At 38.1% G+C, this 65,761-nt stretch overlaps 1 protein-coding gene across 3 annotated transcripts; it reads right to left on the bottom strand.

The window, feature by feature from the left end:
• Positions 1-5,472: 5,472 nt before the first annotated feature.
• LOC127652143 (dachshund homolog 2-like) lies at positions 5,473-61,494 on the bottom strand. Of its 3 annotated transcripts, none has more exons than XM_052138203.1 (12): positions 60,937-61,494; positions 32,151-32,266; positions 23,726-23,848; positions 19,935-20,054; positions 19,532-19,701; positions 17,575-17,716; positions 16,773-16,844; positions 14,587-14,717; positions 14,359-14,506; positions 13,995-14,132; positions 13,841-13,906; positions 5,473-9,427 (listed from the first exon to the last, which is right to left on the bottom strand). In XM_052138203.1, the coding sequence occupies exons 1-12, from the start codon at positions 61,377-61,379 to the stop codon at positions 9,390-9,392; spliced, it is 1,707 nt and encodes a 568-aa protein (XP_051994163.1). In that variant the 5' UTR covers positions 61,380-61,494; the 3' UTR covers positions 5,473-9,389. The 3 variants fall into 3 exon arrangements, with proteins under 3 accessions (XP_051994163.1, XP_051994165.1, XP_051994164.1); XM_052138205.1 differs by having other exon boundaries at positions 17,575-17,713; XM_052138204.1 differs by having other exon boundaries at positions 23,726-23,845.
• Positions 61,495-65,761: the final 4,267 nt, after the last annotated feature.

Here is a 65,761-nt window from a genome sequence, read left to right as displayed (position 1 = left end):
TTGCATTGAATGGACCAACAGAGCTGAGATATTCTTCTAAACATCTTCATTCATGTTCTGCAGAAGAAAGTCATACACATCTGGGATGGCTTATTTTGACAACACATACATACATACAGGGGCAGTGGTGGCTCAGTGGTTGAGGCTCAGGTTTACTGACCAGAAGGACGGGGGTTCAAGCCCCAGCACCACCAAGATGACACTGTTGGGCCCTTGAGCAAGGCCCTTAACCCTATCTGCTCCAGGGGCGCCGTATCATGGCTGACCCTGCACTCTGACCCCAGCTTAGTTGGGATATGTGAAAACTAATACATTTCACTGTATATATGCAAAAAAACTGTGTGTATAATATGTGACTAAAATAAAGGATTCTTCTATAAAGTCTTATGTCGAAGTGAAAATCTTAGTGAATGCCGTATGTGGTATAATGACATGGAGACCTTAAATAATTTTCAAGTAATTGCATATCTTGCATATTTTTGCTGTGATCTTGTTTTATTGTTACTTCCAACCCCCCTTTTGGGTGTGGGCTGACTTGGACATGACATCTCGGGCTGAATATGAATCCCACTCCGGCCCTGCTTTCAGATGGAAACCATTTAAATGATACGATCCAAAGTGCATTTCAACAGCATTGAAACACTTTCTTATGATGTGTTACTACATTCGTACCAGCAGACAAAAAAGTAAGTTTGGAGCAGAAAACAAATAGAAATAAATCTTGTATAAATTGTCAGCTTTATGCTAAGCTAAAATGCTATTTCTAGCCATTTTACATGCACGTGAGGTACAATAATATTTTTTTATCAAGAAAATTCACATTGGATCATAATTTCTTTTTCTAATAAGACCTTTGATATTAGTGCAAAAATCATATTCTTGATAACAATTTTTGTATTTTTTCCTGTAAAAATAACGAAAAATCCTTAAAACAAGATCAATTTGATTGATTTTGTTTTAGAAACAACACTGCATAAAATATTTAGGTTTTTCAGAGAATGTATTTTTAATGTGTGTTACTGTACTGGCAGAGTTTTTATAGTCAAAACAAGTGAAAAAAATCTACCAGTGCTGAAGAAGTAATCGAAAGTATTTAGAATACGTTACTGACCTTGAGAAATCTAACGGAATACGTTTCAAATTACATTTGACATTATGTATTCCGTAATCTGTAGTGGAATACATTTCAAAAGTAACCCACCCAACCCTATTTATACTGCATGAACTAGATTCTATCCCCTAGCCTAAAAACTTTCTGCATTTTCAAGAAAACATTTAGTATGTTTTTTTTAAGCAATTTGAATTATGGGGGCACTAGAAATGTCCTCATAAACCACATTTATAGCATAATACCCTTGTAATGACCAGTTTGGAACCTAAAAAAAGTCCTAGTAACCCACTTACACACACACATACAATTGTCCTGGTTTGAGGCTTTAAAAATCTTTTTTTTTAGCAAAGCCAGAACACATCTGGTAACTACAGTTTAAAGATGTATAGGGTTAAACTAATTTTAATTTTTATATAAGTTTTGGATCATTGATGAAAAGGTGAAATTACTGGTTGGGACTCAAGCTCATCGACCATCTTTGACCAACTAGAAACCATCTAAAAGGTGGATTAAACAATTATATAACAACATTTTAGAACCATGCACTGATTGGTGCAAATTGATTGGTATTTCAATTAAATGAAAGGATTGTTTTCCATATGGTTAGCATTTTTATTGCAAAGCTGCTATACCAACACATCGTTAACTGAAATTTGGGGGAAATGTTTTGTTCCCAGGGTCCTATGTTCACAGAGTTCAATGTTCCCAGGGTCCTAAATTAACCCTAACCCCTAACACTAATCAAACCCTATAAATCTGGGAAACATAGGACCCTGGGAGAATAGGACACTTTGTCATGTCTTCATTATGTAAAATCTGGGGAACATAGGACCCTGAGAACATAGGAATGACCACAAATTTGGTGCGCACCAAACAAGCGGACTGAGACCGCCTGAATATTGTGTCTCGGTCCGCTTTCAAACAAAATCTGGTGCGGTTCGATTGATATATGAACGCATCATTGACCAAAGTTGTCTAAATGTACCAAAAACAGGAAGTAATTTGCCTAATACTGACCTCAAGCATACCTGGTTCCACTCATCATAGGAGCTATGTTGCCCATTACAGTTCGTACAGGAGTCGGAACCGCCGTCAGCTGTCCTTGCAGCATTACTTCGTTTGTGTGTACAACGGAGGAATTCCTGGCACTGTTTGACTCCTTTACACATTTTATTAGCTCTTCAGTTGTTCTCAGCTGGTAAAAATACCACTTTAATATTTATATATTCAAAATATATAAATATAACGCGCGCATTTCGCCCAGCAGCCAGAATTGTTTTTGATGATCTGCAATTTCCTATGTCATAAAAGCTGTGCAATCAGGTTGTGACCTAAAATAACCGCAGCATCCGAAGAGCTGTACTTCCCTTCTATATAGTATGCTAAAAAATGTTTGAATCCTCAGTATTCATAAGCAAGAAATACCTGGATGACCTACTATTCCGGCAAGATTCTGAACTGAGGATCGACTGGACCTTTTCTGATAATCCCTTTGATAGCTTAGGCGACATCACATTCAAAATTTAAACGCCGGTTAACCAGGAGTCAGATGGCTCAACTGTAAGTGATATACAGTATACAGTTTTTTTTTTTTTTACTGTTACAGAGAATGCTTTAGACTTTGTTCATAATGTAAGTCTGTCACAGGTCTATTTATCAAGTGACCCTGCTGTGGTGCAGAAAGCTTTGTCTGCATTTCCACTTCTCAATGTCAAATTCCTCTGTTGTGTTTGAGCAATCTGTATTATTTGCCATTTGATATTGCAGCAAGTGGCAATTCACTTGCACAAACAGATCTCAATGAATAATTCACAAAAACAAACATCTTGCACGTAGACTAAAACATTTTCATTTTGCTGTCGGTAAAGCTGAGAGATTCTTCCTTCGTCATCTGGAGAAAATTGAGAATTTGATTGTTCTCTAATCTCTGGGAATAAAAATGCTGTCTGAAATTGAAATATTGATCTTTTACATTGCAATCACCTGGTATTACACTGGAGAGAGTGTGAGGAGGAATGTGAATATATATTGTGCCTTCATTTGTTTTTTATTTTATTTTTTTATGTTCCCTGTTCCATCCATCCATGTTAAAACTTTCCCATTCTTCAACAGGGGAAGAAAGAGTGAAATGTTGGTCACTTTAGATGAGGAAAAACATCCTCTCTTATCTTCAGATGTCAAGAGAAAAGTTCATGGGTTCATTGACTTAATCACAATTTTAAAATTTCCTTTTCAAACTAACTCCTTCCCTTCCATTCCACTGTGCCCTAATATGGGTAATCTTGTTAAACAAACAGTTTTTCCATGTCATGTTGGAGTGTTTGCTCCATAATATATATCTTTATTTCAAGGCTGTGGTGCATGAAATGGCGGCTCTTTTTTAAGCTCACTTGAGACAACAACCTTATTTAAATTATATAAAAAATGTATGTGTATGTAAAAAATTGCATCCCCCCCTTTAAGCGGAGGTACTACAGGTGAATAGGCCAAAAAAAATCCTGTTCTTCTTTCAGAATGAAAAATTACAAGATGAATATCCCCAAAAATATAAGATTTTTTTTGTATTGTAACTTTTAGCCCCCCCATTAATATATGCAAATTAAGTGTTATCTCATTAAATATGCACCAATTTGCATATTAAGTAAAACACAAAATTGACCTTAGATGAAGTCAGAAATGTTTGGTTTGTTTTAATGTGATCAATAACTAAGTGGTTGGTAATCTATAGAGGCTTTTGTCAAAATATTGTTCTATCAGTTAATTATGTTAAAATACACTTGGCACATGTTAAAAAAAAACATGATTTTTGGCCATTTTTGTGTGTGCATATAATACCACATAAAAGGAAAATGACATAAGATATAAAAAAATCCCTCTGAACATGTCTAACTATTCCAAGTATTGAGCAGTATGTAGAATTATGTGGCTTTACCTATTATGAGACATGAGGTGTCAAGCTCGGCATGTGTGCAAAAGGTCATTTTGAAAAAATCAGCTTTAAAACGTTTAGAAGTGTTAGAACGTGTTTTCCACAAACAAGTTATATTGTACAATTTAATTTACAATTAAAAGGTTACATATGACATACAAATAAAACATAGCATATAGTTCTGTACATGGGAAGGTCCAAGGTTTCCAAGGTCAGAAATTAATTATTGTATCATTCTGTATTTATCTCCGACTCCTATTTCTTATTTATTTTACATGGCAAAGGTTGTATAAAAGCATAAAAATGAACAATTTATAGTTGTTTTTGGTAATAATTGTGTGCATGTTATGAGTTTACAAGCAAAAAGTAAAAAAATCTAAAAATTGACAAACGGAACAAAAATCATAATTATTGCCTGTAGTACCTGGCCTTAATACATTTACATGTAAAACACAGGAAGACTGCAAATCAGTGTCCCTGACAATCAAGTCTGTGTAGACCTTAAATTGAAGAGAGGTGAGAATAATTTTATAATCAATCAGACTTATAATTGTTTACCTGGCAGATGCTAAAATGGATGGAAAAACTTGCACACACATACATTGGAGTGAACAGAGCCATATCAAAACAATATGTTTATCTCCCACTCCATCTATCTTATAATCTGTATTTTTAAACCACACTTTTCCCACGTTTCTAAATGGCCATCTCCCATTTTTAAAGAGCTAGTCTAATTTAGAGCAATTTAAATCACAGATTGTTTTCAAATCAATTTATGGTCCCCAAAGATTTATGGTCTCAAGTGATATTCCAAAAATATGTAAAAGAAAAATATGAAGATTAGAATTCCACAATAAATTATTGCTACAGGTTTCATTATATCCTTGTTCGGGAAAGGATTTTACATGTCTGGAGCTGCACTGTATCACTGTAGACCTTCAGTCTGCTTTAACTACAACATCCAAGTCACTAGTCACACCACAATCTGAAATATGAGTCACCTACATATGGGTCATTATGAGGAAATTATTTGTGTGCTTAAAAAAAAAAAAAAAAAAAAAGCATTTTGCTGCTTGTTAAACTAAAGCATCACTCTAGAACATTCTAGCACATTTTGTCAGATCACGTTCTATCCATTTAAATTTGGAAAATGGAAGTTTATTTAATCCATTTGTGTTGGAAATACATTAATATTTTGTGGCATTAATCTAGCATTGATGAAACTGGGCAAGGGATTTCCATTACCAGCATGCTTTGCATTGGACAGGATAGGAAGAAAAAGTGTTGAAATTAAGTGATATTTTATGCATTTTGAGCAAGACGACAATAGGAAACTATTTGTAAATGTTTATGTTCTGTTATATTGTTTTTAGTAATAGTGTAAAGTGTGTTATGCTACAATTGTAAGGGTTACCATAGACCTTATTCATAGGAGCTCTATCGTTATAATTGAATGAAAATGAGGCTGTGTGGGATAGGTATGCAGTCCCCATAATGACGCGCACAGTATAAAGCTGTCTTAAGCTCCTAGATCCCATCTGATTTTCCACAAGTTTTTTTGTCAACTGAATGTTGTTGTAACTAAAATGTTCTGTGTTTTGTCCATGGAATGATCCAAAAACACTTTAAACTGCAGTAGAGCCCATTGAAGAGACCTCACAGCCATGTTGTCATTCCCTTTCAAATTTAAAGATGGCGCTGCTGTGAATAAGATATTGTGGTGAAGAATGGCCCTTGTGCTTAGTTTGAAGATGGATTTTACTTTCAAGTGAAACTTTATTTAAAAGTTACAGCTGCTACTAAACAGTGACAGTGCAACAGTTTTGCTGCCCTTGCACTTGCTCGTATGGCACATAATAATGATAAATAAAAAAGTTTGTCCAACATAAATAAACTTTAGTAAACGGAGTTAAAACTGCTATAGAATATTTATTTGACCTAATCCAACTAAATTATGTTGGCTCTATAAAACTGACTTAAATCTAAATAAAATAAATTATATTAATGTGGAAGGGCGGACGGCGTGGCCGGGTCATGATCCTATTAGGCTAATCAAGCCTCCCGAGAGGGATAAAGGTCGACTACAGAGGATCGTGCGGGAGAGAGAGATCGTTTACGGACATGTCCGTCGTGTGTGTTTGTGTCTTTTAAGTTTCTCATTCAAATATTATTTATATCGTCAAGCCAGTTCTCGCCTCCTCCTTTATCCCTCTCGGGAGGCTTGATTAGCCTAATACGGGACCGGGTGTGTAGGATCACGACCCGGCCCTGCCCTGCACCCTGCCACAATTACTTTTAAAAACTTTTGAAATTATATTTGTTAATTGGTTGGTATGTATGGGAATAAAAGTTGTATTCTTTTCATTCAATCGTACGATTTTGCCATTTTGTATGAATTATTATGAGTTGTCATGAGACTATATTGACATACTGTATTTAGGATTTGGGGTAATAGTTTTAGAACCAGCCATTGAAAACCTATGTTTGATGATCACTGATCCTATCTTATGTCTATTGTTGTTATGGCCCTGGTATCATTGGCCTAAGATTAGAATGAACCATATACAGTCAAATACCAAAAACCAGAGTCTTTCCAGGAACAGTATGGTAGCATCATCAACCGACACTTACTCTGAAATGCCAGTCATTATACCCTGAGATAACTACTGACAATGAATGTTAATGAGGACTTTGATATCTGTCAATGAAAGCCAATACTTTGCAGCTCAGAGACATTTAATCTCTAATGGGGACATTATTGACGACAAGGTGACACCACTGACATGAGCATTCCTTTGTTTATTTGTGTTGTTGCTTCTTTTTGGAGGATAAAATTGTGACAGACATTGATCTAGACCTTTTGAGACATCATTAGCATTTGAATGTCTATAGGATCGATGGCTCATCCTGATGACATCAGCAGGGAATTATGTTCCGTGGGAAGTCTGTTTTCCTCTTTAAGTAACTCTCAGACTAAATAAAGACTCATATGTAGGGGAAATGCCAAACACATAAGAAAATATCCTCTGGGGTCTAGTGTCTAGTTTTAGCCGATGCTAAAATGGTTAGTGAATCAAATCTCTGTAAATGCTTGGGAAAAGGAAAACACATCTACAAAATCCACAGATTAAACAAAACCAGAGGTTTCCTTATCAGATAAAGGGAGTAAATTTAAGGGAGACTTTCGAAACAAGCTTTAATGAATGTTGTGATCGGTTTAAAATTTAAGTCAACATATATTGCTTAAAGTGTGATTTATATTGTGAAACTGCATTCACAACCAATTTTATTTCCGTAATGAGACTTATGTTCCAATATTGAATTTCAGAGTGAACGGAAATTAAATTAGAAAAATATAGGGTGGTACTTTAATCAGCGATTAAATAGATTGTGAAAAGTGGCCTTTATTACAATAGTTTGGAGGAGAGGGGCTAAAATATAAGAAAGCTCGATGACATCAGCTGAAAGGGATAGTCGTTTTAGAGGCGGATCAAATTTGATGAAATATTGCAGACAAAAACATTTTCTCTATGGAATAATGTGCACCAACGATTTGTTCACATTAAGGAAGGTGTATTAAAGTAAATAGGGTCAATTTTGATTTCATGTTGACTAAGAAATATTTAAACAGAACTTTTCAAAATACAGAATACTGTGAATACATTAAATGATTGGAGTGGGATTCAGTAGCTTTTCCTTCCGATTGAAAGCCAATTAAATAATGCAAGTTCATGAAAACTGGAAACTATCACATACAGTCAAAAAAAAATTAAATTCTCAAACTGAAGAAACAGTTATGACTCTTCAACTCTTCAACTTTTTTGTACATCAACAAAGAATCGGGAAGCTAATCAGACCTACAAAGATATGGATAGAAAAACCATAACATGGACATAAAACAGAAAAGCATGCTTTTTTTTCGAAACTTTCAAACAAGAAGAATTAAAAACACTAAAGTGGTCTTCTCTGAAAGCCAGATGCAAGCTCCCTCTCTTGTCCCATTTCTTTTTTTTTTTTTACATTTTTATCATTCCATCTTGAGCAAATGGAACTGTAGGTCACTGTCCTTAAAGTGACAGCAGAATCCATTTCAGTAGATGCTTCCAATTAAATAACAGGAAGGCATTACTGCTCTCCATACGTCAAGTGTGCTTAACCCTTGTGCGACCTCCGGGACATTTTTGTCTTTTTCATTTTGTTTTTTCAATCATTTTAGTGTTAATGCCAATGGTGTGTATTTTGGGGGGAATTTTCATATTTCAACCTCAGTTCCTATAATACATCTATAATACACTGTGTACAAAAAATTGTTACACTCAGGAACTTAAGGACAAAAGTGTTGAAACCCATTAAAATTGCAATATTTTATGCCAGTGCCATTAAAGCATATATATTATGCTTTCATTCCAAAGCCCTAGCTCCAAATGTAAATATTTTATATTTTCCATCAGATGGCGCCATTTTTCTCATGTTTAGCCTATGGAGCAAATACATGCTTTTTTCGTATTTTCTGTTTGCTGTATTATAGAGCACTGCAGGCCAATTTAATTAATGATGCAGCTAAATGGGTGTGTTGGTATGGATGTCAGAGTGTGTTGTGTGTGTGTGTGTAACAACAGTGGCATTATGTAAACAAACTGGCAGTTAAAGTGTTAAAATCCTGAAAATGAATGAATATTTGGTAGTTATGATCAGGATTGACGTTGGTTAAAAAAATAACTCTTTAAAAGTGGAAAATAATATTAATATATCATACGTTTACTTGACACAGATGTTTTTGTCCTCTAAGATCCTGAGTTTTTTTTTTTAAATCTGACACTACAAAATAATAATGCATCAAAATCAATGTTGTTGCTAATCATTGACATATCCCAGACTGTGATAATAATAAAAAAAAAAATCCCCTTAGCGTTTATTATATGGAAAATAATTCTTTTTTGTTTTTTTTTTTTCATAAAAAACAACAGTGGCATTATATAAACAAACTGGCATTTAAAGGGTTAAAATCCTGAAAATGAATGAATATTTGGTAGTTATGATCAGGACTGGTGTTGGTTAAAAAAATAACTCTTTAAAAGTGGAAAATAATATTAATATATATTATTATTATGGCAGTTTTTTATGCAGATATTTTTGTCCACTAAGGACCTCTGAGTAACTTTTTTATTGACGCACAAGGGTTAAACAGGGAATTATGTAAAGTCTATGTAGATACTGTATAACAATAACATCTCCATTATTTAAAAAGTCCATGCTGGTATCTGCATTAGGAAAGTTTATTGTTTTGTTGTTTTTGTGTAGGTTTTATCCACAATGTGTGGAACAGGCTTGCCTTTAGGTGGCCTCTTCTTAGTACATTATTGGGTTCTTTGTGTATGTTCTGCTTTCTGTGTGGGAAAATAACAAGAGAGAGGTTAAAGAACACTAAACCACATGTATAATTTGTAAATGAGATAAGTCTGGAAAAAACAGAATTTAAATGATGATGAAAAGGGGTTCTTTGACCAAGGTCCTTTTAAATCACGAATGGATCTACACAATACCCAGATAGTACCCAGAACTGGCTGTCAAACACATACTGAGCAACATATAACACAAAAGCTACACATTCTCTACATATTCTGTATGTATTTTTTCAGGCACATGTCAGAAGTCCACCCAAATGGCAATAGCCATATCATGCTATTCATTTGTTGTGCTTGCTATAATTTACTTCAACGGGGTGTCTTCGTCAAATAGCAATGTCAAATGTAAATCAAGTCAATCCATGAAACAGCAGTGCCAATGTTGAGTAATAAATAGTATGTATAATAGTAGTCATTTTTATGAATATAGTACATTTTCATATTATAATAAACAAAGAAATAGATATACTGTCATAGTAAACTGAAATACTGTAGATATGAAATAATCATAAAAATATTATTTATGGCAGCACAAATATATATTTTGACACAATTCCATATCTCAGGTCACTAATGACACAATACACTTTTGGTAATTAAGCAATTAGTAATTTTTTATTTATTTATTTGGGCTCTTTTTTATTTTGTTAAACACTATTCTTAAGATAAAGGAATCCTAAAGAGGTGTGGGCATAATTGCAATTACAGGTACAGGAAGTGGAGTGAGGTCCCTGGTCACTAAAGACATTGGGTCTTTAGTGACCCGACGTTGGGTTTGCATTTAAGGGTTAAGGGAGTTAAATAATAAAAAAAAAAATGTAAACCCCAAAACATTTTGTATGTTTATTTTAATTAGTAAATATATCATTTCCAAATGGTGATGTCATTGAAATAGTGTGCTAATTATAATAGCACTTATTGTTAGTAACAATAAATAACTATTTGTTTGCTGGATGGCAGAGGCAGTCTAAATACATAAAACATTTTTGCCACTGTGATTTAACGTGCTGAGTAACTTAATTTTTCCCACCGTGTCCGATATTAAAATCAGTGTGACACACTTTGCAAAATGCGTGGGTATTGTTGATATGGCTTTGAGATATGAAATTAAATTCTTCTGTCCAGCTGTTGTTAAATTTACATGTATATATATATATATATTTTGTAGGTTGCCAGGTTGAGGTCACAAATGGGTTGAAATTTGTATGATGTGTCTGTCGATTGTGTGAGTAGGATGCATTTTATACAACATCTGGCAACTGGACAACCTTGGAATAATATATTGATGTGATTATCATAAAACGAGGTTTGGGCCATACAAATTACAAAACGGGAGGGGGGCAGGTGTAACAAACTCTGATTCTCAAGTTCACCCCGCCCCCTCTAGCTCTCACGCTCGCTCCCAATCACTAAAGTATTAGTTTCACCCGCACTCGTTCCAATCACTAGATTATTAGTTTCACCTGCACTGCTCGTTTTTTCCCCTATATATCCGCTGCCCGTTCGCTTCACGCTTGTTGGTTATTGTTTAGTTTACCCCTTCGCTTTGCCAGCTCTAGTGTTCCCCTAGCTTCCCCTGTCTTTTCAACTCGCTTGTTTCGTCTGTATATATATTCTGATTCCCCGGCTTCGACCTTACGCTCCCCTTGACTACTCTTCTGTGGATTTGCCCCTTTGTCATAATCTGATTCCCCGGCTTCGACCTTTCGCTCCCCTTGACTACTCTTCTCTGGATTTGCCCTTTTGTACTTTTGCCTTGCCTGCAAATAAAGCAGTTTTACTTTACATCGTGACTGTCTCTTCTTGTGCGGGTTACAGCAGGAGATGGGTGTGAAATATGCAAGACCCTCCTCGAAATATGGGAGACTCCTGGGAAAAACGGGTGTCGACAGGTATAGTTGTTGTAACATCTCAAAATTATATTTGGATGTTTAATGCCACCTAAAACTGTCAAAGCTTTCTCTGCAAATAGAAACACATAATGTCAAACAGACATGAGAGAGTAAATAAACAGTGTTGGGTGTTACTCTAAAAAAGTAATTAATTACTAACTACTAATTACATCTACAGTGAAGTTATATTACTCTGACTGAAAAGTAATTGCAAAATTACTTATTACTAATTACATTCTAAAAACCTTATCAACCTCGACCAGATGAAATATATAATGATAGACATGAAATTGTTATTTTAATTCTTCAAATAAATAATCTAAAATCAAATAAATTATTCATGAACTGGCCAAAGAATTTAAGGGGGCTGCATTAAATAGGAAACATACATTTCAACATTAGACATTACATGTTTTATATAGAATTGCTCTATAGTCTATATAATATTTAACACAATTACATCAGAACTGTAATTAAATTACTGAACATTTTTGAGTAATCACTTTCTTTTTCAATGAAAAAGTAATTTAATTACAGTAATTACTTAGTAATGCATTACACTCAGCGCTGTGGTGCCAATGTGTAGCAGATTTTCATGGCATTAAGGAGCCATTTTACTAAAATTAGCACAAGGTGAAATTCAAGTAATTTATCATGTAACATTAGCTGTCTCACAGAAGGGGGAGAGAAAGAAACAGCGGCCAGCTGCAGAAACAGATAAACGAGTGGAAGAGCAGTGCTGGAATATTCATGCGGTGAGCCACTGCTTACACAGGAAACATGCAATTAGTCCCCGGCCTTTTGATTCATCTATGTGTTTATTTGCTAATGGTTTCACTCTGAGACAGAGGGAGCCGATGATCTCATCTGTTTAGAGGATGCGGATGAGTGACAAGGTTTTGCTGAGAGAGAGACGGATGGGGAAGTGAGGTCAAGATGATAAATCTGAATACGCTATTTAGAGCCCTTATAAATGTGTTTATAAGTATGTGTTTTGTATGGGGGCAAATAAAAAGCCAACATATAAAAGGCCTTATCAAATTTAGTTTGGTTTATGTTTTATTTAGTTCAATGGTGTTTACAGTATATTCAACTGTTCGGGCCCTATTAAGATATTTTTGGAGCATTCAATATTTAAGACTTCTAATTTGGATTTCTATATCTGAATTTGAATTGAAATATAAATAGGCAGCTCATATTTAATCCAATTGAATAGTGTTTATATTAGGTGTTAGGGCCATATTAAGACATTTTTGGGAGACTTAAAGGAATAGTTCCAAAAAAACCCTCATGCCATTTCAGATGTGTATGACTTTCTATTTTCAACAGAACACAAAGAAAGATTTTTAGAAGAATATCTCTGCTCTGTATGTCCATACAATGCAAGTGGGTTGTGATCTGCACTTTAAAGCTCCAAAAAAAAGCTTGGTTTATTTACAACAGAATGCTGTTCACAAATTTAATTGGTTTTGCTTTCATTTGAACATGCCATCGTGCTTACGTCACGTGAGATGCAGCATGTACTCATTCCTCTCATGAAAGCGCATTGGAGGACGACCGGAAGGAAATAATTATAGTGAAAAGGACTTAAATTGTGATCTGTTTCTCACCCAAAGCAATCGTATCACTTTAGAAACCATTAATTTAAGTCGTATAGATTACTTTTACCAAAGAGTATAGAAGCACAGGAGACAGCCATAATGGATTTTTGACAACCGCTGCTAGATGTGCAGCGGTAGCGTCAAATGGTGCCACCATTTTGGACTGTGGGACAACAGCACACAACTTAGTACTGACACCATGAGCTCGAAAGCAAAGTCAAAGTGGAAAAACAACAGAAAGTTATCTTAATCAGTTAACTGCAACAACTATCAGTTCGATAGTAAACATAGTCTTGCCTTTCACCGTTTCCCTAAAGACCATGACAGGTCATTATTCACAAAAGCGTAGAAAGTATTTTCATATTCATTTAGATTCATATGGATATGCCTCTAAGTAAGAATGGGGTTATTAAATTAAATACAGTGGCCGAATTCAATTCATTGCTAACCTATTATTGTCTGTAAGACATGCTATGGTGGGATATTGATAATTTTGTTTGTACTTTTATAATGCAGCCCTGGATTCACAGTCCAAAATGGCGGAGGCTTAGCTCTGCTGTTGCACTCAGATGTTGCAATGGAACGGCCTTCAGCTCTTGTGCTTCTATACTCTTTGCTTTTACTACGATTGTATGTGCTTTTTGAAGCTTTAAAGTGTCCACTTGCATTGTATGGACCTACAGACCTGAGATATTCTTCAACAAATCTTTGTTTATGTTCTACTGAAAAAGAAAGTAATACACATCTGGGATGACATGAGGGTAAGTAAATGATGAAAGAATTCTTGTTTTTGGGTGAACTATCCCTTTAAGACTTTTGAATATTTAGAATGAATACATTTTTTTTATTAATTTTAATCTACAAAGCAGCCAGTTCTTCTACCTTTCTTTTAAATTCAATACCTTGTAACATGCAATTGTCCTCCGGGCTTCTGCAGTGCTCCATGTCCATGTCCAGATTGATTGGATCTGTGTTAACAGACAACAACAGCTGACAAAGCCCGCTGAAAGAGTATCACTCTGAATGAAACTAAGAGTGTTAAAAAGTGTCTTTCACCGAGTGTGAGAGAGTCTGAAGAGGTGGCCTGCTGTAAAGCCTGCTCAATTTGCCCTCTCCTCTTGGACTCATATTCCAGAGCCTCCTGCAACCTCCTCTTTGCCTTCTTCTCCTTCTTCAAACGTCTTTGAATGGTGGCTACAGGAGAAAAACAAGATAAAACAGAGGCTCTATTGACACCAAAGACAACATTAGAGCAATAAGATATTAAAAGGGTACATGTTTTACATTTTTTAATATTTTCCCTGAAGTTCACTTATAGTATTAGTGAAGGTTTCTTGCACAAAAAAGAATCAGAATTCAGTTAGGTGTTGCTTTAAGTCCCTAGTACTACATGATGGTAGTACAATGAATGTCACAGTACCTCGACTGTGCAATTCAAAGGTGAGCTGTCTCTCTAGACTCTCTCTCATCTCTCTCTCTCTGTACAGCTCCATCTTCAGCTCTCTCCTCTCCTGCTGAAGCTGCTTCTCCTGCACACGAGCGTTCTCCAAAGCCACCTTCAGCAGACCCTGAAATACACGTGTTCAGTATTATGGACAGTCCTTATGCGTTCGTGTATGCCTTTGCATGCATTCCTCCATGGCTGTACCTGGACATTGGTGAGTAGTGTCTCTACAGAGGAGAGGCCATCTGTGAATAGTAGGGAAGCAGGGAATCCCGGGGGAAACGTCTGAGGGGGGATCTTCTCAAATATTGTTGGCTTCACCGTATGTTGCTCAACTGCAGACATATGCACACAAAGTGTTGAATTATTTGTAGATTTAAATGTGTTCAACCATCATTTCCATCAGAAAGAAATGCAGAAATAAAAATAATACATAAAATTCTATATAAAATATAAAAAATTTGAAAACATAATGCTGTATTTTTTTTATCAAATGATATATAGATAGATACATATATATACATCTATCATATTCTTATATAAAAAAATCTGTAACAAATATTTTGGAATAATTTATTATTATTATTATTATTAAAAGTATTTAATATTTACAGTTATTAATTAACTATTATTTCATATTTTATTTAAAATAATTACAATAAAATACAGCACTAAATTTGTTGACTGCTAAGCCATCATTCTCATCATAAAGAAATGCAGAAATATAAATTACACAAAATATGAAAAAATTTTAATAATGCATTTATCATATATATATATATATATCATATTTTATATAAACATTATATAATTAAGTTAATTATTTATTTAAATATTTACTAAATTATAGATTTACAGTTATTAATTAATTAACTATTATTATATATTTTTTGTAAAATAATTAAAATAAAAAACAGCCCTTTTTTTAAAGCAGGACTTTACAAGAAATCAGTGACATTGGACCTCTCACTCTTTGACTCTTTCTTGGTTTCTTTCTTTCCTAATTTTTGTCTCATCACAAAAACAAAACAGAAAAACTAATCTTATGGCTTAATTATCAAATCGACAACAAACCCCAGTGAGGACATAAAGTTGTGTCATTTGACATTTGGGATGGATTGAAAAGATTAAAACAGTGGGAGACTTACTGGATCCATACATTAAAAGCTCTGTGACATCCTAGACTTAATGAGAACATAGATTTATCTCCTTTCTTATGACTATGAGAACATTAATCTTGCCCATTTCCACTTCAAAAATCATGGATGGAGATAGTGTCATAATAAATCTGATGTCTGTTTTCCTTGATCATGTTCTGTAGAGGTAAATGGTATAGTATGGCAATGTACAATAGTGTTGGTTTATATGAAATATTTTTTCAAAATATTTTGTATATTGCTTCACTTTTGTTTTGCTTGGAAGTTAATGTTGGTGTCATACAACTTTAGGCCTTGAGTGGCCAGTATGCGTAGAGCACAATGGGAAGACTATTAAGTCACTTCCTGTGTTTTTCTTTTGAGACAACCTGATGAAGGCCTGTTTGGGCCGATACGTGTTGGTGCTTTTATAATATGTAGCCTCACAATAAAGGCTTTTTAACTTAAAATCCCACAAATAGTGCCTAAATGTGGAAAATTGGTAAACTGGAAAAAAGTTGTGTTTACAAAAAGCACACAAGCTTTCCATAAAATTTTGTGTATTCAATAAACATTTGGCATCTAGTCCATTTGTCTCATTTGGCATCATTTTTTCCCTTAAGTACATCTCTGGGTAAATCTATCTTTAGTATAATTTCACTCCAAAAGGAAATGAAAACTACCTGAGGGACCATCTGCAAAGTTCACATGCAGTTGAACAAAGTTCAATTTAAGTGATCAAACATACTGCTCAAAGGATTCAGACTCCGTTTAATTAACTTAATAGCCTAAGTAAAATCACCATTTAATTACAAATAACTGAAACTAAACAAAAAAATGCAACATATATACTAATTATGATAATTTAATGTATAAGTGTAAAAAGTTTCCGTAAAGTAATATTTCAAAAGGTTTTTCAGTTGAAAATGACCCAGAATTTTCCTTTAATTTCAGTGCGAACCTATTGCACGTTCCAGAACACTTCCAAACGTAGTGATGTCTCAGCTGCTTGTCTGTCAGTTTATGAGTTTTATATATTTGTTGGAAGAGGATGATATCAATTATGAGCATATTGTTTTAATTGCAATGTTTAAAGATTCTTCATGTGCTGATATGAGCCTAATTGAATATGCCATTACATCACACAACTAAACTCAATAGATGCTGTAACTGTGCAATAATTGAAGTATATATATTAGAGAATGTCAGAGGGTTTTGCTTATGTTATGTAATATTTATATTGAGGAAACGCACCCCTGTCATTGGAAAACCTGTTCATATGCAGAGTTGAATCTGTCTCCCTCTGTTCATCATGAAACTCATGAGCTAAAGAGAGAGAGAGAGAGAGAGAGAGAGAGAGAGAGAGAGAGAGAGAGAGAGAGAGTGATAAAAGATAAATAAAACAAGAGGTTTCTAAATAGCAGAGAATATTCTGAACATATTGCTTTGTACTTGTTGTACATACATCAGAAACATTGCAAATCTTTTAGATTAGTTTAAGACTTTTTTACTCCATATGAATCATATAATGTTGTTTATGATGGACATTATATTCAAGATATTATGAAACAACTGTAATATCACACATCCAGATAAAGAGAATAACCTCAAAAACTGTCTCCTTTCATTCAAAAATTGGATTTTTACTTTCAGAAGAAAATGGAAGTGGTGCTTGCCCATGGAAAAACTGCTGATGCAAGAGCATTTCTATGTGGTTGCTAGGGTGTTTTAAGTGGCCACTTACTGGCTCAAGTAAAAAAAGCAGACCCCAAAGTCTACAATATGGAATTCTTTCGATACAGCCCTTGCTATGGCTCAGGTTCCTCCTTCAATGTAAGTCTATGTAATCTTTTCACCTGCTTTACAATTCACCACACAAAAATCTTATGTGTGAAATCTCACTTAGAAAAGTAATAGCACACCTCTCCTCAACAAGCCACAAAATTTGAGGTATCACCATGTCCATAGGACAAATGGTGTCTAATAGTTGTTGTTAGGCGCTTGTTCCAATCCCAAATGCAAGTCTGAGACATAGTAAGAGCGATGCTTGACTCACCTACTTTTTGTGGAGAGTGTGTGTGAGGGTGCGTGGGACTGCTGGAAACTGAACTGGTATGTTGAGGTGACAGCTCTGTTTTCTGAGGAACTGTTCCCTCTACAGATGATGTCAGAGAGGGACTATCTTCAAAACACTCCTGCTGAAATGGACAAGAGGAATTTCACATAATCACATAATTTCACAGTCACATAATCACTTATACAATCATATACTGTATAAACTCTAGACATGATCTTCATTGGCCCGGTTTGTCTGAGATCCAGCAGAAGATCAGATACTATGTTCTCATATGTGGAAAGTATTTGTAAAAAAAGGAAAATTGTTTTCAGAATGAGATTTATAACTGTCATGTTCACTGACAGTTGTTGAGTTCAGTGGCCATTTAACCAGGCTATATCAACCTATTCGTGGAACCTCTTTAGCCATGGTGGTCTACCAACTCTCACCAGGTTTACCAGGATGGTCTCCTTGGTTGATCTTGGCTATGCTAGTCCACCAGCTAGACCTGTACCAAACCAGCACTAAGATGCATAAACCACCCTGGACCAACATGGAAATTATAATTTAGATTGGCTCTTTTGAAAAATCCAGCTTGGTTTTCCATGTTTGCTAGATTGCCAAAGCCAGTCATTTATGGCCACTGGCTGGTCCAAACTGGTCCAAGCTGGTTTTGGTGGTGGATCAGGTAGTCCACTGGGTAGATCTCAGCCCCACCAGCTTGTAGGCCACCTGAGCAACCGTCCAAACCAGCTTGGACTATTTTGGTCCACCCAGTGACCATAAATGGTGGAAGAGCTCAGCCTGGACCAGAATAGAAATTCAGGTCTGACTTGGTATTTTCTCAGGACAAACAAAAAAATACTCATGAAATGTCAAAAAGTGTACCATAAAAATCTCCAAATGGTCATCCACTAGCTAGACCAGTACCAAACCAGCACTGAGCAGCATAAACTACCCTGAGCCAACATGGAAATCATTTGGGTTGGATCTTTTGAAAATTCCAGCTTGGATTCACATTCTTTATAGCTGGCTGAAGCCAATCACTTATGGACATTGACTGGTCCAAAATGGTCCAAGCTGGTTTAGGTGGTTGATCAGGTGGTCTACTGGATAGATCTCTGGCCCACCTGCTGGTAGACCACCTGAACAACCATCTAAACCACCTTGGACAATTTTAAATTAATGTTGCATTTATATATATATGAATGAAAAATAATGAAAGATTAAATGTGAATTTTGGGGGCCTGTGTAGCTCAGCGAGTATTATTGCGCACTACCACCCCAGGAGTCGCGAGTCAGAATCCAGGGTGTGCTGAGTGACTCCAACCAGGTCTCATAAGCAACCAAATTGGCCCGGTTGCTAGGGAGGGTAGAGTTACATGGGTTGACCTCCTCGTGGTCGTGATTAGTTGTTCTCGCTCTCAATGGGTGCGTGGTAAGTTCTGCGTGGATCGCGGAGAATAGCATGAGCGTCCATATGCTGGGAGTCTCCGCAGTGTCATGCACAACGAGCCACGTGATAAAATGCACAGATTGACGTTCTTAGAAGCGGAAGGCAACTGGGACTTGTCCTCCACCACCCGGATTGAGGTGAGTAACCATGCCAACACGAGGACCTACTATGCAGTGGGAATTGGGCATTCCAAATTGGTGAGAAAAGGGGATAAAAAATAAATAAATATATATATATGAATTTTGGACCAGCCAATGACCATAAATGTTGGAAGAGCTCAGCCTGGACCAGTATTGAAATTCATGCTAGGCTAAGATGGTTTTTCACAGGACAAAGAAGTAAATAAGTAAAAAGTCACATAGTACACCGGCAAAATCTCCAAAAGCATCAATGTCAAGCTAGACCTCAGGGACCTGGGACTAATTTGTCTGACAGCTTGTTTAAGTAATCCTTGATAAAGTGCACACTCGTGTTTTAGTGTGTGTGTTGAGTTTTTCCTACCTTGATGACAGATGTCGGCCTGCAGATAGGGCTGTGCACCTGTGCACTGGCAACCATGTTGGAAATTGTATTAAGGTGGCTCATCTGGTTTATTGCCATAGCAACTGAGGCAGGAGGAAGTCCAACAGGAAGCAGGGGATGCGGCACCATCATGAAGGGCAGGTCCAGTCCTGAGAGGGGAAGAAAGAGAGAAAAGAAGGAGATATTAAGCAGCGTGACAGCCTTAGTCACCATTCACTGTCATTGAATGGGAAAAAAAAATCCAATTCAAGTGAATGATGACTGAGAATGTCAGTCCTAACATACCGCCTAAAATCTCATTTTGTGTTCCACAAAAGAAAGAATGTCATACGGCTTTGGAACGACATGAGATTAGTGGGTGACTTGTTGCATTAATACTCACTGTTGGCCAGTAGATGGGTGTGTTGGAGAGAATTGAGCTGAGAGTTCTTCATGTTGTGCTGTGTTTTCTCTGAAACAAGTGATGGATGTTTCCCTTTCTCCCAGGACAAATCACTATGTCCTATATAAAAATATAAGTTAATAAGATGTTCAAAATAGAAGTCAAATATGAGTAAACGAGGGTGAGCAAAAAAATAATATATTTTTTTGTTATAATTTGAAAAACAATATTTTTTTTATCAACTGCTGTCTAACTTTATCTCTGTTGTCAATTGACAATGGCAACTAACAACTATATTGCACAAACACACTTAGACTACTGCACTAAATAACTTATCCCAAAAAAGTCAAACATTAAATAATATAGATGGACATAATATATAGCTACTTTTCAGAGACATAAAGAGATGCTTCCCAATACCTATCAGCCAAAATGTACTGAACATAATCTCTCATCATCATGAATGTGAGTGTCATTGTGAGCAGATGGTGTTCAGGTGACAGTTTGTGGCAAACTAATCAATGATAAGTTGGTCCCCTTAAAACTTTCATGTGCTCCAGCCAATAGGGTCTTCAGACTAGCCGATTAAAATAGCCTTATTATAAACAATAAACTTAACTCACTACAGCAAACCGCTACAGTAACATTACAACACCAAGGCACATCTTTACAGCATGGACCATTCACTATGACATGAACACGTACAATAGAATGCCATCTGTGCAATGATCTGCACGTCCATGGAAATCAAGACTGTTGAACACACACACACACACACACACACACACACACACACACACACACACACACACACACACACACACACACATCTTCTGGGACTGGAGTTCTAACGAAAGTGAGAGGGTGCTAATTCACAGTAATCAGATAGATAAAGATGGATGAGTCGAGGAAAAGCAGGAGCAATCAGAGACAACAAGAGCTGCAGCTGTTCTGTGAAACACAAACACATGTACACAAACACATGCACATGTTAAAATCTCCTGTGTCGAGTATTCAAATAGAAACAGCTTTCAGCTTTTAATGGATGTCTGTAATAGACTTATTTTGGATTACTGATTCTTTTGATGATAGGTCTACCTCTGATCTGTCAACGTGAAATAAATATTTATCCTATTTACATTCTTAATACACATTCCTGATCTTATTGTCCATGATTGAGAAAAATATTTTGTCTTTGTAATCGATTTACAAAATATACAAAGTCTCACCATACAATTTTATTCGTTTCACTTTGAAAAATGTCATATTGCGATGTGAAATGGGATGTAAATGCCATTTCATGTTTATTTTAAGACTTACGATCCACAATCAGGATGATAAAATGCCAGTTATCACAAGGTTTGAGATCATTTTTTTTTTTAATTACAAGAACCTTAAGGTTTGTATGACTTTTTAGTTCCGAAACATACAGTGCAACCAGTGTAGTCCGATTCCAGAAGAATTGAATTTTAAGAGCTGGTTCTTCTGAATCTACAGCACAAAACATACAGTGTGACTAGTGTAGTCCGATTTTTGAACAAATGTCTCTTATGAGCAAGTTCTTTTGAATCTATAACACAAAAGCTACAGTTTGACCAATGTAATCGGATTCCTGAACAAATGACTCTTAGAAGATTTTCTTTTGAATCTGCATGGTGAAACATACAGTGTGACCAGTGTAGTCCGAATTCCAAACTAATGGCTCTTATGAGCTGGTTCTTTTGAATCTGCAGTGTGACCAGTATAGTCTGATTCTCCAATGATTGATTCTTATAAGCCAGTTCTTTTGTATCTTCAGCATGACCAGTGTAGTCCTATTCCCAAACGAATGACTCTTATGAGCCGGTTCTTTTGAATCGGCAGCATGGCCAGTGTGGTCCGATTCCCAAACAAATGACTCTGATGAGTCAGTTCCACTGAATCTACACGACAGAAACATACTTCCTAGCGAATGCATTACTTTTATTAGGCCATTCTTTTTAAAGAATCAAAAACGTACTGAACCTCAAATTTCGTCAAATCAATCTCAAACAATGGCTAAATTGATCAGCATTTTTTTTTTCAGCCGAACTAGAGAACAAATGAACACAAACACATCCATAAAAAATGGTGTTTACTTAATAATTTGTAACTTAGTGATTAATAAACACCAGATGGTCAGCCTTTCAGACTGATTGATCAAGTGAGCAAGGTTACTGCCGCAATGCTTTATACATTTTGGAAGTCAACCAGAAGAGATTTGTATGTTTGACAAGAACACTTCTACATGTTAGGGTGAATTTACTCACACACACACACATAGACATTAACTTTTGCCTGTCTAATAAAAACAAAAATACAGATTTCAACAATGGCAGTCGTCAAAATTATAAAGGCGACTTCAAACAGAGAAGATGAGAGAGAATAAGAGTGGATGCGTGAAGACAAAAAATGCTGACCATATGCTCGCAGAGCAAGAGAGAGGTAAAGAGATAATATGTGCGTTACATTATACATGCCTTCCCTGCTAAACACATGCGGTCGTGAAAACAAGCACACATGCGCTAACATGCACCCGTACGTGCGCACACAGCACACATCTGTTTCTGTTAACTTGGCCAATCACCTGTGTGACAGCTTTCAGCCATCTTGTTAAATAATGCATGGAATTTTTCTTTCAACTTGTCAACGTAGGGGGAAAAAGTCTCTCTCGCCTCTCTTCTGATGTCATCCTTGATGCTGATTTTTCTTGACTACATTCCATCTTCTGATGAAGATCTTTTTTCTTCTCCCAAAATTCTCTCATCTGCTCATCCACAGATGTTCCCTCTAGGAACACTAGGCTGCTTTCCTCACAAATATGTGTGTGAGTGACCTTTCAAGTCAACATTATCTGTGTTCGTTTTAGCCAGAGTTTGTATGTGGCTGCTGCATTTGAAGACCAAACTTTATAAATTGATGCATGAAAATCAATTTAATCAAGCACGAGATTTGACTATTGGATTTTTTGTGCAATTTATGCTTTTATGCGCACACACACACACACACACACACACACACACACACACATACATACACACACATGTCGGTGAGGCTATCCTTATGAGGACTCTCCATAGACATAATGATTTTTATACAGTAGGAACTATAGATTCTATCCCCTAACCCTATCCCTACCCCTAAACCTCACAAAAAACTTTCTGCATTCTCAAAAAAACTGTTTTGTTTTTTAAGCAATTTGAACTATGGGGACATTAGAAATGTCCTCAGAAATCACATTTAAAGCATGATACCCTTGTAATTACCAGTTTGTAACTTAATGTCCTTATAAACCACCCAAACCCACCCACATACACACACAAACACACACACACACACACTCACACACACATGCATGCATGTACCCCTCGACCAAATGTCTTTTATCTCTGAGGCAGGTGTACAATTAACTATTCTCCTGTCTGTTGTTGGTCCTCTCTAAATGCACAGTCAGGCAGCAGTCATTAATGTCACCATTAGTCTCTGTAAACCAAGCACAGCCCTGTGACACGGGCCCCCTGAGCGAGCTCTATGATGGGGCTCATCTCACCCACAAGGCCCAGGTTATTATTGCAAGGCCATCTGTCTGGCACATCTACAGATTACACTTTAAACAAGCTGCCTTTATAGGAACACAAATAAAAGCACATGCAGACACACATACACAGGAAGTCTCATAACACATACAAATTAACACATGAGTGCACACACATACACACAACTCTTTAAACAAACACATAAAAAAACTGAAGAAATGGAAAGTGTGTGTGTACCTGTAGTAGAATTAAGCTCATCTGAATCGAATTCTGAGCCGTTGTGGTTCTTGTGTACATTCATCATCCTCTTAATCTTTTGGATCTTCAATGCTTCAGCCACCGCTGCTGTTGTCAGGCCTGCTACATACATGAACAATACAGCATAAACACAACAATACACACAAACAGTCATATTGGTTTTAGCCTTTAAATAACAACGGTTTGGAAAGGAAAATCCCCAAAAAGATCTCTTTACTATTTTAATTGTTTCTCCAAGACGCAATGAGATTGAGAGCAAGGGAGAAAAAAAATCTGTGATCTATTTCTTTCATGCATCACAAACTGCCCTCACTGAGAAAAATGATGTGTGGATTTACTTAAAATATATACGTAGCATATTTGCATCACACTTTTAATGTAATTCAACTTGGCAGCACAACTAGAAAACCTTAGATACACACAAATGCATCACTTCATACAACTTTATTTATTTCTAAATATATGGCACACAAATAAGATTTAGCAACTAATTGCAAGTTTATTCAAAATAACATTTATATCACTGTTTCTACTTAAATAACTTGACTAAAGAACATAATAACTAAGGAGTGCACATAAAGCTGCACTGCAGATATACACATTTACATGAGCAAGGAAAGATAACATGGATTTAACAGGATCCAAGTTAACTATTTATGGAAGACTAATCACCCTAATGGTGACACAAAACAGCTATTTTCAGTAACTACATCAATAAAACTAAAAATAGCTCAAATGTATATGAATTCTAAATAAAAACGAATTAAATGCCCACATAAGTTCTTTTTGACCAAACAAATTTGTTTTAATTATTCAAGCACAGGGACTTATGGGTATTACCCAGAACCTAAATTTTGTACTTGATTAAATTAGTAGTACTTCAAATCTTAATTGTATGCATTTGTAAGCTAAATAAATGCAAGGAACTCCTGATTCTTCATTTACTTTATACAACTCTCTAAGTTTACCTTAAAATGTATATTTTGTGTTGTACACATGAATGAAAATTAAGTAAATATACAAATATTATAAATATGTAAATTTCTGAGTAGAGCTATTTATGTTGTATATTATATATGTTGTGGTTGTCGAGCCAACACATTTATTTTTGTTTTTCAGTGTAAATAGTGAAATTGTATATTTTTTACTTTAAGGAGCTATTTCTACCTGATGACTTTCATTGACATTACCTAATGTATTCAGGTTGATTCAGTGACATTAAAAATAGTTGTTATTTAAATAAAGCCAATTCATTCAGATGTTACTGCATGTAGCACATTTTGTTACAATTTTAAATCAAAAGTCAACACTGTTTCAATTATTTTTTCTTAAATCTTAATAGTATGCATTTTTAATCAAAATAAGTTCAAGGAACTCAAAATTAGGCCAATTGTTTTTTTTTTTACAATATGTGTTCAGATTTGCCAAGACACCAAAGTCTGTGATCAAAAGTCATAGATATAGAATAGATAGAATAGATATTTCTACTAGATATACTGTAGATATAGATAGGAATTTCCAGATGAACTCATAATTTCTCATCAAATTCTTCCAAGAGTAAAAATGTTTTTTAACATTACTGAATGAATCTGAATAGGTTACAACAATCAAACTATAATAAGGGTTAGATCAGGTAGAAATTGCTCCTTAAGGTCACAATTGCAGTTTATTGTACCACTTTGTATGCACATTCATTTTAAAGCTCTATATACAGTATATCAACAATTCAGATCTCATTTGTTTCTATTTGAATAGGTCCTAAGGCATTTTAAGAGAAACATCATTGATCCTAAATTAGATCGTAACTGATAACTCTTTGAAAGAGCAACCTCTGAGCCACAACGTTTTACTCTGGTAAATGCAAAACAACAAATGGGCCTTACTTTTTGGTTTCATGCCCATCACACTCAAAATGCACCCCTAACAATCAAACAAAAAAACAACAAATTGCCCAGACATCAGGCTGCTAAGAGATGAAGCACATTAAAGTAAAAGTAACAGCAATAAATACCTTAGTTGATAGTGAATGAATGCTGTCATTAGCGCAATGGTTTGGTCAGGACAACAGGAGGGACAGAGTGAGATACGGGACCTGAATAAGCTCTTTGTTAGGTGGACTGCATTATTTATACAAACATATCATAGAAGCAGTCCAAGAAGTAGAAATCTGTCAGTCAATGCTTTTAATCTCCTTCCACAAACAACTAAATTAACCAGGCTAAGAGCTCTGTCCTTGGTTACCCTGGATATCATCAAAAAAAGGTAATTGATTGTTGACAGGCAGTCGATCAGCATTGAACCACTGACTGATGTTAAAATGGCAGCAAACTCCTTCTTTGTCTCTATGTTTAGCTCATGCATAAAACCAAATGCACTAAGGTGAATAAATACACAGTGGCCCCAAAACTATCTGAACTTCTGAGCCACACTTGGAGACCCCATTTAATCAATAGACAAGGCGAGCTATATTTCCTGTACTGATGTATTTCCTGTTGAAACAGGAAGTTGGGAAGGGACATAATGACATATTGCTTAAAATGTATGAATTACATTGTATATGTAACAAAATCATATAAATGCTGAATGGCTCCGATACAGTCACTAATATGCAGCTGTTACATGAGCATCTCTGTGGGCTTTTGGTAAAAAAAACAATCCTCAGAGACTTGAGTTGAGTTATGTAAGCTGTTTGACAAGAAGGAAACCACTTGTTCATGTGAGGTGAGATTGTCCTGAGGGGGAAATTCTATTCTTCTAGATCTAACGGCAAACCAGTAATGACAGCAAACACAAAGTCATACCTTTACACCAGTAGATTGAAGCCAAACTATCAGTGATTCATTTATCTGTTCCTCAGAATGTGGAACAACAATTTCAAACCAGTTTGACATTGTTTCTTGGTCTAAAGCACTATAAAAGTACCATAAAAGTAATCCACACAACTTGTGCGCTATATTCCAAGAAGAACAGACTGAAATGTAAGTCATTACTCATTTCAACTCTTCCCCTCCTCTATAGATCTCAAATCTCATTTGCACTTGCACACATTCAAACTTGCCTCTTCAAGCCACGTCGAATGCCAATAGTTCTCACTTCAGAATTTCGGTTGCTTTCTCACACAAAGCTATAAATATTTCTCATTCTATTGGCACCACCCCCTGCTGTCTGTCATCACCCCATTGTCATAAACAACTACAAAAATTTCAAAAACATGCCAACAAGGCCAGTTGTGTTACCATGGATTCACAGCAGCTGCAGATTTGGGAACATAAAAATAAGAATTATTTAATTTTTCAAACTGAGAGAAACAATATGATCAAGAATGAATAGTCTGGGAGGCATCAGTAAGAACTGGTAAAAAATAAAAACCTATGTGTGTGTGTATATATACACTCACCTAAAGGATTATTAGGAACACCATACTAATACTGTGTTTGACCCCCTTTCGCCTTCAGAACTGCCTTAAATCTACGTGGCATTGATTCAACAAGGTGCTGAAAGCATTCTTTAGAAATGTTGGCCCATATTGATAGGATAGCATCTTGCAGTTGATGGAGATTTGTGGGATGCACATCCAGGGCATGAAGCTCCCGTTCCACCACATCCCAAAGATGCTCTATTGGGTTGAGATCTGGTGACTGTAGGGGCCATTTTAGTACAGTGAACTCATTGTCATGTTCAAGAAACCAATTTGAAATGATTCGAGCTTTGTGACATGGTGCATTATCCTGCTGGAGTAGCCATCAGAGGATGGGTACATGGTGGCCATAAAGGGATGGACATGGTCAGAAACAATGCTCAGGTAGGCCATGGCATTTAAACGATGCCCAATTGGCACTAAGGGGCCTAAAGTGTGCCAAGAAAACATCCCCCACACCATTACACCACCACCACCAGCCTGCACAGTGGTAGCGAGGCATGATGGATCCATGTTCTCATTCTGTTTACGCCAAATTCTGACTCTACCATCTGAATGTCTCAACAGAAATCGAGACTCATCAGACCAGGCAACATTTTTCCAGTCTTCAACTGTCCAATTTTGGTGAGCTCTTGCAAATTGTAGCCTCTTTTTCCTATTTGTAGTGGAGATGAGTGGTACTCGGTGGGGTCTTCTGCTGTTGTAGCCCATCCGCCTCAAGGTTGTGCGTGTTGTGGCTTCACAAATGCTTTGCTGCATACCTCGGTTGTAACGAGTGGTTATTTCAGGCAAAGTTGCTCTTCTATCAGCTTGAATCAGTCGGCCCATTCTCCTCTGACCATTTTCGCCCACAGGACTGCCGTATACTGGATGTTTTTCCCTTTTCACACCATTCTTTGTAAACCCTAGAAATGGTTGTGCGTGAAAATCCCAGTAACTGAGCAGATTGTGAAATACTCAGACCGGCCCGTCTGGCACCAACAACCATGCTACGCTCAAAATTGCTTAAATCACCTTTCTTTCCCATTCTGACATTCAGTTTGGAGTTCAGGAGATTGTCTTGACCAGGACCACACCCCTAAATGCATTGAAGCAACTGCCATGTGATTGGTTGATTAGATAATTACATTAATGAGAAATTGAACAGGTGTTAATCCTTTAGGTGAGTGTATATCACTGTATATATGTAGTATATATATATATATATATATATATATATATATATATATATATATGGAGGACAAAACATGCAAAAATAATAAATAAATACATAAATAAATAAATTTAATAAGAAGAAAATAAATAAAGGAATACATGTCTTGATAAAACAAATATAATTAGTTTTTAATGAAAGTTATTCCTGAATTTATTTTTGTATTACTTTTTTTCCTTTATTTATTATTTTCTCTTTTTATTTTTATTCTTTAAAACTTTTTTTATTCTTTCATTTGTTTAGTTTTTTTTATTATTTATTTATGCATTCATTTATTTTTATATTTATTTATTCCCACATGTATTTATTTCTATATTTAAATATTCCCACATTTATTTATTTTTGTATTTATTCTTACATTTCTGTCTCTTGTATGATAATTATGTGGGCGGGTCCTGCTTACCATTGGCTTATTGTAGATTGAAGCGTGTGCTCGATTACTCTTGACTTGTTTTGATGTGACGTTACATATTGTGTAAACTATAGCTATTTGTGGGGCTAAAAACATAAGAGCTTAAGTCAATCCAAGATTTATTGGTTACACTACAATCACAAAATAAATGGGAGCTGTTTCTTCAACAAATCCACAAAATGAGCAAGTTTCATAAATTATGATTTATAATGATTTAACCTTATGCTTTTCTTTTTTTTTTCTGTGTATATAACTTCATATTTTGATGTCCGCAAATCCATAATATTGATTTCTGTTGTTATGATTGTTCATTGTAAAAGAGACAACCATGCTTCAATTTCCTGATCGTTTATGTATGTATGTATATATAAGTTCTGCAATAAAAAAAATAAAATAAAAAAAACTATAGCTGATGCTTCACATATATCTAGAGAGTTGTGTTTCATTTAGAGTAGAGGTGCTTATTGATGTTTCAGGAGAGCTGTATGCCGGTATGAATGTCGAAGCACATACTGGATTGTTAAACTCTCTGCAAAACGTTTCCCTGCATATTCAAAATCTGTGCGAGTCAGAGGTGCTAAGGTGGGACGTCCATCTGCTTCCGATTAACCAATGATGCACTGGAGCTACGCAAGGACCGCCTCCCTCATTTCCATGTTGCACACAGAAAAGTAAAAATAAAATGTATAAATAAATAAATATATATAGGAATATATAAATATGGAAATAAATATATGTGGGTATAAGTAAATCTAAAAAATAAATGAACGCATAAATAAAAAAAATATGCAAAATAAATGAATAAATAATTACAAGTTAAAAATAATAAAAATAAAGTTAAAAATAAATATAGAAAATAATAAAGGAATAAAGTCATACAATAATAAATTCAGGAATAAATTTAATTAAAAACGAATTATATTTGTTTTATCAAGACATTTATTCCTTTTTGTATTATTACATTTATTTATTTATCATTTATGCAGGTTTGGGCCTCCATATATATATATATATATATATATATATATATATATATATATATATATATATATATATACATACACACACACACTATTGTATTAATGTATTACAAATTTAAAATAAAAATCTATCAGTGAAAAGAATATATATATATATAATTTTCACTGATAGATTTTTATTTTTAACACATACTTACTGATGCCTCCAAGATTATCTCATTTACATATTTGGCAGATGCTTTTATACAAAGCAACTTACAGTGCACTTATTTCAGGGACATTCCCCCCAGAGCAACCTGGAGTTAAGTGCCTTGCTCAAGGACACGATGGTGGTGGCCATGGGGATGGAACCAGTGACCTTCTGATTAACAGCTATGTGCTTTAGCCCACTACGCCACCACCACACCATCACAGATCATTCTTACAATTTCGACAAAACCTTATCAATGTTAGCTTACTTTGATGAAAAGTTTCAATCAGAGAAGTTACAACAACAATGTTCAATGCATCAAATAAATTTAAATATTTAACTTTGGAAGGCATAAAACCTAATTTACCAGAACAACAAATGTAACATTTAGAGAGAACACAGCACTGGCCCTAAATCCTTACTGTTGAGCCTTGTCCAAAAGGAGAAAAAATGATAGACACAAATAAGAAAATTGTTAATATACAGTAAGAGTAAAGAGCTATAAATATTAATGTGGATAGTATAGTTCAGATTATTATGTCTTGTAAGAATTTGATGTGTTTCAGTTCATTATGAAATCTCTGACTTTTGATTGAACAGTTTGATGAGATCTCTTCTAAAACTCCAGAGGAGACACATTTATTATCTAAGAAGCACAAGTCTGCATTTGCTCTCCATTTAGTCTCATTGGTGTTCAAGTCTCCATTGTGTCTGCTGGTCTGTTGCATTTTACCATTAGGATGTAATCACTGTTTTGCTCAAATGATACCACCACTTTGTTTAACCCAACTGTCATAGCCTTAAACAATGACTGAGCACTTGGCAAATCAAAGCAAACTGCCCCACTCTAGTTCCTAATGAGTCCTGACATCTGGCACTTGGCGATGCCAAGACTCTAAGTGACATCTCCACGGTAACTACTCAAACATTGCAAAATATCACTGCACAGTCTAGCACATCTTCCATGGTGACCCCACAAATTTGTGTGCATGTGTATGTGTGTGTGTGCGTGTGTGTTTTGTTAATAATACACACACACAAACGTCCTGATAAAATAAAAAAAAACTGCGTAGGGAACATTTGAAAAGTGGCACATTAAGGTAATGGCCCTTGAAAAGTAATGATTATCTCCCCAAAATTAGCTTTGTCTTTTTCCCTGCACTTTATATTCAATTCCGTTATGCAGTGACATTTCCCTCTTTAAAAAATAATGGTTTGATCATTCTGACATCATATTAATGGAGTGACATAATTTAAAATTTTTGACCACTTGGTTCAAACAGTGGCAAGTTTTCCTTTCAGTATTAGTCTTTCATTATGTTTAAACTAATATCAGCCTTGTCAAGCTCAACAGTTCCTCTTAATTATAATGATCCATTTCATTTCTTAAGAAAAAAATGCTTTTGCCGCAAAGCACAAGAATGTAGATTGTAAATGATGTGGTGTGGCGCAATGCCATTAGCTAAACATTTAGACACTGATCTTCAACCCTGTAACATCCCACCCCAAACATTGTGAAAAAAAATAAATCCACTTAATGAGGAGGTATTTGCGATTGGCTTGATTGCACTTGGTATCAAAAAGAAAATAAGTGGCATCGCCCATTCCTATAAAAGCTATTTTTTGCAAGGCTGTAACCACATATTTAGGATTGGAAAACCCATCTTTGTAAAATCTGATTATTGGGGGACACTTTCCCCTACAGTATCACAAGGTCTATGGTAGCTATTGAAAGTTTAGCAGTAATAATTTCAAATTAAATGATAAAAAGAGACTAAACAGAATTGAACCCTCAGGTATGAAGGCTACACACTTGATTCGCTCATAAGTATTTGGGCAGATTTCAGCACATTTCCAGCATCAACCCATCCCAATGTGATACAGTAGAGTTGAGAAGAGAGGACGGGGGGATGTGAGTGTGCTTTTGGGCAGTGTGAGGATGAGGGAAATAGAGAGGGATGAACAGATGGATGAGTGATCCCGCTGGGGTGTGTCATTCATCACTGTCATCCGTAAAAGACTGAAAGAATGAAAGATGAGCAGGAGGACAGCAGAGGAGGGAGTGATTTAAGCATATACTTTTCATATGTTTGAAGGGCGCTGTGAGTAAATCAAACCTCACCTGAATTTACTTATCAGTTAAGGTTGTTAAAAAGGAGACGGTGTGTGTGTGTGTGTATGGTGGTTTTACCTGTGGGTGACAGCAGGGCTGGTGACATTAGGCTGTTTGCTCTATGGTGGAGAACTCTGGGGCCTTCCTGCACACTGGCCACATAGGAGCGCTTAGGTGGGCGTCCAGGACGTGAGCTGTGAAGGGTGTGAGCACACATAAGTACTGCATTCATCTTAAAAAGGAATAGTTTAGAATCAGAATCGGAATGAGCTTTATTGCCATTTGTTCTTGCGTACAAAAGGACTTTTTTTCCGATAAGTGTACACAGAACATTACAGTGAGACACAGAATATAAAACAAGGAAAAAGTATAAATATAATACAAATAGTAGGACATATAATGGCGTTTGTACATGTGCAAGTGGCAATGTATGTGCAAGGTAGGGGTGTTCACAGTTATTGAATTAAATATGTGAATTTCCATATGTACTGTACATGAGATATGGGGAGTCCTGAAGCAGTTTAATTGTTCTTGTGGAAAATGGACTGAGGGTAAAAACTGTTCTTGTGCCTGGATGTCCAGGTGCTCAGTGATCTGTAGTGCCAGCCAGAGGGCAACGGTTCAAAGAGGGAGTGGGCAGGGTGTGTGGGGTCCAGAGTGATTCTACCTGCCCATTTCCTCACTCTGGAGACGTACAGGTCTTGGAAGGTGGGCAGGGGGACACCAATAATCCTCTCAGCAGTCCTGACTGTCTGTTGAAGTTTCCTTCTGTCTGATTTGTTGGCTGAACCAAACCAGACAGTTATAAACATTATAATAAAATAATGACATTTCTTTCATCATTTACTCAACCTTTCGTTGTTCCAAACCTGTTTCTTTCATCCATGAAAGATCCAGAATGTTAGTTTCTGGCACCATTCACTTTCATTGTATGAAAAAATTAAAATAAATGAATGGTGACTAAGGGCTAATGAGTAACATCTGTTGGGTTCCAAGGAAGAAAGTCAGTCATACAGGTTTGACACATTATGTGGGTGATTGGATAGTGACATCATTTTTATTTTTTGGTGAACTATCCTTTTAAAAGAACAAGAGGGACAGAGGTTGGACTTCTAATGAGTAAACTGTCAAATAGTCTCCTAAAGGGGTACATTTGCATCTCCCAATCGTTTCCAATTGCAGCTTTAATGTCAACATGAAACAGTCTTTGTAACCCATTTTACTTCCATAAAGTGACGTATTTCTGAGTCAAACAGAACATTCAACAAGAAAAAATGTAGGGCAAGAATTGATTGATTGAGAAAAGTGGGCATTCCATTCCATAATATAGCGCAAACCGCCAACTTCATCAGCCGTTTTAGTTCAAGAAGTATTCTCATGAATTTTTCCATAGGGATTTCATTAAATCCTTCATAAAACATTTCTAAGCCATGAACAAAAAGAACCAGCTCCAATGTGTATAAAAACATACCCCCCTTGTAAAACCACCATCACCCTTACCATCCCCTTTAGATCAGTTGTGTCATGTATTACTTAGAAAAATATTTTATTTTCTACCTTTGTTGAATAACAGATTTTAAATAACAGCGATTAGCTGATCATAATTAGAGGTTGACGTGTGTGGTTGCCAGATTTCAAGAGGTGAAATCACCCAATCAGATATTACACTTACACCATTTGGAAATATTCTGCCAGTGTGGAAGTGGCGTGCACAGACCTCTGCAGGGACAGAGGACAAAGGATAAAAAAAGGGCACTGATGGTTCCACAAATTTTCTCTATAGTGGAACTATAGATATAAAGATAGAACTCTTTATAAGCATTATTAATATCAATGGCCAAGGAAAAAATTTCACCACCTGCAGATATCACTAAGGGAATGGTAGAAAAAGACTCTCTGTTTTATATATCTAGCCAAAAGCTTCCCTGCCTTGTCTTGCCCTGAATAACCAAAACTCCACTTTCCGCAACAAAATAGTATTATATCTGTATTTCAATTCTCTGAGGCCATCAGGCCTTCAGCTCTGCCTCGGCACTTTTAATATTCCCTTCCAATTCCACGATTTTTCGTGCTTTGGATTTTTTGCTTTGGATTATTGTATGATCCGACCCCTAAGAACCGCCTTAAGTGCCTCCCAAGTCTAGGGAGGGGACAGTTTCTCCAGTATCAACAAATACAATTATTAAATCAAAGATTAATATAACCAATAACCCATTACACCCTTCTCAGTTAATGGAATAATGAAAATCACTCATTTCAAAAAAATTATCTCCAAACTTTATAAACCATTTTTTTTAAGTACCTTGGTGTACTATGACAGTATCATAAAATATGAATGTAATCATTCCGCACCATGGTATTACCCTGGTAACGGCACATTGTCTTTTTTTCTTTCTTTTTTTTACAGGGCTCTAAACTTTTTCTTGTCTCATCGTTCTTTTCACTTCTCACCTCACTGTACCCTAATTTTATAATTTGATCTCTGCTGCTTCCATTCTGACCTCATCATCATGGTTTTGAATGGGTAGCCCACATGTCCAAAAATGGTAATACCATGGTATTTTTTAAAAAGTGATTAGACTACTAGTTTAAACAAAAAACAAACTGGCTTTGCCTGAATCAGACTGCTCCTTCAGTTAATGACAGTATTCTATAAGAGCCGTATAAAAATAATTATAAATGAAAACAATGCGACCGCTCCCATTTATTATAATTAATAAAGCGGTCTACACTGCAGCTGTGCCATGTGATGTAGAGAATGCGGTAGCAATCAAGTATTAATCTGTTGATGAACTTCCAACACAATACATATAGTGGACATTTGATATGACCTGTGTTGGTTTGCATTATAGTTCTGCGTTGGCGTTCTGTGAGAACACATCCAAAATGCTAACTAGTTAGTTCAAAGTATGTAAACATGTTTAGTTACATATGATTTATTATTCATGTTTCCTGCATTGCAGGCAGAAAATAAATGAGGAAATGACTGTATACTTGCTCTTGAGTCACTTAATAATACATAGACTAATACATCATATACAAAATACTTTTAATGTTTCGTGCTGAAAAAGAAATCAACAATAATAACTACTCGCCTCAATAACACAAAATTGGTGATGTTTTAAAGTCTTTACAATGCATACATGCAATATAACCAACTCTTACCAGGTGCTTTTTAATTTGCTAACAAATTAGAAGTGTTCTGTTTCCATAACTTATGAAATATGATTATTTACTCAACACAAACTTTCAAACATACCATCAAATCACTGTTCCGATCGGAAAGTTTGCGAGTAGAAAATAAAACATTATTTCCCTCACATATTAAATTAATATCAAGTAATGTCCTTGAGAAAGCTTTTAGAGTTTATATGCTGTTTCAAAAGAAAATTGCATGCGTCTGACACGGAGTGAATGGTCTGCAATTATATAGCACTTTTTCAACCTTAGAGGTTACCAAAGCGCTTTACACTGAGTCTCATTCACCCATTCACACACACATTCACACACCAATGGCGCCAGAGCTGCCATGCAAGGCGCTTAGCATGTGGAGTCGTGTGGGCCGGGAATCTAACAGCCAACCCGCTCTACCACCTGATCCACAGGGAATTATTTTTTTGGCATGACTACAACAGAATTGCCTTTTATTGTTATTTCTTAAAAAATTGTGTATTGACGCTGACTACCACCCCTGGAGTCGCGAGTTCGAATCCAGGGTGTGCTGAGTGACTCCGGCCAGGTCTCCTAAGCAACCAAATTGGCCCAGTTGCTAGGGAGGATAGAGTCAAATGGGGTAACCTCCTCGTGGTCACGATTAGTGGTTCTCGCTCTCAATGGGGTGCGTGGTAAGTTGTGCATGGATCACGGAGAGTAGCATGAGTTTCCACATGCTGGGAGTCTCCACGGTGTCATGCCCAACAAGCCACATGATAAGATGTGCGGATTGATGTCTCAGAAGTGGAGGCAACTGAGATTTGTACTCCGCCACATGGATTGAGGTGAGTAACCACGCCACCACTTGAGCCAACTAAGTAGTGGGAATTGGGCATTCCAAATTGGGAGGAAAAAAAAAAAACACTTTTATCAACTTTTTGTTGTTTACGTTGACCATAAAAACCATGCACTGTATAGAGAATGATGGTTGACAAATAAGTGACATCAGCTGAAAAAAGGAAAATTTGTTTCAGAGGCGGCGCAAGTTACTATTTAAATTTAAAGACTAATATTGTTTAATTTAAGTTAATTTTATTACATTTTTTATAACGTGCACCAATGCATTCACAATAAGACCTGATGTGTATTAAGGAAGTAATTAGTAGAGATGCACCGATTGCAATTTTCTTGTCCGATTTCGATTTCCAATTCCGATTTTCTTTCTAAGAACTATTACTGACCACATATACAAACAAAATCTACCTTTTTTCACTGGTAGAGGGGAGGAGAAGACTCAGCTGGTGCTCCGGTGAAAAATACAAAATATACATGTACATTTAACAACAGCTGGATGGAAGAATTTAATTTCATATCCCGAAGCCATATCGACAATGCCCACTCCTTTTGCAATGTGTGTCGCACTGATTTTAATATCGGACACGGTGGGAAAAATTACGTTAAATCACAACGGCACAATTTGTATGTATTTTGCCTGCCTCTGCCATCCAGCACCCCCTTCCCCTCTCCCGCATTTGTGTACCCAAATGTTGACAGATAACAGGCTGTGTGTGTGACATGACACGAGATTAAACAACTCGGGCAACGCGACGTCGGAAAGTACCTCATACTCTGTATCGAGGAAATTTATCCGATTTCTGATCCCTCTGTCCTCAACTATGGAGAACAGCTGGTCATCCAGGGCCATGAATTCCATAATTTTCCTCGTAATTGCTTTGGTCTTTTCGCTGCTCATTCCAAGGGATGATAGGAGAGGCTGCTGACTTGTGGCTGGCTCTGAGCTCTGGCTAGCTTTAGCCGCTTTCACTTTTTAGCTTCTTTTTAAAATGGGCATTTTTAGCTGGGTGATGGTGTTATAAATGTCTAATTAGGTTTGTTGATCCGAAAGTTATTGTGGTGTTTCCCCCACAGTTTACTTTGGCCTTACAATTATTACACATTTCGAACTTTATGTATTCTTCACTCACACAGTGAAGATCTCCCACGCCAATGACATGTTTACATGCGGCTACAAAACGGACCGGCTTGGAATCGGTAAGACGTGAGGCTGACCTGCCGGTTACTGGTCCGGGCCAGAACGAGCATGCGGAAAATCGGCTAATTCCGGTCCCTGGCCGGTCGATCGGTGCATCTCTAGTAATTAGCAAACTTTAAAGTCCCACTTTGTCTGTCATCTGTCAATCATGGTCCAACTAAACAATTACCGACCGAATAAACAAGACCAACTCCTCTGAAATCAGTTGAAATTGCCAAAATCAAAAACATGGACTGCTCAGTCATTCAAGGTGGTGTGGGTAACAGGAGGAGAAAGAGAGAGAACAGCCGGTAGCTTGTCGCGCCTGTCATGCTTTTGTTTATAACACCAAAAGATAATCTCCGGGTAGAGACTCGATTTCTGAGCAGTCAAAGGTTAAAAGACACTGAAGGGCTTTTGCCCTGGAAGAATGTGATAGAAAAAGAGAGAGACCTTTAAACAGAGGCCCATGATTGACAGAGGAACACACTGCAGATTAACATCCCTTCATTGATTTATATGGCTATGGTAGTGGACACCCACAACAAGAGTATAATCTGTCCTATGCAGAGAGCATAACATTCTTGACCCCTTTTTAAGAACAGGCAAGTGACACGAGAAGTTAAAGTGAACCAGATGGCAGGTTTATTTAAAGGGGGCATACACTTTTTTTTTTTTAGCATTTAGGGTTTTGACAATCCAGGTTTCCTGCACCAAAAACAAATCTGATGTGGGTGGTTGCCAGGGCATTGCCATGCTGTTACTGAGTTGTTCTGAATTGTTGCAAGAGCATTGCCAGGGTGTTCTGGATGGTTGCTAGGTTGCTGCTTGTTCAAAAGTTTCAATGGCATTCTGATCCCTTGATATAGGCTGGCTGGACTGTGGAAGGCACTTTGCAATATGAAAACAGTTGATCAAACTCTTTTATATAAAAATCAAGGAATCCTGTTTTCAATTGTTTACATTTTTAAATCAAAGCCGTAGTATTTTGGATTTTAAGCACACAGCCAATTTAACGTAAGGTGATTTAAAATGTACTTAAGTAGTTAATTAAAAGTGAAATAAAATGTACTTAATTAGTTTACATTCAATTTAAGGGTGTTGAGAAGGCAATCTCTGATTTTGAAACAAAAGGGTTGTTTATGTTTTCTGAACACATCATTAGTTTGATGTCTAAATGGGCCACAAGCATATGTGGATGAATCTCAGAGAGAAAAGAATGAAAGAGCATTTCCACAGCGATTAAGCTGTTCATATCTCTCTTTTCATCCCTGTATGTAATGTTTATACATCCACTAACCCGCTGTGTCAGCTGAACAGGAATGTGTGCAGTGTGTGTGGGATGGTGTGTTGATGTACGGGGGTGTGAATGGTTTCCTCTTTCTTAAAAGCACAGACAAAAGGAAGAACTTTGTTTACAAAGCTTACAGTAATACAGCTCTCGGAGATGTGCCGCAGACTCATTCATTGATCTCTTGATACCACTTCTCTCTCTCTCTCGGTCTCTCTCTCACTCACACACACACACAAAAAAGCTAATCCAGATCTACAGATGACAGCTCTTTTGTTCTGTACAATCAGAGAGAAAAGAATTGCTCTCGTTTAACTGAATGACAGGATGAGTTGCTGATGGGAGCAATGCAGTCATTCAGAGGTCACATAACACACACTCACACACACACTTGTAAAGTAAAAACTCTCATAGAACTGAGTGAAGCGCTGTCCTTAGGGACTGGAAAAGCATTGGCTAAACAAACAAAAGTATATGATATTACCATGGTACAGTGATGGTGTCAGATACAGCACCCAACTGATACAGCATTACGCTAGCAACAGAAAGGTCATGGGTTCCATTCCCATGGAACACGTACTGATAACATGCGTACCTTTAATGTAAAGTCACTTTGGAAAAAAGTGTAAGTTCTTTTGTGTAATAATCTTTGTACCCGGTGTAACCTGTGTAAATGTGTCCAGAGAGAAAACATTTATTCAGTGAAAGTATGGTTTCTTCCTATTTTGACTATTATTTTATAATTCAAACAAAAAATGTTGACCTTTTTTACTATTATTTTTGTATAATGTTAAAAAAAAACATTTATTATTATTTTAGTTCATAATATATATAATCAAGACTTTGAGCCGATATTATGTGAATGTTAAAAAATCAAGGTTATGGGTTTAATTCCAAAGTGATTAGACTACTAGTTTAAACAAAAACCAAACTGGCTTTGCCTGAATCAGACTGCTCCTTCAGTTAATGACAGTATTCTATAACAGCTGTATAAAAAAAAATATAAATGAAAACAATGTGACCGCTCCCATTTATTATAATTAATAAAGCGGTCTACACTGCAGCTGTGCCATGTGATGTAGAGAATGCGGTAGCAATCAAGTATTAATCTGTTGATGAACTTCCAACACAATACATATAGTGGACATTTGATCTGACCTGTGTTGGTTTTCATTTATAGTTCTGCGTTGGCGTTCTGTGAGAACACAGCCAAAATGCTAACTAGTTAGTTCAAAGTATGTAAACATGTTTAGTTACATATGATTTATTATTCATGTTGAAAATAAATGAGGAAATGACTGTATACTTGCTCTTGAGAACTTTGGAACTAACTTGGTGTGTGTGTGTGTGTGTGTGTGTGTGTGTGTGTGTGTGTGTGTATTTCTACTTTGTGGGGACCAAATGTCCCATAAGGATAGTAAAACCCGAAATGTTTGGCCTTGTGGGGACATTTTGTCAGTCCCCATGAGGAAAACAGCTTATAAATCATACTAAATTATGTTTTTTGAAAATCTAAAAATGCAGAACGTTTTCTGTGAGGGTTAGGTTTAGGTGTTGGGTTAGGTTTATGGGATAGAATATAAAGTTTGTACAGTATAAAAACCATTATGTCTATGGAAAGTCCCCATAAAACATGGAAACACAACAAGAGTGTGTGTGTGTGTGTGTGTGTGTGTGTGTGTGTGTGTGTGTGTGTGTGTGCGTGTATTTATCACTTTGTGGGGACCAAATGTCCCCATAAGGATAGTAAAACCCGAAACTTTTGACCTTGTGGGGACATTTTGTCAGTCCCCATGAGGAAAACAGCTTATAAATCATACTAAATTATGTTTTTTGAAAATCTAAAAATGCAGAAAGTTTTCTGTGAGGGTTAGGTTTAGGGGTAGGGTTAGGGTCATGGGATAGAATATATAGTTTGTACAGTATAAAAACCATTATGTCTATGGAACGTCCCCATAAAACATGGAAACACAACAAGTGTGTGTGTGTGTGTGTGTGTGTGTGTGTGTGTGTATATATTACACATACACACACACACACCATATATATGAGGTACTTATAAAAACCCTTGGTATGTTTCATGTTAATGAAACATAACCACAACACTATTTGTAATTAGAAATCCAATCCTAAAATCTGGATTTCTTTTGAACAGACAAATCTAAATGAGAAAAATATAGGCATCCTTTCTATCCTGACTCCTGATCAAAAAACAAATAATGCAACTAAAGTGTTTCAAGTGAGAACAGAAATTAATTAAGGAATGATGTTTAACTTACTTCCTGACTTAACTAAATAAATAAATAAATATTGAAAAACTAAAAAGAAAAAACTAAAAACCTCATTAAACAGACGACATTTTGGAAATAAAAAGGGAAAATAAGCATGTGTTTAAAATGTGTTGATAAAATCTGTGAGATTCGGAGACTAATTCATGTCTGTGTGTACAAAAATGCCCAGAAAAATGTCAGTTTTTTTGTTGTTGTTTTTACTGTTTATTTATTTCATGTACAAAATAGTTAAGCCATTTTGTCCCACATTCATGGACAATCAATCTTATTTACCTGAATTAAACATGCTCACTCACATATAGGGCTGTATAAGAGATCTTAATGTTATGTATCACTCTGTTATTGTATCGCTGTATCACTGTGAATACAAAAAATATTTCTTTCTCTATAGACGTGTCTTGATGTGACTCTTGCCCAAGAGTCCACGTAAAAATATAATTACATTTTGTCAAAGACCAAGACCCAAGACCCCCCCCCATCTCCTCACCTTCAACTCTGTATAAAACATATCTCAGACCACACCCAAGATCCTGTTACTATGGAAACCTCTTCTCAATCAATATACTCTGTCATCATCTATGATTGGTGGGAGATGGAGGACAAGGAGATTCCCCATGAGATCAAAGACATATTACTAAAGCTCAGGCAAACACACACACACAAACACACACACAAACACACAGTTCAACAGCTATTAATTTTGTCCATCACACACATACAAACGGAGGCTAGGTCTACAATTTATTGTCAAGATATATCAGAAAGCTAGCATGGGTGTTGACTAGAGCACTTCACTGCAGTTCCTCTTTGCATTCATAAATGATAACAAACAACACTGTACAGTTAAAAGTGAATATATCCACTTGTTACTACCTTTAGGAGATATTTCTATAGATACAGTACTGTGCAAAAGTTTTAGGCACTTGTGAAAAATATTTCATAGTGAGGATGTCATCAAAAATAATGACTTAAATTGTTTTCATTTATCACTAAATGTCATAAAAAGTCCAGTAAACATAAAAAAGCTAAATCAATATTTGGTGTGACCACCTTTGCCTTCAAAACAGCACCAATTCTCCAAGGTACACCTGGACACAGTTTTTCTTGGTTGTTGGCAGATAGGATGTTCCAAGCTTCTTGGAGAATTTACCACAGATCTTCTATCTATTTAGGGTGTCTCAATTGCTTCTGTCTCTTTATATAAACCCAGACTGACACGACGTTCAGTGGGGGGCTTTGTGGGGGCCATGACATTTGTCATAACATCTATTTTTCCTATTGACACACTAAAGCTGAAGATATAAATAATCATCTTAAGCTAAATGCTTTTGTGAAACATCTTATGTGCTATGCAAAGTCTTTTGCACAATCTGACCTGATTAAGTGTAAACTGTTCAGGTTGATTTAGTCATAGCAAATAAACAATATTTCATGATAAGCACCCATACATTTTCATTATAATGCGTCTGGATGTATATTGAGTTATTTTTATTCTCAATGGTGAGTCTCATTAGATTCTATTTAATCTTATATGGTCATTTTTTATTTAAATAAATTATATTCCAGGTTCAATACAAGTTAAGCTCAATCAACAGCTTTTGTGGCACACTACTGATTACCACAAAAATCGGACTTGAAATTTGACTTGTGCCTTCTTTTAAAAAAAACCCCCTCAAATCTGGGTTACAGTGAGGCACCTACAATGGAAGTGAATGGGGACCATTTTTGAATGTTAAAATATTCTCTTTAAAAAGTTTAGCCACAAGATGTAAACAATAATCATGTGAACATGATTTTAATGTCACTTACTAGCCTTTTTGTGTTGAGTTATATCTAATTTTACAACTTCGTTGCCATGAAAATTTAATGTCAACAAACCCTAAAATGCGATTAAAGCTTAAATGTTTCTTAAAAAAAGCTTAAAGTTTCTGCCTTTACCCTCCACTGTACATGTCTCACTGTAACCTCGATTTTTGGAGGGATGAGTCAAAATAAACATTATGCCACAAATGCCGTCGACTGAGCTTAACTTGTACTAAACCCAGAATGTTTTTTAATTGTCAAGAAAATTATTTCGCAATGCAAAAAATATTTCTTCTAATTGAAGCAAAATCAAATTTCTTATTTCTTTTCTTTGACTTAGGGGTAAAATACTACCCGGGTGGGACACATTCCTGACTGGTTTCATGACATTCACCTATTATGATTAATAAACATCTACATAAACAAAACAAAACTCTCCTTGCACAATTGTAGATAATACAGACATATTTTTAACATTATCACTTTCCATTGAGCGACTCTTGTTTTTGGTTTAAAAATCAATCAATTTTATTGCAATATCACTGAAGTGAGATGCATTGTATTTGAAGGACTTTCTTTCAAATGCATGAACAATGCTTAGATAACACTGCGAGCGTCTGTTTCTTTGTGTTTAGAATTTTTTTCTACTATGATGTCATCGAGCACAACTCTGGAGGGAATCCCTCCCTTTATTGATTGGTCAGGGTTGTCTTCTTTACTTTCTTTTCATTTCAACTAGGTATTGAATTAATGCAGTCCTTTGCCTCTGCTGATTTCAAGTATGATAATAAGGATAGACAAGCGCACACACACACACACACACACACACACACACACACACACACACACACACACACACACACACACATATATACAATGACATCTATTGACTTTCCTCTGAGTGATACAATAGCTTCATTTTTCCCTGGACAGTTTTGTGTAGACCACAGAAGGGCTAATTACACTCCTTTATTTTCTTTTGAGTGAGAAGAGTAGGAGATGACAGAAAAAAGACATAAAAAGAAAAATGGGAGAGAGAATGAGTTAGATCACAGTGAGATGATTTGAGAATGAATTCATTCAATATTCAAACCAATATCATTTACAACCCCTGACACTTTATATTTGTATAAAGGTACAATAGATTTAGTGAATGCAGGGTATTTTGAAAATAACACAATGCAAGCCCTGAAGTCTTACTGTTAATTATAATACATATGATAGTACAGTTACTGGTGTTTGCTTAGGCAAGCATCATATTACTCTTACGCATACTTTTTGTTAATAAGCGTTTTTTCTAAAAATCTAAACTCAGCAATAAAAGAAATGTCCTCTCACTTTCAACTGCTTTTATTTTCAGCACACATAACATGTGTAAATATTTATAACCATAAAAAGATTCAACAACTAAGACATAAACTGAACAGGTTTCACAGACATGTGACTAACAGAAATGGAATAATGTGTCCCTTAACAAAGAGGGGGTCAAAAGTAAGTCAGTATCTGGTGTGGCCACCAGCTGGATTAAGTACTGCAGTGCATCTCCTCCTCATGGACTGCACCAGATTTGTCAGTTCTTGCTGTGAGATGTTACCCCACTCTTCCACCAAGGCACTTGCAAGTTCCCGGACATTTATGGGGGAATTGCCCTTGCCCTCACCCTCCTATCCAACAGGTCCCAGACGTGTTCAATGGGATTGAGATCCAGGCACTTTGCTGGCTATGGCAGAACACTGCCATGATTTTGGCATGTTGATTCAAGTTGAATCAATATGGCAGTTGTTGCCATTCCTATCTTGCAGGAAATCATGCACAGAATGAGCAGTATGGCTGGTGGCATTGTCATGCTGGAGGGTCATGTCAGAATCAGCCTGCAGGAAGGAGGATGTCTTCCCTGTAATGCACAACATTGAGATTGCCTGCAATGAAAACAAGCTCAGTCTGATGATGCTGTGACACCGCCCCAGACCTGCAACCTCCAAATCGATCCTGCTCCAGAGTACAGGCCTCAGTGTAATGCTCATTTCTTCGACGATAAACGTGAGCCCAACCATCACCCCTGGTGAGACAAAACCGCGACTCGTCAGTGAAAAGCACTTTTTGCCAGTCCTGTCTGGTCCATTGAAGCTGGGTTTGTGCCCATAGGTGACGTTGTTGCCGGTGATGTCTGTAAGGACCTGCCTTACAACAGGCCTACAAGCCCTCAGTCCAGTCTCTCTCAACTTATTGCAGACAGTCTGAGCACTGATGGAGGGATTTTGCATTCCTAGTGTAACTTGGGCAGTTGTTGTTGCCATCCTGTACCTGTCCCACAGGTGTGATGTTCGGATGTACTGATCCTGTGCAGGTGTTGTAACACATGGTCTGCCACTGCAAGGAGGATCAGCTGTACTTCCTGTCTCCCTGTAGCGCTGTCTTAAGCATCTAACAGTATGGACATTGCAATTGATACAGTCCTCATGCCTCCAATCAGCATGCCTAAGGCACATTCGTGCAGATGAGCAGGGACCCTGGGCATCTTTCTTTTGGTGTTTTTCAGAGTCAGTAGAAAGGTCTCTTTAGTGTTCTAAGTTTTTTTTTAACTGTGACCGTAATTGCCTACCATCTGTAAGCTGTTAGTGTCCACAGGTGCAGTTCATTAATTGTTTATGGTTCATTGAACAAGCATGGAAAACATTGATAAAACCCTTTACAAAAAAGATATGTAAAGCTATTTTTACTAAATTATCTTTAAAATACAGTGTCCTGAAAAAGGGACGTTTCTTTTTTTGCTGAGTTTTATTACACCACTTAAAATAGACTATTATGCAAATTATTATTAAACTGATTATCATTACTATAATTATTTTATTATGTAAATAATTAACATATTATTGATTATAATAATTATAATAAACTGTTAAAATAATAAAATACAAAATAATTGTTATTAATAACAACAATAATGTAATTATTTATTTGATAATTTAAGCAATAATCATTATTGTTATTATTATTGTTGTTAATAATTAGTAATTACTAATAATAATAGTACATTATTTATATAAATAATAAAATAAATATTAATAAATCTATATTTTATTTTAAAAAATACGTAAAAACTTGTTGCACTCTATGCACACTGCAATGCAATTTTACCTAATACCGTATATGGTGTATGTGAATTTTGAAAACAAATTATCTACAGATTATTTATTAAATTAAGACCAGTTGTATTAATGCAGAGAGCGACAGCCCCAGAGAGGCAAATGGACAGAGAGAAAGAGAGGCACAGTTTATCTGCCACTCTCTTCCTTGACCACACAAAGACGGCATTCATTCTTGTTCTAAAAAGAATCACAGAAGCAAACAGAAAACATAAACGCTGATTTCTATTCATAAAGTGTAAGAGGAAGAGGGGGAGAGATGAAACAACAACTGGTGGTTTCAAGCGTGTTCTTTATTATTGCTTGTGTAAATAACGAAATGTGTTAAGACAAAATGACCAAGTTTGTTTCATGAGAGTGATGCATATTCATAGCAAACTTATGCTCAGTATTTTAACCAGGCCTATGGGAGGTTTTGTCTGCATGTCAGTTTTCCATGATACATTTTATTAACCTTTACATTTAGTGATATGCTGTTATGTACTAAAACATACTACATTAATATTAATGTGGGTCAAATTTAGAAAATGAAGGGGCCAAAATGGATTTAGTGAAATTGAGAGGGGAATACATTTTTCTGTTTTCTGTTCATCTACGGGCAATTCAATTTGTGCTTAACACAGCTGTACAGTAAACAAGATTTGTACATATTCTGAAGAAACTGTAAGTGGTCTGAAGTTGCTTGTCTTCTTTTTCCTGACCAAGATGCATTAGGGGATGCATTTAAAGAATACTATAAATTCATTTAAACTACTTTTTCAGTCATGTTAGTCGAATCGAATTGAAATGCTTTGAATTTTGTGCTTTAACCACATCAATATTTCTCCCTCCATCTCCCCACTCTTCCGGTTTCCTCCTGCATTATACACTATTTGCTTATTCAATTCTCTCTACCTTCTTACTGCCTCTCTGTCCTTTTCAACATAGGACATATTTGCAAGCCAATAACCAAAGAGTATTATGCTATTAATTTGGTTTATGAGGACATTTCTAGTGTCCCCATAATTCAAATCACTTAAACAAGCATACAAAACAATATTTTTTTGAAAATGTAAAAATGCAGAAATGTAAAAAAACAATTTTGGTGAGGGTTATGTTTAGGGATAGGGGATATAATCTATCGTTCATACAGTATAAAAATCATTATGTCTATGGAGAGTCCTAATAAGGATAGCTCTGTGTGTGTGTGTGTGTGTGTGTGTGTGGTGTGTGTGTGTGTGTGTGTGTGTGTGTGTGTGTGTGTGTGTGTGTGTGTGTGTGTCAAAGTGCCAAGTCAGCAGTCAGGGATGACACTTTGTGATCAGACAGAGAGACGCGAGCAGCATTCTCAAAGGTGCCAGATAGCAAGCGTGGGTGGAACTGGAGGAATGCGTTACAACAGAGCAGTCAATAATGGAATAAAGCAATGAGCCACATGAGGCAGCATTTGTGGCATAATGTTGATTACCACAAAAGATCATTTAGACTTTTAAAAAAGCAATGACCGAGGTTAAAACTACAGAAGTGAATAAGGCCGTTTTTTGGAGGGTTTAAAAAGCAGAAATGTGAAGCTTATGATTTTATAAAAGCACTTACATTAATTCTTCTGTTAAAACTCATGTATTATTTGAGTTGTAAAGGTTTTTACAAAAAGGGTAGTAGGGTTTGTTTACAGTATATCGTCATGGCAACAAAGTTGTAAAATTGGATTTTACTTACACAGGGAAGGTTAGTAAGTGATTTTATGATACTAAAATCATTTGAACACAGATATTGTTTACATCTTGCGGCTATTTTTATTTTTTTTTAAAACAGTAAGTATTTAGTAAGTATAAGTATTGGCCCCAATTCACTTCCATTGTAAGCTCACTGTTACCCAGATATTTGCTATTTTATTTAATAAAAGGAGGGACGAGTCTAAATTAATTAATCAATATTATGCCTTAAATGCCGTCGATTGAACTTTTATTGAACCCGGAATATTCCTTTAAGGCCAAAGTATACTTTTGTTGTCTGCGTTGCTGATTGGAATGCGCACAGTGCTGTGATGCACATTTCATCATCAGCACAGACTGCATGCGTGAGGTGTTGAATCCGAATATTTTTTTAAGTAAAAAATGACAGAATTTTCATTTAAGGGTGAACTCTTCCTATAATGTGCACAGGGCAACGATCTTCATTCTTATAATGCGTGTTTTGCTTAAAAGTTGAAGGTATTGCAAGGTCTTCGCAACATACAGAATAGTTTCATGCTCCACTTGCAGTAACTATTTTCTTCTGTGTCAAATGGAGACGTGAGTAGAAAGAGAGGGCTTATCGTGTGTCTAACATCCATCCATAACATCCACACCTCTACAGGAAAGAGGGTGGGGAGGGCAGAGCGTGTGTTTATGTGAGTGTGTGTTTGTCTGCTTGACAGTCTTAAGGGGAAACGGACTGTTTTACAGCAGCTTATCACCCTCAGTCAGATAAGAAAGGCGAACAGAAATATTTTCACAATGCATCTATCCATCCACATGTTACCCGTCTACATGACCACACTGCAAACATTTACGAGTGAAACACTCAACAGAAGTCATAAACAGGTCATGTTGCTAAGGCTAAAGGAAGTCAGCAAGGATCTTTTAGCCTGAAAACAAGCTGACTCTTGTTTCGTCTAGACGGGATCATTCATTTATGCGTCATGAAATAAAGATACCAGCTTAAATAGTGTTTCATTTGGTATCTCAGGAACTTAACATGCTAACCTGTCACTTAGCACCTCGCAATCAGCTAATCGCTTGGCATAACACACAGAAATTCCCTTCACAACCAAATCACTAAACAAAGGTCTTATCTCTCCACAAATGGTAAAAAGCTCTTAAGAAAAAAGTCATGTCATTTTTAATGTCTTGCTGTTTGGTTAAATGGAAAAACATTATGCAAAACCTGCTGGAACAAACAGCAGAGGAAAAATGGCTCATACCTTCATAGTCAAACATTAAGATATTCTAAGTGGATTATTTAAAATCTTCTTAAGAATTAACACAATTTCGACAATTTCTGTCTTTCTGAAAGAAGCCAAAGGAAAATGATATATCCATAACCTGTTACAGACTGATAACACTGTGAATTCGGCAACAGGAAATCGGTCTATGATTACCGAAATTCAAACCACTGCACCCAGTGGCCAAAGCTGAGAGTGTTGTTGAGGTGACTTATCCACAAGGTGGCACCAAAAGTGAGTTGTATTTTCAGATGTACTATAAATGATTTAATACAAATAAATGAAATGCTAATTTTATTAACCCTACCTTCTAACCAAAACCCAATCCCAAAAGCTTGGGTATACTTCAGGTCATCTTGCACACGGTTGAGCGCTCAGCCTTTCAAAGTATACTCTTCTTATTGCGAGTGTAACTGCTGACAGATAGCTGTGCAATGGGTATAAACCTCACTCTCCTGACCTCAAGAGGTGCACTAGCGACTGACACTAGAGGCTGTAGCCTTTAGCCTCCTTGTTAGCACACCCACCTCCCACACAGGAGATGCCGGTTTGAGTCCCGTACGGAGCGAGAAGAAAAGAAGCGTCACAGTGGTGCCATGACCTGGATGGGAGTGAGGTTTAGAGGGGTGAGTGTAATGGTGGCCAGCAGATAGATAGCTGTGCAGTGTGTATAAACCTCACTCACCTGACCTCAAGAGGTACACTAGCGACTGACGCTAGAGGCTGTAGCCTTTAGCTTCCTTGTTAGCACACCCACCTCCAACACAGGAGATGCCGGTTTGAGTCCCGTACGGAGCGGGCAGAACAGGAGCGTCACAATGGTGCCGTGACCTGGATGGGAGTGAGGTTTAGAGGGGTGAGTGTAATGGTGGCCAGCAGATAGATAGCTGTGCAGTGTGTATAAACCTCACTCACCTGACCTCGAGAGGTACACTAGCGACTGACGCTAGAGGCTGTAGCCTTTAGCTTCCTTGTTAGCACACCCGCCTCCCACGCAGGAGACGCCGGTTCGAGTCGCGTACGGAGCAGGAAGAACAGGAGCGAAACACAAGCAAATATGAACACGTTCAACACATGCACACTACGACTGCTTTGGGATCCTCTTTGTCTATCCCAATGTTCCAAAGGGCCTAAATGATGCCTTCAGAGGGCACTTCATACGGGAGAACAAATATAATCGCCATGCTGTAAGGTCATTCAAAACTGAATTTCTGAACATTACATGACTGTGGCAAATATAGGGTCCAAATACAAGTAATGATTACAAATTTTAAGTTGTCTGCATACCCTGGATCAGAATCCTGCAGGCGCCCCTGTACAAAACTTAAATATGTGCTTCATTACATGGTTTCATATCAATTTCCAAGTGAAATTTTCAGTGGGGGGCGCCAAAAGCGAGTGAAATGGTGGAAATTTAGTTTTTAGGATTTTAAGAGATTATTTTAAAATGTACATTTCTTTTGACTGTATTAAATCATTTACAGGCAAAACTACAACTCAATTTTAATCAGTCCTTATAGTCATGATTTGTGTGAAAGTGAATAAAACTCAGCTGTTGTAGCACCACTAGATTTAATTTCACCAGGAAACTGAGGCGAAATGTGGAACACTGCACAAATGTCAGTTTGTAAAAATTTTGTTATAATAACATTCGGAGAGATGTGCTCGTACTTTTCGAAATAAAAGGGTGGGAATGGATGATAAAAGGCCGAAATTGATGATAAAATGGATGAGACAATTATTTTAACATACCAACCTGAGTCAAAGGCACCAGAATATCATGGATGGAGGTCTATTTGACTGGCCAGTAAGCAACCAATCAGGCATTCAAGTTAGCGCTTTATTGTGAAAGAATACATTTGAAGCAGATTGGGGCTTTATTATCTATATGTTCCTGAAGTTCACCTGGTTTGAACAATTAAACTCTGATAAGGACGTTTCTAATATTTACAGCCTCTTACTTGACAGAGCGGCATTAAGCTGTGACGCAGAAGTTACCATCCAACATCCTCCTCTGATATGGACAAATGTAATTAAGTGTTATCAAAATGTCCACTGCATGCTACACATTAACCTCACAGAGTACAATTGGACCTCTAGTGTAGCTCATTAGTGCTGAATGTACTGAGTGCCCAAAGCCTGAGCTAAGACACAACCCAATAAAGAGTCAAATGAATGACTGCTTCTCTCAATTTCTCTCCACACCCAGACCTTGCAAATGTTACTCAGCAAGCAGAGCTCACTAAAAGTTCAGGACCAGAGGCTAGCCTGATAAAAGATAGAGAATAGTATGATAGATTAATTATCTACAGTATTCCCATATACAGACTTACTTCTGCATGCACTTCATACCGACTCAATCATGACAATTCTGAGGCTTTGAACATATGACTTTGTTGTACTGTAATCCTTTAATCGTAACCATGTTTTATTATACCAAATCTTTTGGTTTGCAAATTGTGCTTAATAAACTTTTGGCTTGCAAAATCTGCCTAATAAATGTTCATGTTTATTAAGTGCAATTAAAACAATAAAAAATAATGGTCATTATGACTCGCTCAGCATTAAAACGAGCCACCCTTGGAGCATATAATAGTGATATGTGTTTTCTTAGCTTGGACTCATACAGTGTATGGCGAGACATCACTGTATATACAGAGGTATAAAATTGAGTGTGTGTGTTCTTTTCTGCCATATATGACACAGTGAATAAGCAGTTCACGCATGCACACAAGTGTAAGCCATCTGCTAGGAAACATAATATAGTCCAGAGAATACAACGGTGAAATCTGACTGATACTAAATTCGCATTACAATAATGAAAAATAATATTGCTCTTCTTAGAATCATACGATTTTGTCCTTGTTTTTCCCTCCTACACAGTAAATTAATATAACTTCAATAAGTATATAGAAAAAGAAGATAGAGAATGTTCTATACATTCCATACTTTGTGTAAATGCAAAAACAATTATAATTAATTGATAAGTTCCTAATCTGTATGCTAGTAATCATTTAAATGAAAATGTTAGGTTATTTACTATAGTCTTACTATATAATTTCAAAATCCATTTCAAATGAGGAAATTCCTAATTTAACCAGGTCAGCAGAGTTTTTGACTTTCACACCCCATAAAATATGTTGTGTAAACCTTTGAATGTCGCCAATAACACCCTTTGAAACATGATGACAGACACTCTTTAAAACACATGGCCTAATACGACAATACAGTATATCTCCCCTCTATTCAGTTATGGTCTCTGCACAAACAGACCACAACAAAGAGAGGGATTAAGACATCACGTTCAAAGCCCCATATTTGAACCTTTTGTCTGTTGAGGATAAAGCGCGGCAGTAACTTGACTCTGTGACGGTTACACGATCCCAGTGTTTTCACAGAACTGCACACAACACACTAAAATATGTACAGTCATGTAGTTACTCACTCTGAGAGGATTAAGATAAAACAGATTAGCGCTGTTACTCAAATGAAATGCTTAAATGTACAAAATGATTAGGCTAAATTCAACATATTTGGTCTTAGGTTCTCTCTCAGAGAATTACTTTCTCTAGAAGTCCTCTGAATTATTATTATTAATGTTGCTGGTTAAGTAATATTAGCCTTTTAACCAAGACAATTACTCAAATGTTCTGTCTTTTAATAAATCTCACACACAGATGAATCATTTAGAAAGGAAATTCTTAAAGCGCATCATGCAAACAATATCAAAAACAAGCAAAGTATCAAGGTCATTAAATGGATAAACATGTCTCAATGCATTTCATATTATTTACAATGATTAGGTTGCAGAGGCTTTACATCTATACACTATTAGAGAGAGTTTACACAACACGCATTTTCGCCCTCAAGAACAGCTAAACAAAGTGCAGCGGAATGGAACGCAGGGATCTCGATGTGCATTTATACATGTTGACAGATTTTTACTTAAATTTACTTTCTTAGGGGTCTTTCACAACAACATATTTAAATAGCTGAAATTCTTGATAAGGCTTCTAAAAAACATGGTGCTCCTACAGCAAACAATGGAAACGTAGTGACAATTTGCACTAGTTGTACATAGCACCTGCCACACTATGCAGCTTTTTGCACTCCAGTAGTCTGGTGGAAACACAGAAATTGAAGACAAACTACACCCTTTGTGTGGCTGCAGTAGTGTGGGTTGTAACAACAGTGTGGATGTGCTATTTTTCATTCGTTTGACCTATTATAGAATCTACCTTTTGTCCCACTTTTTCCCCCATCACGTTTCCTGTTTCTACTCTTAATGTTTCCTTTAATACTACTTATAATAAGAGGGCCTGGGAAGCTCAGCAAGTAAAGACACTGACTACACCCCTGGAGTCGCAAGTTGGAATCCAGGGCATGCTGAGTGACTCCAGCCAGGTCTCCTAAGCAACAAAATTGGCCCAGTTGAGGGTAGAGTCATGGGGTAACCTCCTCATGGTCACTATAAAAGTGGTTTTTGCTCTCAGTGGGGCGCGTGAATGTGCCGCGAATGCCACGGAGCGTTGCATGAAGCCTCCATATCTCTGCGGTAACTCGCTCAACAAGCCATGTGGTAAGTTGCGCGGATTGACGGTCTCAGACGTGGAGGCAACTGAGATTCGTCGTACACCACCCGGATTGAGGCGAGTCATTACGCCACCACAAGGACCTAGACCCATTTACTGTAGGCTAGTTAAACCATGATTAATTTTTGTAAGGGAGGGTTAGAGGGTTGGTGTAGGGTGTCTGTGGGACTCTAAATAAACACAAACTTGCTGCAGTCAAGGTGCAGCAGCCACGTCCCCCGCACTTTTTAAAAAGGCGATTTGGTCCCCCGCACTTTTTCAAGTTAAAGCTATACCAAGTCCAAATGGTGGATTTGTATACAGTATTCTTTGAGTTTTGTTACATTGGGTCGATTGAGCAATCATCCATCCAATCACAGGTGAGTTTCATGAGTCAAAATATCCCTTACGTAATAGGTCGTCAGTCATACAGTCTAATCAACCTAGCTCCATTCATATAAGCTGCTTTCAACACTGCTCATTTATCCATGTTTTATATCGGTATTGATGTTGATCTAAATTAATAATCTAGAGATGAGGAACACACAAACAAACCGGAGTTATTTATCGGCATATCGTTCTTGATTGGCAGTATTACGTGAAATACACTGCAGACAAAAAACAAAGGACAATACTTCTTTTAAGCACACACTGTAAATGGAGTTTATGTGTCTTCATAAAGTTATTATTTTTACTTTATGCTTGTGGAGTAAAGGTTTGATTGGTTATTTTTGCTAATTTAAGTCTATGTAATATGTAAAGCTATTTTTAATATCAGCTCCTATTTTTTGCAGTCGACAAACAGTAATAAAGATAGATCTGCTGTCTCCTTAGAACACATGCATTTGACTGAAGTCAATAGATACAGACACACTTTTTTATACATGAAAACGTACTGAGGTTATTGAAACTTTTATTATAAGACTATAATTGTTATCAAAATTCATGCACAGCAGCTTACAAACTGTAGGGAAATTATAGATTTGCTTTGTTCTTATAATGCTTAAAACCTTTACTTAAGTCTCTTTGTAGGTCTTTAGACATACAAATTATAAAGGATTACATTTTTATTTTGATAATTGATTCTGACCAGAAATGGTCACTTAACAAATCTTTAAATGGATCTGAACTAATTTTGGTGAATGTAGTCAAAACACTCAAACCACTTGAAAAAATGTGAATCCCACAATGCACAAACACAGAGTAAAAAATAAAGTTGTGCACATGCACAATTGTCATTATTGTAATTGATTAAATTATGTATTCAGGACCAGCTTGAGCCCAGTCTTTTATTGTCAAGTGTGAAACAGAAGCAAGTGCTCCACAAGATGCCCTTTTATTTCTGCAGCTAATTTTGTACAATTTTGCAATTCATTTGCAATACTTGAATCTTTAAAATACTACAAATGCAAGTATATAATACTTTTATATGAATGTAATACTTATAGCATACTTATGTATTAATATATATACTGTAAAATAGTAATACTGCACTGTAAGTTTTGGGTTTGTGAGTGACTCCAGTCAGATCTACTAAGCAATCAAATTGGCCCGGTTACTAGGGCGGGTAGAATCACATGGGGTAACCCCCTCATGGTCACGATTAGTGATTCTCGCTCTCAATGGGGCACATGGTAAGTTGTGTGTGGATCGCAGAGAGTAGCATGAGCCTCCACATGCTGCGAGTCTCTGCAGTGTCATGCACACTGAGCCATGTAATAAAATTATAAGATTGATGGTCTCAGAAGCAGAGGCAACTGGGACTTGTTCTCCTCCACCCGGATTAAGGTGAGTAACCGTGCCACCAGGAGGGCCTACTAAGTAGTGGGAATTTGGCATTCCACTTTGGGGAGAAAAGGGGATAAAAAATAGTGGTGCAAATAGCCTCAACCAATCAGAAATCCGTCTAGATGTTAAAAAAAACAGACACGAAGCAACAGGCAAATATTTCTGTCTGACGCATGTGAACATTGTCCAACAGTTGGAAAATAGCGCAGACGAAACGCTATAATGTGTCCTGTGTGAACGCCCCTTTAGGTGAGTCTTTTATTTTAGGAATAAGGTATGAGCGCTCGACAAGTAGGAAAACGTCTCGGTTACCTACGTAACCTCGGTTCTCTCTAGATGAGGGAACGAGTATTGCGTAAGCTAGCTTACGCTACGGGAAAGATTCATCTTTTCTGAGATATTGAAGCCAAAAAATTATCCTTAATTTTGTATCATTTGTCAACGCAGTGCAGCAACTGCAGACCTTGAGTGGGCTAGCTAGCGAGCTCATTGGTTGCTCTGCGGCAACTGCTGCAGCCTATAGACGAACTTGCGTGAACTTCGCTCCAATGAGAGCGCCAGCGCTCACTGTCCCAAAGCCCGCCAGAATGGGCGTGGCTAGGGTGCATATAAGCGCAGTTCAGTAGGCTGGAACCCTGGTTTTCATTGAATGAAGCGAAAATCGCTCGTGGCGCGAGCACGGCCAGCTACGCAATACTCGTTCCCTCATCTAGAGAGAACCGAGGTTACGTAGGTAACCAAGTCATTCTCTTACGAGAGGTTCTCTCGTATTGCGTAAGCTAGCTCACGCTACGGGAACCCATTGTCAACGCCGTGCGCGCCAAGCATCCACTGCATGAGCCCCAGGGAATTAAGGGGGACCCGGGGGAGCCCTTGTGAGTGGGGAAATAATATTTGGCCGGCAAGAGTGCGGGTCAGTGTGTGTGTGATACATAAGCACATAGTGGGAAGGGAAAAACAGAGCGGCGTTGCCGGTCTGTGTGGAATGTGTCCCATTAGTGCAGCTCACCAGGGGAGCTGTAGCGTATTAAACCGCTAGTAGTTTTGCCTGCAGAGCGGGCACTTCCAGATTGTAAAATCTGACAAAGGTGGAGGGGGAAGCCCAGCCCGCTGCCACACATATGTCCTGAATGGAAATCCCGCTGGACCATGCCCACGAGGAGGCCATGCCTCTGGTGGAGTGAGCCCTAATGCCTAACGGGCATGGCAGGTCTTTCGACACGTCACGCGGCAGCAATAGCGTCCACTATCCATCTAGACAGTGTCTGTTTCGAGGTGGCGAGACCCTTGGTGCGCCCTCGAACGAAACGAAAGCTGCTCAGCTGCGTCTGAAAGAGGCGAGGCGCGCAGTATACAATCTCAGTGCTCTGACTGGGCAAAGGAGATTTGTGTCGCGTTCAGCTATCGGATGCTGGCAGAGCCGATAGGGAAATAATCTGTGCTCTGAAAGGAGTACCGATCACCTTGGGGACATAGCCGTGTCTAGGCTTTAAAATGACCTTGGAGTCACTTGGTCCAAACTCCATACACGCAGCTGACAGACAGCGCGTGAAGGTCTCCCACACGCTTAACTGATGACAGGGCAGTCAGAAAAACGGTTTTTAGTGAAAGGTATTTCAAATCCACGGATTCAAGTGGTTCGAAAGGGGGGGCTTTCATAGCTTCGAGAACTACAGAAAGATCCCAGATAGGAACCGATGGGGGGCGCAGGGGGTTCATCCTTCTAGATCCCCTGAGGAAGCGGATGACCAGCTCGTTTTTTCCCCGTGATTGGCCGTGCAGGGGTTCGGTGAACGCCACGACGGCCGCCACGTACACTTTGAGCGTGGATGGGGATCTGCCCTTATCCAACAGCTCTTGTAAAAACACGAGCAGTGACAACACCCCACATGTCCGTGGGTCCAGGTCTCCGTCGGTGCACCATTTTGAAAACACCGACAATTTGGACGCATAGAGTCTTCTCGTGGAAGGGGCTCTAGCGTGTATGATAGTGTTCATTACTCCTTCTGGCAAAGCGACGGTAGTCGCTGATCACCCACGCTGCAGCCCCAGCTCTGGGTGGGGATGCCAGATCGCGTCGCGAGCTTGAGAGAGGAGATCTGCTCACACTGGGATGGGCCACGGGCTGTCAGTGACAGCTGCGTAAGCTCCGGGAACCATGTCTGATTCTCCCAGCGCAGGGCTATGAGGAGCACCGAGTGAAGCGCTTCCCTGATCCTCTGCATAACCTGTGGCAATAGCGAGACGGGAGGGAAGGCGTAAAGCGGGCGGTTGGGCCAGTCCTGGGCCAGCTGCCCTCGCTGAGAAAAATACTGGGCAGTGAGAGTTCTCTTCTGACGCCGAAGAGGTCTATCTCTGCTCTGCCGAATATTTGCCATAATTTCTGGACTGTTTGAGCGTGCAGGGACCATTCCCTGGGGGATTGTCTCTGGACAGTCTGTCTGGGCCGTCGTTCAGGTGGCCTGGCACGCGCGTCGCCCTCAGCGAGCGCAGGTGGCCCTGGGACCAACTTAGTATGCGTTTTGTCAGATGGAAGAGGTTCCTGGATCTGACACCGCCCTGACGGTTTAGATAGGATACCACAGATCTGTTGTCCGAACGGACCAGGACGTGGTGACCCTGAATGACCGGGAGGAAGCGCACGAGCGCGTACTCGACCGCTATCATTTCCAGACAATTTATGTGAAGGAGCTTTTCCTGAACTGACCATAGGCCGAAAACCGGCGAGCCCTCGCCCCAACCCGTGTTGGACGCGTCTGTCGAGATGACTTTTTGGCGAGATACAGCTCCCATCGTCACTCCCCACTGATACCATTCGGCCACCGTCCAAGGCTGCAGAGCTGATATACAGGTCTGAGTCACTCTGATCGGCTGGCGGCCTGTGGCCCACGCCCGGCGCAGACGCTGGTGTTTAGCCAATGCTGAAGCGGGCTCATGCACAGTAAACCCAGCTGAAGTACTGCTGCGGCTGAGGCCATGTAACCTAACACTCTCTGAAATTTTTTCAGAGGCGTGAGGCTGTTCATCTGAAAAGACGCGGGCCGTGTAGATAAGCGAGCCGTCATTGCCACAGAGTCTAGTTCTATTCCAAGGCAGGAAATTGCCTGATTGGGCTGTAGTGAGCTCTTGGTCCAATTGACTGCAAGACCCAGACTGTTCAGATGACTGAGGAGAACTGTCCTGTGAGACAGAAACTCCGTATGTGACTGTGCCAAAATCAGCCAATCGTCCAAATAGTTCAGAATTCGCAAGCCCTGACTCCGCAGGGGTGCGAGCGCCGCATCCATACACTTCGTGGAAAGTACGGGTGCTAAGGACAGGCCGAACGGAAGGACGGTGTATTGATAAACCTGACCGCCGGCTGAATCTCAAGAATGGCCTGTGACGGGATTTATCTGAATCTGAAAATAGGCATCTTTCAGATCGAGAGAAATAAACCAGTCCCCCTGGTGCACATGCGCGAGGAGTTTCCTGATTGTAAGCATTTTGAACGGTCTTTTTGCAAGCACCTTGTTCAAAACCCTGAGATCTAATATTGGTCTGAGGCCGCCGTCTTTCTTGGGGACAAGAAAATAACGGCTGTAAAACCCCGACTCACTCAGTGAAGGCGGCACTCTCTCTATGGCCCTTTTGCACAGAAGGTTTGCTATTTCTGAACGAAGCATGCAGGCTGCTTCCATGTTCACAGTAGTTTCGAGCCGCGCCCTGAAGCGGGGAGGGCGGCGATCGAACTGTAGCAAATAGCCCTGTTTTATTGACCGGGGGGATGGAAGAGTAGCCCTTCTCGGCGGCGCCGTCCACTGAAGCGAGAGAGGTGGAGATGTGGGATCGAATCCTGGCCGAGAGAGGTGCGTTCCACGATTTAGAGAGCTCGCGTGGAGTTCCGGCAGGAAGGGAGCGGCCCGGGCCGTGGGCGCCGCGCGGTGACGGCTTTGAAGAAAGCGGCCGTCGAGTCTGTTGGGAGCCTGCTCAGGGGGCGGTGACCACTCGAGCCCGAGGCGGTCGACGGCCTGTGTGAGGAGGCGTATCAATTCCCCTTCGACTCCGGCGCAGGTCCTGCTGGATTCCTGGGTCGATGAGGAGGCTTGTGACCACTCCTCGCTGTCCGAAGCCATGATGGAACAGCAGCCCTTGTCCTCCGCCTCGCCCTCCGAGGTGGCAGCAGTGCGGCTGCTCGGCGGCAACTGCGCGTCCCGGGGGGGGCGGGGAGGGTGAACGCGATGCTCGAGGGAGAGGCTCCGGCGAGACAGTCGCTTCTAAACCCGGTTCCGGCAGCCTTTGGGAGCGGCGCTTCTTCCGGCGCGGCGGCTTCGGTCCTGACCGCTTCGAGTCGAGCCCGCAGGGTCGACATCGGAAGCTCCTCGCAGAGGTCACATCCGCCGTCAGCGAAGGCGAGCTCTTCGTGCCCCAGTCCCAGGCAGAAAGCGCAGATGATGTGGCGGTCTCCGGCGCTGAGAGGGGTGCGGCATGAACCGCAGGTGCGAGGCATCTTTAAAAAGACGCTCATGCTCTTTTGTGAAGTTCACTGAGGAACTAGTTTGCTTTAAAAAGGATACGTCGCCGGATGGCGTAGCTCGCAGGATGGCTGAAGGTGGCGGCGGCCGGCTTCTTCGAGCGCTGTCCAAGCTTGCTTGATGCCCCTCGAACGGTGACGCGGCTTCTTGCAGTTTCAGAGATGCAAAGAGCTTGGCTGAAGAGATGAAAATCAGGGTTCCAGCCTACGAACTGCGCTTATATGCACCCTAGCCACGCCCATTCTGGCGGGCTTTGGGACAGTGAGCGCGCGGGCGCCTCTCATTGAGTTCGTCTATAGGCTGCAGCAGTTGCCGCAGAGCAACCAATGAGCTCGCTAGCTAGCCCGCTCAAGGTCTGCAGTTGCTGCACTGCGTTGACAAATGATACAAAATTAAGGATAATTTTTTGGCTTCAATACCTCAGAAAAGATTAATCTTTCCCGTAGCGTAAGCTAGCTTACGCAATACGAGAGAACCTCTTGTAAGAGAGCGCCAAATTGTGTACTTGTGCACCTCGTTTATGTAGTGCAGTCTCAACCAACCCACTTAAATAAGCACGCTTGGTGCAGATGATGAATAAAAAGATGATAAAGAGGAGAGCATTTCAAGAATGACCACGGAGAAACTGGAAAATTGATTTGTGTCTCGTACTCGAGGATTAAAAGAGATCGAATAGGACAAGCATGCACTTGGCTTCAAAGAACGCCAATTACAATTTGGCCACGAAAAATTCACAAGCTGACGCACAATGTGTAAGGACTAATGATTTCTGACGTAACTGTTCCATCCAATTAGAGGATGGGGACACGCTTTAACAAATTGAAAGTAAAGTTTAAAAAAAACAAACATTTTATTTATGGCATTAAGATACCGTTTCTATACGTACCCGTTATTGTAGCCTACATTATTTGTAAAAGAAAGCACACAATATAAGTGACGCTCCACTTGTTGCTGTCGGATCTCATTTGAAATGATTCAAGAGGATTGAATTTAGTTGCCCAGAGCGCATCAGCATAACGGGACACTATGTTCCTCTTCCCAACTACACTATTGTCTAAAATACAGCCTGTTTGTAAACAACTAAACAGTGCGTATTGATTCACGCTAATAATACATAAACATATAAATGTAAAAAAAAATCTATGTTATTTGTATCCATTATATTGAAATCCATAAATTATAATATTGTCATGTAATGGTCTAATGCAATTTAGAAGTTGATGCATAAGCGTGGTTAATAAGGTGACTGATGATTAAAAAGAAGAAAGAAAAAAACAGCAGAAATTTGCTTGAAGCATCACTACACCAACCTTGCATTGGTACAGTCGTTGTACAGTGCCTCAAAATCCTTTCTCGAAATGAGTTTGCAGCGGTTCACTCCGGGTTGGATGGCACCGAGTCCGCGCAACACGCGCACCTGCTCCACAGTGCACACCACCGGGTTAATATCCAAACGCTTGAGTTTCGTGTACACGGTGTGCAGTCCGCCGACGAGGTGCTTTAAAAAAAGGTCGAAGACTTGCGGTAGACAAATGAGCTCCTGTCCATCAACGTTGAAAGCAGCGACTTTCACCCCGTGCACCTCCACGATTTTGCATTCGTTGGTCGCCGCGCCGCTCAGAAGCGTCTCGTTCAGGGAGTTTATCAGTTGCGGCGAGTCAGCGGGACTCGTGTAGAACGGGTCTGTCCTGAAGAGTTTACCGGACACCGCAGAAGTACCGGAGTGAACCGGAAGAGTCGCAGGAACGGCCATAGTGGTCAATACAAATTAATTTTCCCAATGTGTTCTTTTAGGCTCTCAATTTCCTTTTTTCATAACCCTTTCTTTGGCACTATGTCCAGTGAGCAAACAGACACCACCTAGACGAGCGCCTCTCTTTACCCGTGTGAAAATACAGATGAACGGAGCGTTTCTCTGTTCGGTTGGCCCCGCCTCTAACTGGAAGAATGATGTTCCGTTTTGCCAATCGCATTTGCTCCAATTTATAGGCAAAGACTTCACTGGAGGTCGAGAAATTGCAGAACTCCTCCCCTATTGAGAAGTGCATCTCGATGATTCTTTTTAGCTGTTACTGTATGTTCCGTTTCAGACGACACAGGTTAGATTTATATTTGTGATAAGTCAGTTTCTGTATAGACAATTACTTTAAGTCTTGACTACAAATAAAAGCACTTAGTGCACTTAGTGCAAATAGCCATAGACGCTATTTACAATAAGTAACCCTAACCTTCCCTTAAAATAATTAGCCATGGTTTTATAACAGTAACCATAATATCACCTTGGTGTAATAAAATCATTGTAACCACAAAATTAAACATGGTTATATATTATCAGCATATTACTGTTGTAACACCACATTTAATTGCATTAAACTAAGGCTTCCACCAAAAAACAAACAAAAAAAAAAAAAAAAACAAGTAGCAAAAATATTAAGTACTATAGTAAAAACATGGTTATTTTAACAAGGATCAAACCTTTCTCTCAGCTAACTTAACTTCACTGTGATCAAATCACTGCAAGGAAATCTAGACTATTTGGGTGAACATCCGTGCAGTGTTATATGTGCTATTTACAAGTGCGATAGTCACTCTGAAATTTTAAAACCTAAATCTTTACGTTAAAAAAAGTTCATGGCCATGTTATTGGTCAACTACCCAACAACTTCCCATTTTCTACAGTGTGTATTAACTGTACACAGTGAGTGAAGAAAATAAAGTTTGGAATACTGTAAGAAGCAAGATTAGATCTTTAGGCAACAGAAGAAACAGCTTTGTCTTTTATAGGTCACGGTAAGTCAGGTACTCAAGCGTTTGAATGCCATCTGTTCAGCATCACTGGGAAAACACGCTCATACATCTGGATGTGTCTGTGGAAAGACTTCTGTGTACCCCTCCTGGGACTAACTAGAAATCCTGAGAGAAATGCCATGAAAATACTGTATCCCACACATCCTTTTAACCACATTTGTGTTCCCATTAAGACATGCATGGCAACTCAGTAAAGTTATTTCTACACCTGGATTTACCTGCAACTGGACAGAACACCTATCTGAGACATAAGGTGCCCAATCAATCAGAATGGAAACATGATTTATATATTTATATATTCAGATTTCACAGTAGTTTTGTTGAAGAGCATTCAGACTACTTTTCATTTCTGTTACAGATTCTTGCAGAACGGTCTTTACTCAGCATGAGCTTTCAATATATAAAACTTGATAACACTGACTAATTTAGTAGAGTACAATGGGGTTAAACCCATTGAGCTTTTGTGGGATCCGCTAGACTGTAAGGTGTGTGAGAAGTGGCGACAAGCCACATCTATGGTCAGTGCTACAGAAAGCATGGGGTGAAATGTCGCCTGAGTATATGGACAAACTGATAGCTTGAATGCCAAGGATCTGCAAAGCTGTCATTGCTGCACATGGAGGAATTTTTTATGAGAACTCTTTGAAGTAGTTTAAGAAGTTCAGAAATGTTTTTCTCACATTGTAATAGTAATTTTTCATGTTATTAATGTCCTGACTATACATTATGATCAGTTGAACACCACTTTTGTGAATAAAAGTACCAATTTCTTTCCATAAGAGCAAAAAAATCTTTACATTATTCCAAACTTTTGGCTGACATTGTAAGTATTCAGACCCTTTGCTATGACACGTTTTATTTAGCTCAGGCGCATCCTATTTCTCTGGATCATCTTTGAGATGTTTCTACACATTGATTGAGTCCACCTGTGGAAATATTAAATTGATTGGACATGATTTGGAAAGGCACACACCTGTCTATATAACGTCTCACAACTGAAAGTGCATATCAGAGTAAAAACCAAGCCATGAGATCAAAGGAACTGCCCGTAGAGCTCAGAGACAGAATTGTGATGAGGCACAGATCTAGGGATGGCTACAAAAACATTTTGACAGCATTGAAGTTTCCCAAGAGCACAGTGGCCTCCATAATTCTTAAATGGAAGTTTGGAACAACTAGGACTCTTCCTAGAGCTGGCCACCCCACCAAACTGAGCAATCGGGGGAGGTAAGAGAGATTACCTCAAACCCGATGGTCACTCTGGTCAGATCATTTGTGAAGATGGTAGCAACTTGCAGAAGGACAACCAGTACTGCAACACTCCACTGATAAGGGCTTTATGTTTGGCCTCAATTCCATGGTAAATGGTCTGCAATTATATAGCACTTTTTTTAACCTTAGAGGTTACCATAGCGCTTTACACTGTGTCCCAATCACCCATTCACACACACATTCATACACCAATGGTGACAGAGCTGCCATGCAAGGCGCTAGCCTGCCATTGGGAGCAACTTGGGGTTCAGTGTCTTGCCCAAGGACACTTCGGCATGTGGAGTTGTGTGGGCCGGGAATTGAACCGAACCACCAACCCTGCGTTTGACAGCCGACCCACTCTACCACCTGAGCCACAGCCGCACCTATGGGTCATGTCTGGAGGAAACTGGCAACGCTCATCACCTGCGCAATACCATACCAACGGTGAAGCATGGGGGTGGTAGCATCATGCTGTGGGGGTGTTTTTCAGCAGCAGGGACTGGGGGATTGGTCAGGGATGAAGGAAAGCTGAATGCAGCAAAACACAGAGATATCCTTAATGAAAACTTGTTCCAAAGTGCTCAGGAAGTCAGACTGGTCCGTAGGTTAATCTTCCAACAGGACAATGAACCGAAGCACACAGCCAAGACAATGAAGAGTGGCATAGGGACAACACTGTGAATGTCCTTGAGTGGCTCAGCCAGAGCCCAGACTTGAACCCAATCAAACATCTCTGGAGAGACCTGAAAATGTCTATTCACCAAAATTCCCCATCCAACCAGACAAATCTTGAGAGGATCTGCAGAGAAGATTGGCAGAGAAAATCCAGCTGTCCAAGGCTTGTCGCATCATGCTCAAAAAAACTTGAGGCTGTAATCGATGCCAATGGTGCTTCAACTAAGTGCTGAGTTAAGGGTCTGAATACTTATGTCAATGTGATATTTATTTTGATAAGTTATCAAAAAATATTTTTTATCTTTGTCATTATGGGATATAGAATGTAGATTGATGTGAAAAATAAATTATTTAAAGCATTTTAGCATAAGGCTGCAACATAACAAAATTTGAAAAAACAAAGGGGTCTGAATACTTTATGAAAGCACTGTATAATACTTGAGGTATAATGAAATGCAAAATATGAAATTAACAGAAAATGGTGCACTCTTTGCTAAAGTGTTTACTTTGAATATGCATCATCTTAATTTGTTACTCAAAAAAGCATCTTGGTCTCAAAAGTATTTGCATGTTATACATTGTTGCTCCATCATTATTAAATAATGTTGTTTTTTAAATCTTGATATACTTTGCAACTACAAATAAGCATATTTTCCTTAAGAGGTGCCTTTAAGATCCATAACACTCTTTTCCAATTATCTTTTATCCAATGTCTCTGTTTCTTTGCCCACTCTAACATTTATTTTTGTATTTCTGTTTCAAAAGTGGCTTTTTCTTTGCAATTCTTCCCATAAGTCCTGTACCACTGAGTCTTTTCTTTACTGTTATACATAAAACTGGTATTGAGCAGGTAGAATTCAATGATGCTGTCAGCTGAGGACATGTGAGGCATCTATTTCTCAAACGCTGATTATCTATTGTTTAGTTGTACATCTGGCCTTCCACATCTTTTCTGTCCTTTGTCTTTAAGTGTACACCATTGTATGAAATCTTCAGTTTTTTTGGCAATTTCAAGCATTGTAGAGCCTTCATTCCTCAAAAGAATGATTGACTGACAAGTTTCTAGAGAAAGCCGTTTCTTTTTTGCCATTTTTGACCTAATATCAACTTAAGACATGCCAGTCTATTGCATACGGTGGCAACTCAAAAACAAATACAAAGACAATGACAAGCTTCATTTAATGCACCAAATAGCTTTCAACTGTGTTTGATATAATGTGATTTTCTAGTACCAAATTAGCAATTTAGGATGATTACTTAAGGATAATGTGTTGGAGTGATGGCTTCTGGATATGGGGCCTATCAAGATTTGTACAAAAATAACATTTTTCAAATAGTGATGGTGCTGTTTTTTACATCAGTAATGTCACTATACTTAGTGATCAGTTGAATGCCACT

The sequence above is a fragment of the Xyrauchen texanus genome, chromosome 11 (genome assembly GCF_025860055.1).
Source record: "Xyrauchen texanus isolate HMW12.3.18 chromosome 11, RBS_HiC_50CHRs, whole genome shotgun sequence".
NCBI classification, from domain to species: Eukaryota; Metazoa; Chordata; class Actinopteri; order Cypriniformes; family Catostomidae; genus Xyrauchen; species Xyrauchen texanus.
Note: the sequence above shows the minus strand (reverse complement) of the source record. Positions and strands in the feature narration are given on the sequence as shown.

What these genes read in the sequence shown, in the direction of transcription:
- LOC127652143 (XM_052138203.1), bottom strand. Translation starts at nt 61,379, where the DNA reads ATGGCCGTTCCTGCGACTCTTCCGGTTCACTCCGGTACTTCTGCGGTG. An exon ending in AGCCCTGCTGTCACCCACAG is followed by an intron (nt 23,849 to 32,150) that starts GTAAAACCACCA and finishes TCATGTATGTAG; the next exon opens with CAGGCCTGACAACAGCAGCG. An exon ending in CACTACTCACCAATGTCCAG is followed by an intron (nt 14,507 to 14,586) that starts GTACAGCCATGG and finishes CGTGTATTTCAG; the next exon opens with GGTCTGCTGAAGGTGGCTTT.